We start from the raw sequence: 61,510 nt of genomic DNA, 5'->3' as shown, positions 1-61,510 counted from the left end.
CTTTACGCAGGCACGCGAAAGTGTGCTCTAGTTGTTGGCTATAGGCTATTTAATGTGCGCTCTTGCGTTGAACCGTATTCAGAGCAGTGCCATGACAGGAATGAAAGCAAGGCTGTAAGGGGAATAGACTTACCGTGTATTCAATGTCTCCTAGATCACTTACAATTTTCCACAGGTCATATTATCGGGAGTTTTTTGTCTACTGAAAATTCCTGGAAAGATATTTTTGCAGTTTCGTCAGTAGAAAGATCCCAAAAACATTAAATAACACAACCCAATGAAGAGATATATCATTCACAGCCTCGTTTTTATTTATAAAAAAATCAAAGATGGCACACTGTGAATAATGTTACCTTCACGTGCTATCGGAAATTTCCCACTTCCTACTTCTGAAGTCGTGATTACGAGCGCACTGCTTTGTTGTCGGAAAGAACATGAGTCATGGAGGACACCTGGGGCCCAACCAACTCTGAGTTGAAACTGAGTTTACCGAAGAAAACCTGCTCCCGACCAGGTTAGGTTCACAGAGTAACTTAATATGGTAACTGAGTATAAGTTACCACTTTTTCAAAAACAGGCTTGACTTAACCTGCTTTCTCAGGTTTGACATACTTTCCATTCTGAAATGGAAAACCAAGAGTTTCCCTCATTTCAGGGTTAACATACTCAGAGTTTTCACTTAACCCCCTTTCTGAAACGGGCCCCAGCTTTATTCTTGCTTATTTACTGAGAAAATCTTATTAAAGCCTAAATTTTAATTAGTGTCTCATTCATTGACAACAATATATAGGATTGTTCACACCAAACAAAAAAAAAAAAACTATAACTGTAACTATACAGTTAATAATCGTTCGTTCTGCGAGAATAGAGTATGCTAGTCCAAATCACAGCTATAGCCTAACATTAAAGGCACAAAGGAACAATATCTTTGGAATCACTTTCAGAATGATAAAATCATTGACAACCAATCAGAATCCAACAGACTTTGAAGAGGTCAAGATTTTAAAGTGGCAGAAACATAACTGCTGCATGTACTTATAATAAACAGAATGTTATCATGTGTGGATGCATATCATTTTAGTTATCTTTATAGCTGTTGTTTTTGGTGAGAAAGGGCCTTTACCCATTTATTGAGTAGTCTAACCCCATAATGCATTGTGACAAGCTCAGTGGGGGGAAACATTTCATTTAAATAAATGAAAAGTATCAAAAATAGTTTAAAATGATTAAAACAGACTATTTAAACTAAAATGTGTGTGTGCTACTGTAAGTACTGTATGTTTATACTTAAAGTATAGTTCGTTTTGCAACAGTGAACTCAACTGTGAGTTAAATTTCCCATATTCTTGACATATGGAGCTTTATATGTATGGCATGCAAATTGTTTCTACATAGGCTATAATGTGTATTTCAAATCAGTCATTTATGAGGGTCAATGACCTTTAGGTTTTAGCCTTTGAAGACAGTTGCCTGCAGGTAACTCACTAGGTTTTGGAACAGAGCTTTTAAACGTCATGGATGAGTGTATAATGAAAGTTAACATATTGCTCACATGTAGTAGAGAAAGGAGAGCTAGATCCTCCAATTATCTTCCAATTTAGTGAAATTGTCATGACCTTGCAAGCACCTGGTGTAATGTGTCCTCCAGCCTTTGAATCTTGGCAGAGCAAGCGTGCCAATGGTGGTTTTCTTGAACCATGTGAGCGCACAGCTGGCCAGAAGAGCAGATGTTGTCAGGCTGCAGTAGGTGTTTTTAATTAAGCTGTTTTGTTAGTCACATGATTGTCATAAAGTGACATCATTCTATAGGACTTAAAGGTTAACACATGCTGCTGCTGGTCTAAATCACGGGACTGGCCCGGTGGGCCAACAAATGTGAACAGGCACCATCTTTCTTTATGGGCTGTGTGGTCTCTAAACAAGCTAGGAAGAAAGTTCTCCTTGTATCAGCCTCTCATCGCAGATCTGCGGGCTCGTTTGTCGGGAGAAACATCAAAGGGAGCTTTAAAAATCTCAGCAGAAGCCTTTCACTGAGTTTGTTTAGTTCAGGAACATATTCATTAAGGATGTCGCCCCTTGCTGACGGTCCCATATGTCAAGCTGCAAAGCCGGTGGCACTGGGAGTGCACCGCGTTTATGCAAGGAGGAAATTGTGTGAGTATGTGACAGGAATGTGATGTCACAGGGAATGATGGAGTGCGCATGGAAATGCCAGTGGGGTGGACTGTGGATATGGAATCCTCATGTGAAGGGGCTTGTGGGCCTCTAAGCTCACTATTGCCAGGAACTCAGAATAGCTCACCAGGGAGAGATCCGATCTGTTATTCCACTTCAGTCACAACCGTTATGATTGAGGTTGCTGCTGAATGTGGTAAATGGATCGTTCCTGAGGAAAGAAATGGTGATTTGGAGAGAGAGAGAGTTAGATAGAGAGAGAAAGTGAGAGAGAAAAGGACGGAATGTCCACCCTTCAATGTTCCTTTCCCAGAGGGGAATTGGAGCTCTGCATTCCTCGCATTGCAGTCCGCTGACAAACAATCCCAACTTTATCCCCTGCACGCGGGGCAGCTGAATGGCTGCAGTGTTTAGGCCGCAGGCCTCTAGAGTTTTTTTGCAGGGGGGGAGGAGGGAGGGCGATGCCGGCCAGACCAAATCCTACTGCCCAACCGCACTTCCTTGCTCCCAAACCAAACACAGGCCTAGCTTAGGTGCTACTGTAGGCCTGACTGGACACTGTGCAGTGCTGGCAGAGGATGGGCCGCTAGGAGCCAAAGGCAAATGCTCTCTCATTCTGCTTGCCTAGACAGTCCTTATGAATTGGAACAACAAAATTGCAGGGTGTAACACTCCTAAATATAGCTGGGGTGAATCATAAGGAATTTAATGATTATGTTTCTGATAATTCATTAATGGTTCCATCAACAATTCTTTTTATTGTGAGGAAGAAATTTCTTAGTTTCAAAATTATTTTAAAGGGTTAGTTCACCCAAAAATTTAAATTGTGTCATTAAGTACTCACCCTCATGTCGCTCCAAACACGTAAAAGTACACATTAAGATGTTTTTGATCAAATCTGTGAGCTATCTGGCCTCCGATAGACTGCAACACAACTACTACTTTCATGTCCCAGAAAGGTAGTAAAGACATCATTAAAATAGTCTGTGTGATTACAGTGGTTCAACCTTAATGTTATGAAGCGACGAGAATACATTTTGTGTGCAAAAAACAAACAAAAATAATGACTTTAATCATCAATTTCTTCTCTTCCATGTCATTCTCCTATGCAGTTGATGTAGTAGACACATTACAGTGCTTCCGGGTTCTACGTTAGAACGCAGGCTCAGTATTGGCCAACGCTGTTTACATGAGCACTACGATGCATGTGTGTGATGCTGATGCATTCGTCGGCCTATTAAGTTTTTTCAGTGTGTTCCGCACCATCAGCTGAGTTTGGTCCTCGTCTGCTCTTTTTTTTGGCCTATTTGACATGTTGAATTGGCGTCGGAGCTTGTCGGTCTATCTGATCGTTCTGATTGGCTGTTCAGCTACTGAAACCTGCTGGTATGGAAAGGCATTTCTTCTTACGCAGGCGCAGAACGGACATGCTACTTGGTCGTCGGGTGTCGAGCATCGGTTTGGTGTGTCAGGGCAACTTTGGACCCAGGCACTGCCGACGTGAGCCAACCTGCCAAGTCTGCTTTCGTCGCCACTAGTTCGTCGGTGTCGGCTTAGTGTGTTCTGGGCTTAAAACGTAAACAGCATAGGAGACTGACAGGGAAGAGAAGAAATTGTTGAATAAAGTTGTTATTTTTGTTTGTTTGTTGCTCACAAAAATATTGTTGTTGCTTCCTAACATTAAGGTTGAACCACTGTAGTCACATGGACTATTTTAACAATGTCTTTACTACCTTTCTGGGCCTTGAAAGTGGTAGTTGTGTTGCAGTCTATTGGAGGTCAGATAGCTCACGGATTTCATCAAAAATATCTTAATTTGTGTTGCGAAGATGAACGAATGTCTTACTGGTTTGGAGCAACATGATGGTGAGTAATTAATGACAGAATTTTCATTTTTGGATGAACTAACCATTTAATGTACAAAAACAAAGAACAAAAAACGTATTAACATTTCATTCGTTTTTTCTAAAATACCACTGACTCTTTAACTACACATTGTCATATGAAGAACCACTCAGTAACTGCACCGATTTAGGTTTCTAAATCCTGACACATAACACAGTATCGGTTCGTGGTTTACTGTTGTTCACATGATGAAATGAATGTCTTGCGGTTCAGTAAGTGACTCAGATAATTGAGAAAATAAGCTCTAAGGGTGCGTTCACACTTGTCATGTTTGGTTCGATTAAAACGAGCCCTGGTGCGATTGCTCGGTTAGTTTCGGTTCATTTGAACATATGTGAACGCTGCCATCCGAACCCTGGTGGGCACCAAACATGCGGACCGAGACCGCTGAAAAGACGGGTCTCGGTAAGCTTCCAAGCGAACTCTGGTGCGGTTCGAATTATATATGAACGCAACACGGACCAAAGACATGTAACCGAACCAAAAACAGGAAGACGAGACCCTAAAAATGACAGAATCCTCAAGCATGTCGGTTTTTTCTTGTAATAGTCGCGAGTTTGCCCATCACAGGCATCAGATGCGCGTCTCCACGCAGCAGATCATTTGTGTGTGTGACGGATGGATTCATTCCCGTCGCTGTTTTTACTACTTTACACATTTTATAAGCTCTTCACGAGTTCCCAGCTGGCCAAAATACCATCACATGCAGGCTACGCACCGCTACGCACACACAACGAGCGCATTTACCTCAGAAAACAGCATTGTTTTGGATGTTCGGTAAGTTCCGTCTCAAAATAGGCATTACGTCATAAAATCCGACCAATCATGTTGTGAATGTATCCCTGTGCCTTAAGGTTCGGTGATAAAATTGCCAATGTGAACGGAACGCTAACCGGACCAGGACTAAATGTTGTTGTTTTTTTCTTCTTTGGTCCGGACCAAATGAACCAAACGAACCGAACTACAAGTGTGAACGCACCCTAAGTGTTTGTGGAAAAGAACCAGTTCACAAGAGTCTTTTGTTCAGAAATCAGATGCTTGTGCTCTATGCATTTGATTCAGTAAAAAGAACCGGCTCATAAGAATCATTAGCTTGGGAATCAAGACTTCACTGCTGTGTTACTGAATCACTAAAAATGCCTTCTTATCAGCTTGGGAATCAGACTTCTCTGGTCACGCTGTATGTTATTATTTCACTAAAAAGAACAGACCCAAGAGTCATTAAAAGAGCAGGCTTGAGTAATTAGCTTGGCAATCTGACTTTGCCATTGTGTTTCCTGCTGAACACTTTCACACTATTTTTAGTCTGGTCCTGTCTGCATCTGATGAAAAATGTATGTGCAAGAACTGTTATTGAAAACCAAATGTCATGAAAATCATTAAAATCCAGTATTTTATGTAGTAGAACGGGTGAATAAACCTAAATATAGCAGTATAAATATGGCTGTTTTTAATTCAGGAATACAGGAAGCTCCTAGCATTTTTTCGGTATTTACCGATTTGCATGAATACACATTTTGTGTGAATGAGCCCCTGTTTAATAGCTACATGGTATTCAACCAGGCAACAAGACCAGTTTTGGGGCATTTGGCAGGACCCTTCAAAAAAGTTAGAAACAACAAAGTTATTTGCTGTCTAACCTAACATCCTGAGAAACAGAGCTTAAAATAAACGGGACACATCCATCCCAGCTGTCTAGGATAGACTCCCTCTGAAAGAGCTCACTGTAGTGTCAGGTGCTGTCAAGTATGAAAGCTGATCTGAGAACAGTTTGGCATTTCTATCCTTCAGATGAGACTGTTACTGTGTATGAGGATAGATAATATAAAGGTGCACCAGGTTTGGCAAAGCAAAGCCCTGCTGATCCCTACAGACAGAGTATACACTAAAGCCGATGACGCTTTGAGGAAACAGTGAGCTGTCTGAGACGGTCCATATTTACAGTATGAGAAAGTCACTCTTTCCACCCCCTTGCTTCTCAAGGCCAGATGAAAGCTGCGGGTTGTTCTGCCCAGGGCCAGATGTTCTCAGGTGGGGCGATTGGCTCGAGAGATGCTCCGTTGGTTGTCGTCTCGCCCCACACGTGGTTCTCATGTGAAGTCTGCAGGAGGAATTAGCCTCGGATGTTATCGCAAGCTGGAGATTGAGCCAAGTGCGGCAGCCTGTGGTGTGTTGAGGGGGATGCAAGGCTGTCTGTGGGGCTATGATCTCAGACATCCTCTGTTCCCAGCACGGGGAGCGGAGATCATGGGCAAGGTCACAGAGCATCCCACTGTCTGTGCAACAGTGTCCCATTGTCTCAAGTTTCTTTCGCTGTCTTCAAGCGAAAGACTTTATAAAACTTCTGGAGGGGAATGTTTTTACCCTCCCTGAGAAACAAAATAAACACGACCTCGGGAACGAACTCAGAAACTCGCCTTCTATAAATAACAGCGCTGTAGGCCCACATTAAATTGTTTCAAAGCACACATAATTCAACAACATCCACCCTTTTCACAGTAAAACCATTTTACGGGAACGCTGGAACTCTGAGGCTTACGTGCAAAGCTTTGAGTCAAAATAAATGTCATTTAGAGGGAATCAGAAATAGAAAATCATTCATCGTTTTACTCGTGGGCACATTTTCTTTTATTTGTATTGTGTTCCTTTGCTTTTCGTTTTATGCTTTGTTTTGAGAATATGTTGGTGTCTGCTCATTTTTTCCTGTGGTTCCTAGGCAGATATTTGCCTGCTCATATTTGTTCTTTTTTTAAGTTACTTACAGTATGTTTTCTTTTAATTACTTTATATTTTGTCTTCATTTTTATACTCTATAACTCATTTTCTAAATTGTGTGTATTCTAGTTTTTTATTTAATCTAAAATTGTGTGTGTCATTTTAAGTTGCGCTGATTCATGCTGCGGCCCCTTTAAATCGTGCGCTCTCCGCCCCCTCCTGAGCTCTCGACTCTATCACTGCATAAACAAAGTTCACACAGCTAATATAACCCTCAAAATGGATCTTTAGTGTTCGTCATTCAGCATGTCTAATCGCGTAAGTATGGTATTTATTTGGATGTTTACATTTGATTCTGAATGAGTTTGAGGCTGTGCTCCGTGGCTAACGGCTAATGCTACACTGTTGGAGAGATTTATAAAGAATGAAGTTGTGTTTATGAATTATACAGACTGCAAGTGGTTTAAAATGAAAATAGCGACGCTCTTGTCTCCGTGAATAAGAAACGATGGTAACTTTAACAACATTTAACAGTACATTAGCAACATGCTAACGAAACATTTAGAAAGACAATTTACAAATATCACTAAAAATATCATGTTATCATGGATCATGTCAGTTATTATTGCTCCATCTGCCATTTTTCGCTATTGTTCTTGCTTGCTTACCTAGTCTGATGATTCAGCTGTGCACATCCAGACATTAATACTGGCTGCCCTTGTCTAATGGCTTGATCATGGGCTGGCATATGCAAATATTGGGGCGTACCCCCCGACTGTTACGTAACAGTCGGTGTTGTGTTGAGATTCGCCTGTTCTTTGGAGGTCTTTTAAACAAATGAGATTTATATAAGAAGGAGGAAACAATGGAGTTTGAGACTCACTGTATGTCATTTCCATGTACTTAACTCTTGTTTTTCAACTATGCCGAGGTAAATAAAATTTTCAATTCAATGGCACCTTTAAGTTTACATTGCCTTTTACCTTATATTTTGTGGGTTTCAAAAATTCAGACCAATTTTAAAAATCTCATGCACTTTTGACAATAATTTGACCAAAAATATCAATCAGCAACTCAATTTTTTCACATTATTTTTAAATGTAGATCCTGGTCCATTTCTCACTATAGGTCTTAATTTGACTCAAGTTGTTTGGCCGTGCAGTGGACTGTCTGCACATCCATGGTATGTTCACAGCTTACGTTAGAGTAGATTCAGTGTGTTTCCGGATCATTTGTATAGCCGGGTGACCGTGAGGACATTCACAGAAAAGTAATTATAGTGCGACATCACTCATCAGAGGCAAAGCTCCAGTAAGTGGGGTGTGATTTGGATTTGGCTTCAGAGGAACTCTGTGGAGATCCCATTTCCTTGATTCTTAGAAGCTGCTGCTGGGATGTAGTGTTCTTAGTCCTTGATCAAGGTTGAAAAAATATACAGGCACCCTAATGGCATCAGTCTCTTTCCTGAAGTTCCACTGGTTTCTGTGAAAGTTTCCTTTGTTATTTATCAACTGTCTGTGACTTTGTGGTATTGATTTACAGAAGAAGCCGCTATCAAACACTTTTTCAGGTGTATTTATTCTTGGGTTTTAGTCTAAGTATCCATAGATCAATGCATCAGAATTCCTGTTGTTACTTAAGATTATCATTACAGATTTCATTTAAACCTTAAGGCCAATTCACACTGCACAGACAAACACCAACTAACATGTTTGTTACCTCTGTCTGCGTTGGTTGGAATTCGTTGTCTGTCGGGGCAGTGTAAACATGACAGTTATTTTTATAAAATTCTAAATCCAAAAGCCAACTTGTTTGTTGCTGTTTGTGCAGTGTGAATTGACCCTTTACAGGTCTAAGAGAGCACACATGTCCGTGTATTTCCGTAATGGTTCTGATACAAATTTGTCTGTGTGTTTTTTTGATGTTTATTCACTACCGTAGGTGTTTTTGGATGGTTTTGTTGTTGCATTATTGTGTTTTCCTTCTTTGCTTTGTTTTATTTAGAAAGTCTCTTTACTTTCATTTATATTTTGTTTGGCTAAAAGATGAGCCAAATTCCCAAGGTCACTATTGAGGAATACTTCCATCATGAGGTATGTGATGGCAACTTTTGTGCAGTCTATCTCAAATACTAGAGCTGATTTAAAATCCATCACACGTGAATCTTGTGAACCTTATTTTTAATGGATTCCCAGGATGGAAGGTAGAGAAAAACAAATGTAGATTTTGACAACCTTACTGTCTGTTCATCTAAATCCCAGTGTTTATAAGAGAAAGAGGTAATCTGTTAGATTTGACAAAATGGACTTCTTATTTTGGCTTCTTAAATAAATAGTTCACCCAAAAAATGAAAATTATGTGGCAGTTTACTCACTCTTATCTTCAGATATTTCGAAGAATGTTGTTGTCCAAATAATGTTGGACCCATTGACTTTTTATGTGGGTCATTTTATGGACAGAAATATCTTTTTTGTGTTCCACAGAAGACAGAAAGTCATACAAGTTTGGCACAACAGGATGGTGAGTAAATTATGGCAGATTTTTCATTTTTGAGTAAACTATTCATTTAAACCACAAAAGAACTTCAGGTTTCAAATTGACTAGCTTATAAATGACATTGAAGCTTACCAACAGCTACAAATCTGTTATATTTGATTTAATGAGGTCTTTAATTAACTTCATTTTCACCATAAAGCATTTTTGTGTGATGTCCATATTTTACATCAAGTTGTGGCTGAAATAAAAATGATATATGGACATAACATTTCGTACTCAGTCACTGCTGTGTCAGCCTGCATCATCCACACTAGCTTTACTGTGACATCATGTCCACCCACAATTCCCTTGTTGGCTTGAACTTCCTATGTCTATGCTCAGATCCTGTGTAAAACACACAAAAGCTCTATGTGTGGAAGAAACTAGAGAAAACCAGGGAGAATTGGTGACTGACATGTGTAGGTGGGTGGGGTAGATATTTTAGGATAACTTTGAGGTAAATAGTTCCTCCCTTTGAAACTGTATCTTGCACAATGCTTCCTGTCACATAAAAGCTTGAAATGCATAATTGAAATATATTGTTGAACGTTTAATTATTCAAAAATAGAGTTTCTTCATTCTTCATTCATTTGCCAAAATGCAAAGGCTTAATATGGCAGTTGTTATCATGCATTATCAGAGCCAGAATTATTTTCTCCAAAATAATTTCCTGTGTAACCAAAAGTGAAGTGGCCCCTTCTGTAGCACGAGGTCAATCACAAGGGTGGTCAGCTCAAGACCTTCCCTGCCTGTGATGAGAAAAACAGGTTTTCTTTATTAAAAAAAAAGTCTCAGCTTTCAATAGGGGGCTACTACTGGAACAAAAGCTCTGTTGTTTACAGGTACTCTCTGGTGGTCTACTCTTTCACAAAAATACATACCAGTTAGCAATATAAGTCAATTAAAATAATTAAATAAATTAAGTAAAACATGATCATTTGTGTGATAACAGCATCCCACCTACAGTGTTTCAATACCTGTGAGATTTTCAAGCATAATGTTGACACTCTAGAGATGGGTTGCATTACCTTCATCTGAAGTCTAACTTCAGGGTATTGCCATGATTTATGTGCAGAAATTAAATCTCTCACTAAGCTTAGTCAGCTGTGGAGTAGCAGCAGTCATACTGAGAATGAAGTGTCAGTTTTTATTACCACAAAGGAAAATGTTATTTTATTTTATTTTTGATAAATGCAATTTTTACTATTATTTTATATTTAATATTTAAAACATATATTTTATATTTTGTTTTTAATATTTTTTAATATTTTATATAATATATTGTATTTATTTGATTTTATTTGTTAAAAAAGCTGTTGAATGTTTAAAGAAAATAGATGATGATGATTATATGATTTCAGTTTGTTTATTTGTTAGTTTTTAGCTATAGAGTAAATGGGTTTTTGCCTTTTGTCCTTACAAATTTGTCCATACACTTTTTATTTCTAGCAGTTGTACAGTTTGATCAAAATTAGCATATACCCACACTTGAAATGTGATCTTATGTTGTTTATCCTGTTTAAAAGTGATTTCATTTGGAGGAGGTGCACTAAACTATTCAGACTTGATTAAAAGATTTTCACATACCATCTTTTAAATTATGTCTTTGACCCGGTCATATCTTAATTACAGCATTAAACTTCACTGCTGAATTAAATTTATGATTTGTTGAAGAGTTCAGTTTGTCTGTTGGAATATTTACTCTGGCTGATGCTGGGATTTTCCATGCCTCAGGCTGGATGTAGCAGAACAAATGAGAGAAGCAGAAATGGCTACTGTAGATTTGTTGTCATCGTGAGCCAAACCAGATAGCTTCTGCTATCTGAAAAATGGCTTCACAACACACACATGTGACATACATTTACACAATGGTAATTTCACTTCAGTAATAACAGTGGCCTAATGCCAAAAAAGTATTGAGTGAAAACACTGAGTAGACAGACATTACATATGCAGGTGCAAAATGAAAGTGAAAGAATTTGACCTTTGATGCAAGGTCGCTTATTCAAAACAAAGGCGTAGCTTGATGATGCCTTGATTTCGCGGAATCATGGGATGTGTTGTCTTCACGTCTACAGTGGTGGTAAAGTATCGGGATGGGACTCGGACAGAAATCATGTTCATGGGTCGGATTATTAACGTTACTGTAGTATGAAGCAAAGCAGGGCCGAGTGCTGTGCGAGCAGAAACGAGACCGCTGGAGCGATTGCTAATGAGAGACGAGCGCGACACATCTCGAGAGCAGCAAAACTTTTATTATGCTGCAGTCGCCACTTCTTCCGGTCAAGTGTATGTGGGGTTAAGCAGCGCTGTTTTATCATATTTGATACATTTGTGTGTTATGCGGTAAGCTAGATCGATATTAGTCATGGTAAAACATGGTACTCGCTGTAAATCAAGAAAACAAGATTTAAACAATAAGACCTGCTTTGTTGAGCTACATAACATGATTAGTTTTCTGTTGAAGAATGTATCCAAACAGTTGCTCACCTGATTCATAAAACACATAATATATTAAAGCATCTTTGATGTTTCCATGGTTTCTAGAAAATAAAAACCGAGGGTAACACAGGTATGATGCAATTGATAAGCGACACAGAGACACGATCTGTGTCCTGGTTAAAATTGCTTATTTCTCTGGATTTAAACATTCTTGGAAACATTTGGGATAATGTAAGTACACAGGTCAACATTTTTCTAGTGTTTTTTGGATATTTTAATCCGAAAATCTTACATTTTCTGCCTTTAAAATGTTTATTGTTGCACGATTCGCATTTCAAATGCAGGCAGTATACAGTGTAGCCTATACTGTGCAGCTTGTACTCAATTTCCAACAAAGCCAATTAGACAGAGTGTAGGTTTCAGTCTTTGCAGCTGTATGATTGTTGTAGAGAACGGATAAGCTCTCAGAAGATAATGAGACAGCTTGCTGTTATCCAAGAGACTCAAAAGTGATGATGCAACACTGCACCCTGGATTCCTCCGTCTGAGAGCTCAAAGTGGGATTTGATCGGATCAGATATGTCTTCCTCTCCTCTGCCTGTTTATTTTAAATCACCTTCTGTTATATCCTTACTTCTGCCTGTTTTCTTCTTGACTCCATACTTCACTCCAAGTAATTGCTTGTTGTCAAGCATTTAGGTCAAACGCTTCCTTTTTCTGTTCCTAACTGGTGAAAAAATAACGTCATGCGTCTTCCTTGTTTTTCTACTTACTTCTCTATAAGCAAGACACTAGTCACATATTAAAAGTATCAAACATTCTCATTTTGAACTTGCAAAAGAAAACCCTGAAAAAACACATATTAGTTATGAATTCAATGTCTATACAACTTTTGGTTTAATTAAGACTTTAATTTATGTTTCTACTGACAGTTCCCGCCATTGTAATCAGATCACAAAACCGTGTTTAACTGCTCCCATAGAGTCAAGCTTCCAGACATACTGCTGCCTTAATAAAATCCGTTTTATACATTAGCCCACTGATTCTAACTTTAGATCTGGAAGGTCCATTGAGAGGATGTTTGTCTTCCAACTGTGAACTAATTCACCAGATACAGCTATTACAATGGCCAACTTATGAGTCATTAATTGAATCTTGTGTAACGTTGCTTAAAAAAAAGACCACTAAACCTCAACCTTATGAATAATTCTTTGTTTTTGTTTAAGGAAAAAAAAATCTGAGGTTATTTGCTAATGTAACTTTTGAATGTTGAAAAATGGAGTAAGCTATTAACAACATATTATTTTTCCTTCTTTTTCCTCATAGGAAGCACTGACTGGACCAAAGAGTTTTCAACTTCTGTGCTTGGCCTCTTCCTCCACTTGGGCTGATTTGGAAAACACCCTCAGCAAATTGACCATGGAGGTGAGTCACAGGACCTCGTCTTTTAAAAAACCCCGACCTTCTGGGCCGCTTAAGGCAATGTGCTAGAGTCCCAACGGACTACGTCTCCTCTGGTCTATGGATGTGTTTAAAAAGTTGCCCTGCCAACAGCTTCTTGCATTACATCAGCTACCTCGGGCCTCTCTCTAGTGACATCACCCCTTACCCCCGTTTTATGGCTCTTTCCTTCTGACCTGAGATCGACCTTAAAGCCATTGTGGAGATTTTCCATCCAGTTTTTGGAGAGGAGACCCCTGCTTCCGCTAGACTGCAAGAATCATGTGGTATCTATAAATCCTGTGCAAATGTGAAAGAACAGTTGAAATGAGTTTGGATGGATCCCTGTCCTTATTTATACTTTACAACACTTTTTCCTTTTCATTTTGATACTATCAAATGTTAGACACAGTCAAATAGTTTCAGTAATAATAATAATAATTTCAGTGACAGGCTTAAAAGGATTAAGAATAATCTGTGATGAGAGGTGCCATTTTGCTTCAACAATTCCATTATTATTGGAGATTTTGTGAGTTTATGTCCTACTCTCCGTTTTTGCACTTTTAAAGGAGGTAATAACTCCTGTGAGCTTCTAAGAGCTGTTTACGAAGTCTTTGCCAAGCACCATGGAACCTCCAAAACTCTCTAAAGAGTTATATTTTTAAAACTTATTATTTGGTAATAGGTAATATTTGAAAAACTTATTTATAAAATATGCCACAAAAATAATTTAATTTTATTTTTTTAATTTTAGAAGTCTTTTGTAACAATGTATAAGTCTTTACTGTCACTTTTGATCAATTTAATGCATATTTGCTGAATAAAAATATTATTTTCTTTTGAAAAAAAAAAACAAAAACAAAAAAAAACAACTTAATAACCTGGTCATGTATTTAACCAAAAATGCAGTGTAGGAGAGGATGTGTCTCATAGTAACAGATGAGTGTCTTATAAACAGGGTTATAAACACTGAGAGGAGTTGAAGTGAGCTAATCAGATTATAAAAATGAGCTAAGTGGATGATCACTGTGTTTTCACAGGACACATCTAGTCTTGAGGTGTTGCCTTGATACAAGTGCACTTTTTTAATGGTTGGCTTCAGTGGTCGAAACCAACACATATTTTAAAGACTAAAGCACTGGTTCTCCTAGTGGTTAATGCAATACTTATCCTATATGCAGATAACTTCAACACATAATAGGGGTCCACCTTTATCCTCCATCCTCAAAATATGCTGGCATCAGCCCAAAGAAAGCCAAAAAGCTTTTAAATTTTCTCTTGCTGCAGCAAAGAGCTAATGCAACTAATGAAAAGCTGAGCCAGCAAATTTGTGTGAATGACAGAGAGACGTCTACAGACTGCAGTATTGGTTGTTTATCAGCAAAGTCTGATAAACTCTGCTGATCTCTATGAACTAGACCTGATAAGAATATCCAAAATTGGATTTGTAGATTGCCAAAAACAAACTGGAGCTGTTGCATCAACTGTTGACATGCATATGTCAATGATAATTACCATCCGTATTGCCCTACGAAGGCAAAATGTAGTAACTACACATTTTGTCAAAATTACATTGCAACCAAGATTCTCTATGACCCACAGATTTGGCTCCATTATGCTCGAATTTAAAGAAAACTGCGAAAATAACTGTATAAATCAATATAAAATCAATCAAAATTCAAACACCTCATGCTCACCAAGATTATAAGGGATCCTTGATTATGATTTTACTTTTTATATTTAGTTAATGTTCTTCCTGGGTTGGTGACATCACAAACCCCAAAATTTACATAAACCCTGCCCCCGGGAACACGCAGCAATTGCGTCCGACTCCGGTTTGAACAATGTAAGGCTGAACACCGCTACTGACGGTCGTCATTTTGGCTGTGTGAGATTCTCCAGCTTTGTTAAAGCTCCGCCCTCTTTTGGGAAGGGGGCCAGCAGCTCATTTGCATTTAAAGAGACACACAAAAATGCCCTGTTTTTGCTCACACCCAAGTAGGGGTAAATTCGACAAGCTATAATACATTATCTGTGGGTTATTTTCAGCTGAAACTTCACAGACACATTCTGGGGATACAAGAGATGGGGCTGCACGATTAATCCCATGAGATTGTCATGCGTGTCTCATCAATAAAGCCGGTTCTGTGATTAGCGGTAAATGTCCATCACCTGCTTTCAAATGGAGCAGCACTTAATATACAGAGCCGTAGTTTGCAGACAAGCTACGCAATATCGCGTTCATAATCGCAGATGAATCGCCTTCGATTATGAACGAGATATTGCGTAGCTTGTCCGCGAACTACGGCTCTGTATATTAAGTGCCACTCCATTTGAAAGCAGGTGATGGACATTTACCGCTAATCACAGAACCGGCTTTAATGATGAGACACGCATGACAAACACATGCGATTAATCGTGCAGCCCTAACAAGAGACTTACATTACATTTTGTGAAAAGGAGCATAATAGGTCTCCTTTAAAAACTGTAATGTTGTGAAATAGTGTTACAATTTAAAAGAAACCGTTTCATATTTTCAAATGTCATTTATTCCTGTGATGGCAAAGCTGAATTTTCAGCAGCCATCTTCAGAGTCACATGACCCTTCAGAAATCATTCTAAAATTTGGTGCTCAAGTAACATTTCCTATTATTATCTATGTTGAGGACATTTGTTCTTTTATCAAAAATAAAATAAATACAGTATGACTACACTCTAAAAAATGCTGGGTTAAATATGGACAAACCCAGGGATTGGGTTGTTTTCACCCAGCCATTTTTTTTTTCAACCAATTTTGGATTTATTTTTTTTACCCAACAATATAGTAATATAGTAAAACGCCTGTTTTTGCTCACCCCCAAATATGGGCAAATTTGTGGGGTATTTTAAGCTGAAACTTGACCAGACCAGAGACTTGTATTACATCTTGTGAAAGAGGGCATAATAGGTGCCCTTTAACCCAACCTGCTGGGTTTGTCCATATTTAACCCAACTTGGGTTGTTTTTAACCCAGCATTTTTTATTTAAAACACACCAATATATGTTTTTTGTCAATGCCAGTTTAAAAGATTTCACCTCATTGCAACTCTCAAGCTGATTAATACGCTTTGAGCTCATTAAGAAATAAGTGAAACTGGGCTTGTAGGTGGTAAAAACTGCTCTGAATTTGGCAGCAGGAAAAGTGTAGGCTAAGTAAGGGGATGTGGATGTTCTCACTAAAGGATTAATGGCAGATAGGAAGGGAAATGAGAGTAAGAGGGGATTTACACACTAACACACTTCTGCCTTTAACTATCTCGTTATGGACTTCAGCGTCTGTGGTATCACAAACGCATGTCTTGTCAATTGCAGGAATTTGAGCGTGATACCAAGTTCCTTTTTTGAAGCAATTGATGTCTGTGACCACTTAGCATGAGTGAGTTTATTAAAAGGCTGTAACTGCATAGACACATGTAGCAAGGAACCACTGAATAGTGTAATTAATAGTGGAATTTTGGGTCATTGTTTAACACGGTTTGCAGCATCTGAGCTACATCACGCTAATTAGGTTGAATGAAACACTGTTAATATCCGTCTTTTCTCAGAGTTGTAATGACAAACACACCTTTGTGGTTTCGGCCAGGCATACTGTATACAAAGCACTAGTTCTGCTCCTGGCGTGCGAGCGCCTCAAATCCTCAGCAAATATCAGTTCCTTCAAAAATGTTTCCACACAAACATGCTAGGAAATATCCAACTTAAAAAAAAAAAAAAAAGTTCTTTGCTGAGATTTTATAAATACACCCTTAACCAAAGGCTGGTGTGCATGCCGTGGCAATCCAGCCTAGCATCTTTGTGTTTTATTACAGGGGCTCTCTGCGCCTAAAAAAACTGAAGCACGGTGAAATCATTCATTTTCTGGTCTGATGTCATCTCAGACTCTCCATAATTGCCGGAGTCCGGCGTCTTGTGTCTATAATTGGTAGAGACACCGCAAACTCTCTGAGAAGACACTGTAGGTGGGTACTGGCGGATTCATTATTTTGTCATAAAATTGAAGCGGGAGGTCATCAAAAGGAAAACCATTTTTCAAGTCTCTTCTTTTTTTCCCTCGTTCTTTTTTCTTTGTGGTTTGAAAACCGGGCCTTCCAGGCAAATTCTACTTACTTGTCTGTCTGTTGCAGTTGAGAACTGGTTGCCTTTGCTGACTGATGTGGGGTGCTTAAAAAGGGTAATGATAGATCTGTTTCCCAGAAATCTGCTGTAATTCAGCACATTTTAAACGTATGTTGATAATTTTATATAATTTATGCAACCATAGAAGCCATAGAGGTTATTTAGGGTGAAGACATCGGAGGAAGCACACACTTGCAATAAAGGTAGCTAAGAGGAAGTGATGAATATTCGGATATACAAGGCCATGAAATGTTGCTGCTGTTATGGTGAAGGTGCATTTTGTGCAGATCTTTGGTGGGAAAAATGCCACAGCACTGTGTTATTTAAGGACAGATGTCATCTGAGGTCATCCTAACATGGAATCGCTTTATTTTAGCTTCTCAAACTTGCTCTGCACATTTGAATGAATAACAATAAGACATCCAGGTGGGGAAATCACAATGTTCCTACAGAAAGAGTGTGATGAAAAGCGTAGGAGGGTTTATGAAAATCCACCCTCCCACAAGCTGCAAAATAAAGCCAAATAGTGCCTACATTTTAAACGAGTAGGCTATTCCAGGTTGTATAAAGCTTAAAAAGTGTTTATGAAAATACTCTATTACCCTCAAAAGGAGATGTTGACTGACAGTCTTTCCATTTTTCTTTAAAAGATTCAGTGAAAGTGAATGGTTACCAACACTGTCAGTCACTAAAATTCTGTCAATCTCGCCTTTTGTGTTCCAAAGAAGAAAGAAAGTCATGGGACAACATGAGTATGAGTAAATGACATTAATTTCTGAGTGAACTATTTCTTTATAGTCATATGCATTTGCAGTTCATTGCACGGCTCTTTCACAGCAGATGCAACCGTCAGAAGACATTAATAGCTATATGATACAGTGCTGCCATCTGCTGCTTAACTGATGTAAAACCTGTCGAGTTTTATTGTGTAGTAAAGTCCATTGAACCAAATGACTCAAAACCTGCTTCTTATTTGCCATACACGGTCTTATGCTTGAGTTATGCTTGCAAACGTAAAAACAGACAAACGTGAGTTGTGAGAGGTCAAGCTAATCAATAAACACTTAAACAACATTCAATAAACATTTAAATGACAGACTACAAGAATGCTCCAATAGCTGTGAAACAACATGTTCATAAAGCGTTACCAGAATTTGGCTCTTAATCGGAAAAACTGATTCAAAAGCATAAAATACAATAGACCCAAAGTAACAAACTTCATAGTATGTCCCTCCTAAAAAAAAAAAAAAAAATCACAGAACTTTTATCGCCCCCTGGTAACATCTATATTTAGGAATTGTAATAAATCCAGATGACATGATTGACAACTGCGACTGTCCCGAAGGCCCCGCCCCCCCCGTCGCAACTGACCGTACAGGAGCAACTTATGCGTGGGAACAAAACTTAGTACATTTCGCTGAGTTAATAAGATTTATATGACATAACGTATTATAAAACACATCTCATTTTCACTCACTGCATATTAATGCGCACACAATGACGCGAGAGGAGGACCTGTTGCGGATTGCTAAAAAACTAGACAAGATGGTGTCTAGAAATAACATGGTGAGATCCTAATTTTGACGCAACGCTTCACGCTGTTTGTTTGTTTGATCTCTGCGCATGCTGCGTATGAATAACTCATTTAAACTTGTTTGCACGTGTGTTTGCGCCGTTTTAATGCTGCTTAATTAATGCACACGCATTGTTTAATGTTGTTGCAAGTGAAAGAGACTGTAATGTGTAATAGGACTGCAGACGCATATGTGACAACAGGTGCTGGTTGAGGATTGCGCAGATTTACTTAGACGTTAGATTTATTTAGGGCAGCGACAAGAACGAGGACGAAAGTGCGTCATTATAGACAGTTTTGTTGACATGTACGCACGTTTTTGTTAATACTTAACAATATGTATGTATTAATTCCTCGTAGTAAATGGCACAAGGTCGAAAAGGCGGTGAGTGTATGTATTGTTTTGGCCGACTCGAATAGTTTAACGCGCATGGGCACGGAACTTAAAGGGATAGTTCACCCAAAAATGAAAATGAAACTTATGCCATAATTGACTAACCCTCTTGTTGTTTCAAACCAGTATGGCTTTCTTTCATTTGTGAAAAAGTTTCTTTTTTTTTTTTTTTTTGTAAGTGTTGTAGGCCAAATGTTTGAAATTTGGCACTAGTGAGTGACATTATGATGTGTTATCACAATACAAACATAAGTAAAATACAGGGAAATATTAAGAAAAATCAGTTAACAGTAATTAAATAATTGTCAAAATACTATCTCCCTGTCTGCTTAGGATGGAGCTCTAGATCTTCTGAGAGAATTGAAAAATTTCAACATGACACTGAAGCTTCTTCAGGTAAGTCTGCTGGATCAATTGTATTGCCATACTTTATTGATCCCTGTAGGGAAATATAGCTGCAAATCAAAGGTATCACAAAGAGCCATGTACACACACACACAATGCAACAGTGCAAATCAAAATATCCATGTTAGAGTAATATAGAGATTTCCATGTTAGAGTAATATAGAGATTTTTATAATTAGATACATTTGAAATGTAAGTTTTAAAATGATGTGAGAGCCTCATGAATGATAAAACAGATATGATACATCAGACTGATTAGTGCATAAATGCAGCTGTTCTTTTGAATGTCACCACAGGTTGTCTTTCGTTTGTTTAACGTTTAATATTTACATTGTTCCAGGATACAAGAATTGGCATGTCTGTCAACGGAATAAGAAAACATTGCACAGATGAGGATGTTGTCAACTTGGCAAAGATTCTTATCAAAAACTGGAAGAAGCTTTTAGGTAGGGATAATGTTTTAAAGGAAAAAAAATCACTCAGCTTAAACATAAAATTACTCCAAATCCCATTTTAAAAAGGCTCATACACAATAGTGTTATTCACATATGCAATATAACATAGTCTGGCTTAAAATGTTAATTTATACACCTTTTGTCTTTGTCAGAATCAGCTCAAAACCAGAAGTCTGAGAAGACAAATGAGAATGGCAGTCATCCAAGCAAGCAATCAGGGTCACCCAATAGGATTTCTCCTGAGAGAGAGTCCAGGTATGTTTGCTGATAACAGGGCAAACATGGAAGTATTCCAGACCCAGTTTTTGTACAGTGTAATTGAAAGCTTTGGGAACCTCTACCCAGAAACATATACTAGTGCGGTTAATGCAGAAGGTGAAGTAAGCAAAGTGGTTTGCATTATGAAGTATAACCTGTTTATCTCGTCAGTCCACAAAGGTTGAAAACGGAAATTAAACCAGATTTAGACTTCAACAAGAAACCCGATGAAAAACACAGAAGAGAGAAACGAGATGCAGAGCTCAGGAACAGAAAACAAGAAAGTGACCAGAAAAAAGAGAAACAATCTATTAACAATAAAAAGGAGCTAGAGAGGTGAGAAGCCCCACTGCATAAAGCCCCTCTGCTCCTCCCAAACTGTGGCATTAGATTTGTCTGTGTATTCTGTTCAGGAAAGACGCATTGAACAGTGATCATCTTCCCGCCCAAAAGACGCATTCATCTCCGCCCCCAAAGTGTCCTCTTCCATCTGGGGAAGTGAAGAGGGAGAGGTTAGGGCTTGTGCATGAGGTTGAAGCATGTGACTGTGGTTAGGAAGAAGCACAAAACATGCAGCCATATTATTATTGTGAAAGTATCAGTGTTTCAAACTAGTTTCTGGTTATCTAGGTCATGACAATTGCATGAATGGCTTTTTCTGAACTTTAACATTGTAGCTTTCTGTTGCTAGTGTTGGGTAAAAATCAGAATTTATGAATTGACATTTCAGTTCATGTCCAACAGGATGCTGAATTCAGTTTGAATTGGACAGAAAGTGCAATTTACTGAATTCACATGGTCATGTTCACACAGCAACAGAATACTGTTATCAGTACTGTATTTGAGTCCTTAATACGGTTAGGTTCACACACAATAGGGGAGTGACAACCGCAACTGAACTCACACCTGTAAATTTTCAGGACTCTTGTCGTGTCAAAATGTGATGAGACTTTTCAGTTTTATGGACGTCGCCATCTATGATTTTACTTTGATCACTGTCACTGTGGTTATTAGTAAGGGACACTGGTTTGACTCCCGCTGCACATTCATATAGACAGAATTCGGGACACTACTGTAAGTTGCTGTGTGAACTGGACGTTTCGAGGCTCACACTAAATGCGGTTGTCAATCCCAGAAATTGACTGCGTGAAGGTTACAGTCATGCAACATAAGAATTTAGTTATTTTTCAACAAAACAAAATTGTTAATTGCAGTATTAATTTTTGACTATGTATGCCTATTTTTTTCCCCCCTGAATTATAAAATATATTGTTTACATTGATCAGATAAAGTAAATACTCAAACAACAAAACAATAAAATGAACAATTAATTTTTCTCTCAACAGCACAACAAAATGTCCAACAAGGTATAGTCTAAAAACTACACTACATAGTAATTTCTATCATCCTTAATTCAAATTTTAATTAAAATTCTACATCATGTTTGCTATCTCAATTCAAATTCAGGAATTTCCTTAAAATAAGCTATTCCCAATTCTGAATGGTGCACAAGCCTGGTGACATCATTTTGTTTTATTGTTCCCACTTGTATGCTGGGCAAGCAGAGTTGTAAAGATGAATTTTCACTTTTGTTTAGGAAAGATGCTCCCGTTGATTTTTTCCCTCCTGCTTCGATCATTTCTCACCATCCTCTAAGACGTTCATCAGTAGATGTAAAGAAAGAGAGGTCAGAGCTTTTTTGCATGTGTTTGCCAAGTGTTAGCTAAGAACACATCGTCGTAGTGCGAAAAGTTTTATTTTCTGATGCAGTCTGTTGATCATATTGCATGCTATCTACTGTGATTGGTGAAACAGCAAAAGAATTACACTACCTTTCAAAAGTTTGGGTTCAGTCCGATTAAAAATAAATAAATAAATAAATAAATAAATAAATAAATAAATAAATAAATAAATAAATAAATAAATAAATAAATAAATAAATAAATAAATAAATAAATAAATAAATAAATAAATAAATAAATAAATAAATAAATAAATAAAATAAAATAAATATATATATATATATATATATATATATATATAAATATATTCACCAAGGACATATAAAATTGATCATAAGTGATAAAGATATTTATAATATTACAAAAGATTTCATTTAAATACGTGCTGGGTTTTTTTTTTTTTTTACTTCCTATTCCTCATTAAAAAGTGTTCACAAAAATATTAAGCAGCATTCTTTTCAACTTATGTTTTCTTGAGCACCAAATCCTTATATTAGAATAATTTCTGAGGGATCATGTGACACTGAAGACGATGCTGAAAATTCAGCTTTGCCATCACAGGATTAAATCACATTTTAAATGGTAATAATATTTCACAATTTACTGTTATTACTGCATTTTTGATCAAATAAATGCATCCTTGGTGAGTATCCTTGGTTTTTAAGAGACTTAAAACATTTACTGACCCCAAACCTTTGAATGGTAGTGTCTGTGAAGTTTAAATACTGAATTTGGATGTTTACATCTCTTATACAGAAAAGACACTCTGGGTTCTTTACAGTCTCTTCCTCTTCAGTCTCATCCCCCTAAGCGTCCCTTCATAGATGGAAAGAAAGAAAGGTTAGACATTGCGCTAGAAGTGCATGCAGTGTGTGACGCGAAAATATCTGCTTTCATGTTGAGTCAACACTGCAACGAGACTGGCTTATTATTCTGCAGGAAAGACGCACATGAACTTCTTTTTCCTCTTCATCATCACCCTCATCCTCCACTTCCTCCTCCTCCTATTCCTATCCCTAAGCGCTCATCAGAAGTGAAGAAAGAAAGGTCAGGGATTGCACTCAGGAGAATGAGTTCATAATTTGTATTATTTATAGTAATTGTAGTAAATATCCCACATAGGGGATGATCACTAAATATCTATTTTCACAGGAAAGATCCTTCTGAAACTTTACCTCCTCCTGCTCCTATCCTTTCTCCTCCTCCTCCCAAACTTCCATCACTAGAGGAGCCCAAAGAAAGGTCTGAGACCGTTTCAGTTCAAGTTATTGGTCCTCTTTTGTGATAAAGAGGGTTTTTAGTAAATAGAAGAGCACAATATAATACACTAGCATTAGTTTTGGTTTTGTTTGTTTTATTTTGTAAAATAGTGGTGGTGGCTCTAAATGATTCAGTATTCAGTTGATGGAAAATTGTAAATTATAATTTCCAGTGCACTAGATGACCTAGTATTACCACAAGCACAAGTTTTTGCTTTGTTCTCATTGTAACGCCACATTTGAATTGTATATTTTTGCCTAGGGCAAAGAAAGAAATTGATCCGAATGCCCCTCTTCCTCCTTTACCTTTTCATCTACATCCTCCTCAGAAACGAGAGATGAAGAAAGAAAGGTTAGGGCTTGGTGTATTGTCTTTTTGAGTAAACGAAGTACTTTCAGTCGTTTGCAACATTATTTTAGCATAACACTGTGTTCTAACAAAGTGCAGTGTTCTTTGTTTCATAAATAATCAGTGACTTTCTTTGCTTAGAAAAGAAACAGCGGATCCCAGTGCTCCTCTCCCTCCTGTTCCTCTTCATCTTCAACCTCCTACAAAACGTCCCTCATTAGACACAAATAAAGACAAAGAGAAAGAAAGGTTAGCGTCAGGGGAAATGAAAAGCATGTTGATATTAAAAGCTGTATGCCTGTGTTTTAATTACTTCACCGTCTGAAGAATAACTAAAGCTGTTTTACTATAGAAAAGACACATCAGACCCGAAGCGACGGACGTCTGAACACAATGAGAAAGATAGGTCTGAAACGTGATGAATACTAACCCCTGGACGACACCATTGTTGAGTGAAATTAAATTTGATGTTGCATAGTGTTTCGCTTAACTAAACCATTGGTGTTACTATTTTAAAAGGATAGTTCTCCCAAAAATGATAATTTTGGCATCATTTACTTGCCCTTATGTTGGTCCAAACCTGAATGACTTTCTTCAGTGGAAAACAAAAGGAAAATCTTGAACACTGCACTGGTCGCTCTTTTCCATGCAATTCCAGTGAACGGAGACAGGAGCTTTCATGCTTCATAAAGCACCTTTTAAAGTATCATAAAAGTCATCCATATGACTTGTGTGTTATATTCAAAGAAAGTCATACAAGTTTGGAATGACAAGAATGAGAGAATTTACATTTTCGAGTGAACTATCGCTTTGATTTAATTTGGATGAAGTCTTATGGCTTGTGGTGGTAATTATTGGTTGCCATCCTATAGTGCTTAGATAATGCTTTTTTTTTTTACAGAAAAGACACAAGACACAGTAAACCACTCAAAAGACCATCAATGAAGCTCAAGATTGAGAGGTTCGAATAGATGTTTTGCAGCAGAATAAAGGCAGAGGGCAGCAGAAGTGCATGCATTTTTGTTGCTTTGTCTTGGGAGTTTGAGGATGGTGGCGACTTGCAAGAATTGTGGTTTCTTTATATTCATTAGAATTTTTCACCAAAATTCCCTATACTCTGCTTTTATTTCTAGAAAGGACTCCACCGATTCCAAAAAGCTCCATCCTAGAAAGCTGAGCATAGAAGGACGGAGAGAAAGGTCTGCTCATATATTAGTAAAAACAAAAAAACAACAACTTTAAAATGTGTGACTTTTCCAGGCCAAATGAAAGAGTAACTGACAATCAGGCATTTGTGTTTTGCTCTTTTATTGCAGTAAGGACTCTACCGACTCCAAGTCAAGCCATCACCTTTTAAAACGACAATCAAGTGAAACTAAATTGGAAAGGTAACCTGTTGAAGTAATGCAGTTGGTCTTGCAATGAAATAGTAAAGTATCCAAAATAGGGATGTGTGCCACGACTAATTTCATTAACATTTTAAAAGGATATTTTATAACCCACTAGTGGACTAGTCTAATAAAACCCCAGAAGATAGTAAAAAAAGATACACTTACACTGCGCACTTAATGACTTGAGTGATTGAAAGAACTACAATCCCATGAAACATTGTGAACAGCATAATCAATTTAAAAACAATGGAGAAATATAAAACTACTCATTTACAAATGTTGATTTTTTTTTTTTTTATATATATAATATACACACACAAACATTTAAGTATTTTAAGAGTGTAGAACTCAATTGCGTCATTCACAGTGCTTCATGGTTGGAGCTATTTTGGCATGTGTTGCTTTTTTTCAACTCTGATTGGTGTAGTTTTCTGTACAGCATAATGGGTAATGTAGTTTTTCACCAGATTCTGCTGTTAAACAATTATTTTAAAAATAAGCTGAAATAATGTGCACAAAATAAAATAAATGTGCAAAAAAAAATTTGACTAGTATTTCCTATGTTGACTAGCAGCAATACCAACTAGTTGACTAGTCTCACACATACCTAAATCAAACTTGCTGATCCTTTACAACGGTAAATGCATGACTTTCCTGTTCAACACAGAATGCCTACTGTAAACTTTCATGTCTTATTTCTCCAGGAGAGATTCTACTAACTCAAGGTCTGGCAACTCACCTCAGGCCAAGAAATATAGTGAAAGGCAAGAACTATACTTTACTGTTTATTATTAGTTATCTCATTTAGCTGTGACCAGCATGCCATATTGCTTTATTATGGCATTATGTTCTCACTCTCATCCTTTTGGATAGGTACAGATATGCTTAAAATTCTGCCTTTTTCATGTCCCAGTTGTAATACACCACAAAAACTCAACAAATAATGTTAACAGACAGCAGTAATCAATGATACTGTTGGGATGTTGGAACATTCTATCTTTAAATTATTTTAAATTTAGAAAATAAAACTAGAATTCTCTTTTCCTACTTTGGTTTAACTGAAAGTCAAATGGTCACATGGTCATTAGAGAATTAAAATCTCCTGCTTCCTGTTTTTCCCATACAGCAAGAGTAAACCAGAGACCCCAAAGACGCCTACAACACCCACAAGCCCCCTCTCTCCATCGCTTAGCTCCAGTGTGGGTCCTTTATCTCCTCGTCTGCAAACCGGTGATTCCATCAGGGACAAATGCATTGAAATGCTGACTGCCGCACTACGTACAGATGGTACGCAAAACAATGACAAGTACTTGCCACCCACACAGACATATTGACATATATAGTTTTGAGGTTCATTATTGCGGAGATAATGCTCACAATATGCTTTTCTTTCCTCTTAGATGACTTTAAAGACTATGGGGCAAACTGTGAGGGCATGGCGGCGGAAATTGAGGATCATATCCTTTGTGGACATTATTGGTTGACAGTTACTTGCTTTGTAAAAATGAGAATAGAATCCTGTTGAAGCCACTGCTTAAAATTCAAAAGTAGATCTCCTTAACTGTCCTCCTCTGCCTACATATCTACCAGGAGATAAAAGCCACAGACATGAAATACAAGAACAGAGTCCGCAGCCGCATAAGTAACCTGAAGGATCCTAAAAATCCCAATCTGCGTAAAAATGTCTTAGCTGGAGCCATCGAGTTGAGCCGCATCGCCACCATGACTGCTGAGGTAGATTGCACAATTTGGAACACTTAAAGTGTCGCCATGAAATCAAAATTTCTGAATCAAAATCAATGAAGTTTTTGGCTTTTGGTATGAATATGTTAGCCTTACTATTATAAGCTAGTGTGCTCCAAAACAATGACAAAAAAAATTGTATTTAGAAGATATAAGCATTTAAAACGTACAGTCTCTCGCTTCTGCTAATAGGGATAAATATTTTGATGACATCACACTGCACTTCAGCTTCTTATCAGATTTTCTGTCCAATCAAATGCTCTCTAGAATCTAAAGCGTCCTGCCCCGCTGAAGCTGCGGCTAAAATCGGTCACTTGTTTACACATTTACTATTTTCTACATGGTGAATGGCACATAGTGCACTTTTTAGGGGATAGGGAACGATTAAGATAATATGTAAATATGCTTTCCATTGAGGCGAAACGCTTTTGGCTATTTTAAAAAAGGGGAGGAGCTGTTCAATACGTCCAGCCCTGTCTTCCTGTCTCAGTGGAAAATACGTCAACACGTTGAATAGTGCTGCACATTTCAAGGCACTTCAGTGGGCCCTTAAATAATTTCAATTTATAAATAATAATTAACAATTACAGGTTAAAAATGTGTTGTTCAGCAAAAGGTCTCCTGATTTCTGAAAAAATTAAAATAATCTATAAAAAAAGATGCTACATTTATTTGAAAATACATTCATAAAAACAGTAATATTGTTAAATATTATTACAATTTAAAATAAATGTTTTCTATTTTTATTACATTTTAAAATGTAATTCATTACTGTGATGACAAAGCTGTAAATTTTCAGCATCATTACTGCAGTCTTCAGTGTCAAGAAACTGTTGTCAAACAAATATCTTGTACCTAGAAAGATATCAGAAGTCAATACATAATCTTCTGTATATAAAGAAACACTATTGCTGTTGTAGGAAATGGCAAGTGATGAACTGAAACAGTTGAGGAACGTGTTGACCCAGGAGGCCATTCGAGAACATCAGATGGCAAAGACTGGAGGAACCACAACTGATCTGCTGCAGTGTGGCAAGTGCAGGAAGAAAAACTGCACCTACAACCAGGTACGTCAATGAAACGGCATTTTCTATTATTACTGGATTATTAGCTGATATTTATAGTGCATATGAACCTAGTATACAAAGTCTGAGTAATGCACTTTCTAAAAAGGGCTTTCAGGTTGTCCCTCTTGGAGAACCTTTGAAAGTAGGAGCCCGCTTGAGCAGATTTTACAAAGAACCCTCTTGAACCATCAAATGAACCTTTGGTCATTCAAAGAACATTCTTATAAAAAATCCTTTGTAAGAATGTCAGAACTGCATCTTATCTAATGAAACTGTAATGTGCTTATGAACTATAATTCTTGCTTCCTTTTTTCATTGCTTCTTACATTTTTTTGTGAAATAAACGTACTGATGAATGTTTTGGACCTTCATAGGTGCAAACCCGGAGTGCTGATGAACCAATGACCACCTTTGTGTTGTGCAATGAATGTGGTAATCGCTGGAAGGTCAGAAAAATACATTTTACATATTTATTTCTAAACAAATCCTCTTATGTCCAATAGAACAATGCAAGTAACAAGTGTCTTTCAATATTTTTTTTTCTAGTTCTGTTAACTTGAAGGAGCCCGAAGTCCAACAACATTCACCATGTAGCAGTGGCGAGGCCAGAAATTTTAAAGTGAGCGGACCTTGGTGAAATAGGGTGGACCAATGCCTACTCTCAAATAACATCAATTATAAATATAATTTGACAATTAAGTTTAGTTAAATGAGATTTATTGTCAGCCAATAGTTTCATGAAAACAACAAAATCTATTCATAAATAAAATATCCAATGAACAGAATAAGAACAATAAACGAAGATAAATAATCATAGATGGAGCATGTGTAAGGCTGGGCAAGGCTTACCCTTCCCCTAGATGAGGGACTTTAGACTAGCGTGGAATTTTCTCTTTCAAACCATTGACTGCGGCTGCTTTTGACTGCTTTTAGAGGGAAAAGCTGCCCATAACTGCTGGTCTAGGATCAGTTTTCTCTGTAATAATAGCATATTGGCGATTTGACAAACAATCCCATGCATATGTGTTTGCACTCTGGAGAGTGTTGAAGGTTTCCATTTACAATGTGTTTTTACATCGTTGAGTAATGTAGTCAATCACAGACATATCTGTTGATTTCTTGAACGCAATGGCCAATCAGAGGTGTTTGATTTAGAATACACTAACTGCTCAAAACGCCAGAGTTTTTGTTCAGTGCTGAGTTCTGCATGCTCGCGAATCCTCTCATTGACAAAGTGTAGACACGATGCAATTGAGATTCATTGATTATAATGGAACTTGGTGAAATGAGTGACAGCTTTTTAGTGATTATAAAGGGACAGCTCTTTGCCCACTTTCTTGGCAATATATAATCAATTTAGAATTTGATTAAAACTTTGGTTTGACCAGCAGCCACGTACACACTGCAAAGTTTCGGGAGTGACATTGGCTAAATTCATGAATTTGAGCGATTATTGTCATGTATATGTGATTTTTTTATTTTTTTTTTATTTATTTATTTTTTTCTCCTTTCCCACCAAAAAATTATTTTGTCTCATTTTATTGAGTGGACCAGACGTCAGTCTGAGTGGGCCAGTGCCACCCTGGCCCTTATGTAGCCTCGCCACTGCCATGTAGGATCTTTATTAATTTGGAAGAGAAAGTAATATAATGTTTTATTCTACCAGAAAGTGGCCCTGAATTTATAATATGTACATGTATTCTTTAACTTTTACAGATGTACACCACACAGCAAAGAGTGTGTTCTGTATATTCATAATTAAAGTGAACATTAATTACTTAGGAAATGTAAATCTGATAAAATTCTACGCTTTTATACTGTTTTATGAAATACCAGTGTTCTTTTTTTTTTTACTTGATTAATCGGTTTATTAAACAGAATCCTATTTGGGTCAGATTTTAAAAAATAATGTATTAAAAATTTTTTTTTAATTTAATTAATGAAGAGAATCCTAATCTATCTCAGATGTAGCAGCTATACAGTACAACTCAAAAATGGATCTAAATATATATATATTTTTTTTTTTAATTTTGGTGATGCATAAATGTAGAGGAAAAATAGCAAAAACTAAAGCAATGTATGTAATATTGATTTGAATAAATTGTTATATTGATTTGATATTTTTTTTGTAGTATTTTTGCTGGCTTTAAAAGGCCTAGGACCATTCAGGCACAGCAATGGTTGTCCAAAGCTCATCAAATATGCTTGGTTTCTGTTCAGTCAGGTGTGACTGAACACTTGTCAACCTGCCATCCCTGTGAAAGCAGGAAATACCACACATTTCTCTCACACACCTGCACCCAAACAAGCACTCAGAGAAATAAGATGCCTAACCGCAATGCTGAGTGATTTATCATTACAGCCAAAAGCATTTAGTACAGCACTGCAGACAACTCCACATCATGTTGTCAAATTCCCAAAAATACATAAAGGACACAGTTGGTCCTAGCGATTAGGGGATTAACCCTCTGGTGCACTTTGCATGGCAGTCAAAAATGACAGAATTTTTTTATTTAAATGAAATGAATATACCATATTTTAGTTTGATTATGTATTTTGTTTTTTATTTTTTTTTATTTTTTAATGGTACAATTTAAGTTTGGTCTCTTTTCAAAGACGACACTTGCCAGATTAAATCTGAAGTGAAAAAAGTGAACCTAAAAAAAGTTGCACAAATGCACAAAAATACTATTTTCAATTTTTTTATATGAAATGTATATTTCCCAAAACAGGTTTTAATCTAAAACTGTGAGAAAATCAAAGATAAAAAACAAGTTGTGTTCCAAATATGAGCTTGATACCTCAAAAAAATAGCTTTCAGTAAGATTTTGTTTGGGTGCAGTACCAAAAGTTTCCACTAGATAAAATTAATTTCCATTAATTTCCAATGCGGTTTTTTTTGACAGAGAAGTGTACAAGTGTGACTATCTTTTTCAGGACCATTTATCCTTTTTTAATCATGTCCATCATCATGATTTTTGTGTGTGTGTGTGTGTGTTCACATAGCAGGTGCCAAAAACTTTACCAAATTTCGTACCATTCCGGTGAAGTAAAAAATTTGTAAAAAAATATATATATATTTTTCAGTCAAAAATGACCGAAGGGCACCAGAGGGTTAAATTGTCCAACTGTATTTTGCTGTAAATGACTATACTGTCGAGTCAACATATGTAAATACAAGTAAACAATCCACATATATGATGTAATCCATTGTCTCAATTGCCCAAATTATTCCTAAAACATGCTATATTTTTAAAACCGAAATTATAGTCCTTTACTATTATTTTAGAATAGAAATAAACTATTGTTGTACTATGACACTGATAAATGAAGACCACTAGAGTTTGAGTGAAAGCCATTTTTCCTCGTGTGTACTTGTGGGACATTTGTTTCATTAGCATGTCAAAGTCTGCCCTGTGTGTCGTTATTCATGGACATTTCCTACTGACGCACTTTCTAGCCGAGTTAATGATGCCCCTGTCACTATATTTTGGGCTTAATAAGTACCCTGGTCTCTGCTATCCTCAGTGCACTACGTTTGAAATGAGATGAGTAACTCTGTGTGAAATTATCCCTTTTAGCCCTGAATCTTCACTCAAGTTTCATTACTCAGTTTACCAGGGTGCCCACTCATTAGAAGTGAATTGAATTAAAGGCTGTTAATGAATGTTCTGCTTCTGACAGCATTTCTTGTGGTAAAAAGGCAAAGCCATTGAGAGGACGGCATGAAGCAGTGGATAACTATGCCAGCACTGTGCAGCATTCAGTTTCTCTAGAAGCACAAGTTATTTCTCTCAGGCTTGAGCAGATAATTGGATACCCTGCAGGTAAGAGAGCTCCTCAGTCATTTTGATGCTTAGATTTTCATATTACAGCTTTTGGGAGAGCCATGGGTATTGCTGTAAGCATCAGGAGGTAAAATGCAAATGAACAAAAAAACAGATCAAAAAAAAAAAAATGCAAATTGACATTTCTTAGACAGGAGACAATAATTCTTTTTTTTTTCCCATACATGTTTTTCTGTCAATAGCCAACCTGCAAAGACCGTTTTCAAAGGGGCAGTAGAGTTTTAATTTTTTTATGCTCATTTATTACACAGCTCTGTAATTCTTGATTCTGATTGGTCAATAGCGTCAGCCAGCTTTCTGATATTTCCTCATTTTTGCCATAGTTTTGGCCATTACTGCCGTAATCTTAGGGACCATTTACACACTGTTTTCAACTAAAAATGGAAAACATGTTATGCACTTTGGCTGTTCATATACACAACAATGGCATTTTGGGGGCCTGAAAACAAACTTTTATCATCTCTATGTAAACAATAAAATGCAAATTTGTGATGTCATGTGCATGCGTATTACGTGTTCAGTCTATAGGTTTCTATAAAAAGTGACATCGACAAATACTGGCCTGGCATGAATAATAGTGTTTTTAGTCATTTACGTGGATCCATGTGAACATAGATGCATAAATTCCTCATTAGTGGCCGCTATATGTAAGTCGTCCACCATATTAAGAGGCCCGTGAACATTCAAGAGCAAGTTGACGACAGCGTCTGCAAACATAGACGCATATATGAATATCTATATGAAATGGACTTGATTTAGCTAAACTAAACAATACAACATGATGGCGTCAGCTGACACAATATTAAAAATTTACCATAGTAAAAGTAAAGACATGTAATATTGAGTTAATACATATAAAAACACAAACCAACACATTCTCACCTGTGAAAGGTTATCTCATTTCATTTATGGTTTCACAAACAGAAACTGCGCAATGTTGTTCCATCATTAAGTGACAACACCCTGACTGTTGCAAGATGGCGGAAGTGCCAACATGTTTGGAGCGGTGGAATGAGGCATCTATGTATGCATATCTGGGCCTATGCGTGTGAATAGGTACCGTTTTTTAGCGATTTTCATGATATTGACCTCAGAAAATGTCAGTATTCATAATACTCTAATATTGTTCTTCATCTTGTAGTTAGGACAATTGTTTTGTACATTTTATCTTTTTTCTTAAAGCAGAAGCTTTAAGATTACAGGTAAAATAAAATAATTGAATATTGCACAGTTAGTCGATAATAGCTGTACATTTATCACTTACTTGTCACAGTTCAGAAATCTATGCAGTGGAATACTGCTGTTGTGTGATAGGTTACGTCCACTGGATTTGGAAAGAGTGTATTTGGATTTGACCGAGTATGTCAATAAACACACTTAAAAAATGTCAGAAAAATCTCTATAGCACACATACAACCAATCCTAGCTATAAAACCCTAGACCCCTTGCTGAGGATGAAGTGAGTCAGCTGTTCCCATGACAACTACATTTTACTAAGAGAATCCATTAGGACTTCTTGGATCATTTTTGCAGAGGTATCAAAGGACTGAGACTCATTCTATCAAACATCTAATGTGTTCCATTAGACTTCAGCCATCATAACTTTAGGAGGTGGATGATTGCTCTTAGTGCCCACTCATCTTTATAAAATATTAAAACCTGTTTTTTCCCTAGACAACTAAAAATCATAGATAAATACATTTGTACTCACTTAAGGGATTTAATTTTTATATATAATTGGTATAAGGCATAAATTGCAACTTGAGTCTGGCAGGACTGAGTCGATGCTATCTTCAGTGTGAAGTTGAAATGCAATTCAATACAAAACAAATTTCTGTGTAAGGATCCATATAATTGAACTGTAAGTTGCTCTTGAAGGGACAAAAAAAAAAAAAAAAACCCACACAATTTAGCCAGCTATGCAAGAATCAGATCTCAGGCAGACAAGAGCATAATTGGCTCACTATATAACCCTCATTTCAACTGTCATGGCATGAAATGTATTACAGCAGCATCAACATGTATTACAGAGGCAATTTAGTGACCTCTAGAAGACAATTGCGATAATATGACTCAAAGATGAGTCATGATTGTATTGCAAACATGTATAAAAGAGGCAAACAAAGAGAAGCACTATAGTCATTCTATGCTGATATTGGTCATGATTTGACATCTCACTGAACAGAGAAATACATTAGAGCCAAGAATGCTTTTTGAAATGCATATTGCTAGATCCAAGATATATTAAAATAGAACAATATACAGTACATTTGCTATGTTACGCTCACAGACAGTGTAACCATTCAGATGTTTTGATCACTATTTTAGGAACTGCTTGAAAATTTGCAGTTGTTGGCGGTAAATTGACATTGACTTCCACCCTTATTTAGGTTGTTTGCATTGTATACACTCTTAAAAGAAAAGGATGTGTATAAAACCTTTAAGGGTTCTGTCAGGTGCTTTATATAGAACCTTTTTGGTGGTTCCCATCATGGGATCATGGTAATACTTTATTTCGTCCACTTTAGACATTCTATTAAGTAACTTTGCAACTACATGTCAACTTATTCTATTAACTTTAACCCTAACCCAACAGTTTACTAATACTCTAATGAGAGTTAGTTGACATGTAGTTGCAAAGTTACTTATAGTTAGTCAAATGTCTAGAGTGGACAATTGAAATAAAGTGTAACCTTGGATGATTTTATGGAACTTTTGTTCTTTTTGAAATGTTCTTTTTCTTTTGAGTTCACAAAACTGACACATTTTAAGTAATTGAATTGTTTCATTGTTTTGAGTTTTAAGGACTTGCTGCTTTTAATTTAGATAAACTTAAATTTATCTGAAACTGGGCTGGGATTTCTATGCATGCTAAGCATGCTTTGCCATGACACTCAAAAGGGAGAGTAAATGTTAAAATGAAGTGTTATATAATGTGTGTGTGCAGATTAATGTTAAGTGGGATATTTAGTAGTGTTTAATAATTTAGCTGTGCTAATTCCGAAGTTTCTATTGTTTTTTTTAACCAACATAGTGACGAGTGGAGCATGAGCTTGGTTTGAGAACAGGTATATGTTAAATCTCTTATATTGCTGTACTGATTCAGAAATAGCTATGCTAATGCTATCAAAGCATTGTGTTGCCAATTAGCAAGTTAGCATTTACTGAATTAGCTAAGTTAAAGCTAGTCAATTTCCACTACTAAAATATTTAAATTGAGATTATATGATATTTTAAGTTAAATTTAGCTTACTCAAATATTTCAAGTTAAAAGCAAATAAAATATATTGGTACAAAATAAAAAATCTGCTAGTTCTGCTTACTTAAACTTAGGATTTCTTTACTTAATTTTAATGTAACTGATTACCTCAAATTGTTTGAGTTTTGCCAGCATATTTGGGTTTACAGTGTAGGAAAAAAATTTAAATTAACCCTTTAAATATGAAAGAATTATGCAGTAATTGAAGACATTTCTCCTTATATAGAACCTTTTTTGGCATCAAATTTAAAGTCAAGAATCCTAGGGTTTTACATAGAACCCCACTGAACTTTTTTTCTAGAGTGACTAACTTGCTTTGATGTAATGCAATTTCTTTAGGAAAAATATATAGGTTAGTTTATCAAAACAGCGAATGCACATAGCAGATGGTCAATATACATTCATCAGAAATGCAGTAGCTCACAACGGATGTTATAATGAAATGCAAGCAGTGAGTGGAGCTTGGAGCTTTTAAGAACTATTCTCATGGCAGTGTGTGGTTGCAAGACAAAGATATTATATTCCATAAATATTGTGTATAATATTTTACCGCTCTAAATCCTTTGAAAATCAAGGCAGAGTGAGTGTATTTCTACAGAAGAATCTCATGTGAAAGGCTGGATGGTCAGATCTGGATGAAAATGAGAAGTGATAGACAGATTTCTCAGTCTCAAAGTGTTGATGGCTGCCAGAAGATCTGTTCCAATATGTGGGCAGAAGGCTAGTTAGTCTCCGCTGGCTAGTCTCATCAATCTAATGCACCAGTCACCCGTGATCTAATCCACCAGTCCCTCAAAAAAAGAGAACCATCAACCTTATATGATACATACAGTATTTTTCAAGGAAATTCAATTGGAAAAGACAATAACGGACAGAGTAGAGAGTTTGTGATGCAAATAAACTTGGGGGAAAATGGGGGGTACATATTATGTATGACATGCATTGCAGCCTTGTAAACTATAATTATGCTAACAACATACAATCTGCTTTTAGCCAAGGATGTTCTTGGAGGAAAAAACAATGAAGCCATCAAGCACTCAAAAGGAACAGCTAGACAGGGGCATTATTTTTTGGCTGTTTAAAACAAAAACAAACTTATGTTTATTGGAGATGTTAATTTAAATCTTAACAGAAATGTTTCACTCTAGGACTCCCACTGGCTTAAATTCATCAGTTCTGCTGATGACAAAAGGCAGAAACACTGATTAGATGCTAATGGCATTCGTGGCTGTTCTGTCCTTCACATTAATGATAATTAAGCAAACCCGTCATCTTATCATGCACTGCATCCTTGGGCGAACTGGGGCTTCTTAACAATCCAATGCATAACATTTAAGCAATCCATTGTGTATACTTATTACTCAATGCTTGATGTCCTGTATCCACTCAATTTATATAGCTTTAAAATTAGGCCTAAAATTTTAAAGAAAGAATAAATAATCAGATTATTAGTATCAAGTGCTGATCCAAAGCCACTTAAAATGACCTGAAATTCAAACCAGTGAGCAATATAGCTGCAATTACAAATTTGTTCCCAGGTTGAGAACCTGCATTTCCCTCAGATTCGATCAAGAAACATTTCTCATTCTCTCAATGACAATTTTAGATACCATTTTAAAGGACATAAAAAGGGCTCAGGATTTTATTTTGCCAATATTTAGTAATATTTCTCTCTGAAAGGCATATGGTCAGTTCATTCACAACTAAAGGATGGTTTGGCTACTGATCAGATGGTTTAATGGGTGCATCTGGCTCTTGGACCTGTCAGGCTAAAGCAGACTTCAATCTGTTAGTGGCCAGGCTCAGCATCTGTTCTCTGACAAACCCAACATAATCACACATACAGGTAGAACTAGTTACCATTAAATCATAGAAAAGAAGTAAAAAGTGAAGGCTGTATGCTGAGAACATCCAGGAATATTTTGTCTGGGAAGAAGTGGAATAGTCTATGCAAGTTAATGATCCAATCTCTCTCATTAAGCCACATTTATCAAGCCATCTGTAACAACAGATGCTCTCTCAGTTTAAGTGTCTACTGGCCAGCTAAAATGGTGACCTATGGGGCATTAAGCAAAACAGACTGAGTCCAGATGAAAGCTTGTGGTTGCTCTGAAATTCACTGTCTAACATCCATAATACAGTATCATATATTTATACTAATGTCATGCAAGTCAAATGTAACTAGGGCATGCTCTTGTAACACTCAGAAACGGTATAATTCACTCAAAATAACTCTCATAGCACATTTAGTATTAAACCATGGAAGATTTCTGTACTGTATGAAAGCAGTGCAGAACTTTTCATCATAAAAACAGTAATCTGTCTATTTGTTTATCTCTGTTATCAGTTAACAGGCTCCAGAGAAATCATTTTGTTTCCTGAGCTATATACAAAGCTTACACAAATGGTAACTTTTAACATCGCTTATGAATTTTGGATAAAAAAAAGCACGTTACAACAATAGAGAGCAATTAGAGCCATCAGGGAGGATATTGTCAAGTGCTTGAATTTGATTCTCTGTTATATAATTTCATTTCCGCACAACCCCTGTTATTAGAAGCCACAGAATAGTGAAGAATCTTTTTGATTGAACTGATCATGTAATCATTTGAGCATGATTTCATTATCAAAATGTGTGCTAATTGCAAATTTACCCTTGAGGGTCAATGTTATTTTCCTTGGTGGGATCCAAATACCTGTAAAAGTAAATCAGATAAAGGTTTCACTTATGAGGAATTTGTATCATGCATTGATGTACTTTTATGCTTATTCAGTTAATTCTGTCTACAAGTACTGTAGAATGCTGACCTACTACTTTGTAAATTGAATATATACACAATGCTTTAAGAGGTACCAAAACAACATGCTTTAACAGCTTGACTTAAATACAAAGCCTCCAGATGGTGTCCTGTTTTTCAGGAAATGAAGCCAAGAGCAGTGCTTGACAAAATCACAGTCTTGACAAATCTTGACAAATCTGTTGCCTCAAAGCAGCAAGGTCAAGAACTTATAAGCCCCCAAACTTAAAAACAGCAAAGGTTAATCAAGGGTCATATCCATTAATATTGCAAATTTGCAACATCACTTATGTGTGTTTTGGTGATTTTTCTCTTTCAGGCTGGTTATAAAACCTACAGCAGTGTTGTTTTGGATTGAGATTATTTGAACTGTATAGATGGATGGATGGATGGATGGGGTGGGGATAGATAGGTAGATGGGTAGATAGATGGGTAGATAGGTAGATAGTGCACAGATTTCCACAAAAATGTATGTGTTTACCTGACATGCATAGAAGAAAAATGTAGGCAAAAATATGAAATGTTATGAACAGCTCATAAACATGCTTTATCAAACTTTTAAACATGAAAGTAAGACATTTCTCCTTATAGTAGCCTACATTTTTTTGGCATAAAGGGCTCTTTAAAATCGAGTCAAGAACCTATGGGTTCTATATAGAAACCCAGTTTAACCTTTTTCTAAGAGCACGGAATGGAAAAATATAACAAATGCACTGATCATAGTAAATAGCATAGATAGTTCAGGTTTACAGTGTGTCGAGTGACACTGTTGTGTGTGTGCGCGCGGTATTTCCACTGTGTTCACTGCTCCTTCCATGCAAATGTTTTGTACTTCGGGAGATAGTACGAGCGCATGCACAGCAGCACGCGCAGTTGGAAGTCGAGTGCGCTCTCGAGCAGAGGAGAGAAGAGAAAAGGAGGGCTGCTGAAAGCGACCAGTGGAGTTGATGCCCTTCTAACTGCTGTTCTATATCTCGCTATACCTTTTAGATTAACAATATATATGTTTAATCTTCCCGTTTTACATTAGAAGACGTGTGACATTACACAGGGGAAGCGCATAATGGAGCCTCCAACAGTGACTGTTAATGATTTTCTCGAAGACTACCCTTTGATTCTCCACAACTCGAGCTTTATGGAGGAACCAGCGGGACTTCTGTCCAACTGGAGCGAAGTCAGCGAGCCGAAGGCGGTGAGAGGCAGCACTGCGGTCGCTATCGCTGTGTGCATAACCGCGCTGTATTCCGTCATATGCGTGGTGGGACTGTTTGGAAATATTCTGGTTATGTACGGTGTGGTCAGGTAAGAGAACTAGTTTTTCAATAAATAGTAGCCTATACTTCAAAAGTCTCTACAACTGGAGTAATCATTAATTATTTAATTTACCACACTTTGACATGAATAGCTACTGAGATATGACCCACTTAGCCCAAAATTAGCTGGTTTACTATACAATACGTGCACAAAGTCTAAAGAGAAATATCAACGTCAATAGCCTATGTCTCCTAGATCTATTTGAACCCAGGGAATATAGCCTGTAACCTATCTACAGAGAATGTGGTGGACTTGGGAGTTTTGATTAGAATCTTATCAAGTGGTAGAAGATGAAATGCAGAGCTGAGGAGTGAGATATGTGTGATGTGCTCATCTGAGGGTGGAGAGTTCCCTTATTTGGGTTTTGACTTCACAAAGCCAGGCTGGGTTTCTTATAAATAACTAAATCTATTTCGCACAAAAGGCTTCATTAACCTAAAAAATAATGTCATTTCTTCTGGAATTATGTTCTGTGTATAATGTTGTGCAATAAAATAACCACTACATTTCTAATCAGAGTTATAATGTCATGGTTGTAACCCTTTAAAGGTTCTATCACTGTAAAATAAAAAGATACCGGAGTCACCCTTTCAGATCACCACCTGATCTAATGCCAATGTAGAACCTCTTTCTAAAAGTTCAAGGAACTTGAAGGAAAATGAAACCCTTCTTGTAAGAATCCTAACACCTGTCAAAATTTCTCAACCAAAAGGGAGGCTTTGATGCACGTCAAATATTTGTTTGAAGGCGCTTAAAAAATGATGATAAACAACAGTACAGTTCATTGAACACACTACTTTTATCACTCACAGCCTTGTTTTCATTCATGTCAAAAATACACTGCTATGACTAGGGTCTTTTGAGACACCTTCAAAAGGATGCTTAGAGGTTTTGCAAAATTTTCTTGATCTGAAGAACCCCAAATTCCATAAATCCAAAGTTCACAGTGTATAAAACCCACTACTGTATAAAAAAATCAGAGTTCTTTTAAATGAACACATAAAGCATTCTATATAGAACCTTCCAGGCATTACAAATATGAAATGAGCATTAGAACGGAATGAGCAAGTGAACAGAATAGGAACTATTCAAAAAAGGAAATATTCAAAAGGTTGCATAAATTTAAAATAAAAGTGAACATATTTTACATCTCTCTCTCTCTCTCTCTCTCTCTATACATATATATATATATATATATATATATATATATATATATATATATATATATATATATATATATATATATATATATATTATTGACATGTTCCCTCTGAGTGGTTCAGATCACAGAACCATTACAATTCAGCAAGATCACATCTTTCTAATCTATTCACAGAACATATATTCAAGAGTGCAAAGCCATTGCCTAGGAAAAGTCTGAATGGACTAATCATATTCGCAATCTCGGTATTGCCTACCTTTCACAGATGCCTTTTTCTATTTGGAGACATAAAAAAATGTAGCTGAAGAGAGTGTTACAGTGTATCAGCCACTAGCCTGGAAGGAAGAAGCTGTACAATAGGAAGTTAGATGTGAAAAGAACTCATTAATAATTCCGCCTGAAGTTTCAAGACAGAGAACTTGATATGATTGCATTTTAGACTGCATCAACATCAAAGTTTTCACCTCATTTTATTCCATTATTTCTTGCAAATTTTTGTCTTGTATCCCAGTAAAAATATCTAAACCTCCTTTGTTTTAAGCTCAAACCTAAATTTTTCTTTGCTCGCTCTCTCTCTCTCTCTCTCTCTCTCTCTCTCTCTCTCTCTCTCTCTCTCTTTCTCTCTCTCTATATATATATTATACACGCACTCACACACCATTCAGAGATCAATAAAATGGTACTACCTCTAAACATTATTTTCTAGAACAGGCCTGTTGTAGTAATATGTTCCCTGATGTAATAAGCATGAAAAACGGGATTGATGGCAATAAACAAATTAGCAAACCAGTATTTCCCTATGAATGAGGAACTTGTGTAAATTTAGAGATGCAAACATGAGTCATGGATATACAACAAAACATGTTATGCACTCAGTATAAAAGACTTAATGGAACGTATAATAATGGATTTATTCATCTCACCACACATATAGCCATGTACAAAGAGAGGAATAAACTGTAGTGCCACTAATGGATGTGCTGTCTTCTCTCTTCAGCTCTGTGAGACTTCAAATGTCAAGTCCTCAAAAGAGATCACTGTGTGGGCACCAGACAAATCTCAAAGACAGGATAATCAATGGATTACAATTTATACCTTTGGCATTGGTCTTTTCTTCAGTAACTATTTGCATCCTTTTACAGGCAACCCCATAATTCATCAGCCCACTATTTATTTAAAAAATAAAACAGAAAAAATTATGAGCTGATTATAGTATGATATTACAGAGAGACTCTTGAGACACCATTTAATGAAAGCATGTTGTTAGCCCCTGCTGGTAGATGTTGTAACTACACCTTTTCACTCTTTCTCCATAGACAGCTATTAGAAATGAGCTGTTTAGCCATTATAGCCAAATTATCCATTATAGCTATAGCCATAATAATAAAAATAATAATTATTATTAATATTGAAAAAGAATAATTATTTTAGCTGCACAGAACTCTTTGCCAGCTTTAAAATATACAGAGATTGCTAACAAGTTTAAAAAAAAAAAAAGTGTAAATGTTTTTAATGGAAAATAACAAATAACACTTTGCAACTAACATAGCAAATTTTTGTTTTAACAAATCATCCAAAAAATAATAAATATGCCAATGTATGTCATATCTGGCATTATTTTAATAAGTCAACATATTATTTATTGGAATAAAAGTTGGATGCAGTGTGAAAGGCTGTTAAATGATGATTAACTCCACAAATGGAAATATGTGCTCATGTTAATCATATCTGATATTTATAATGAAAAGGGCAAAAGCAATAAGAGCCCCAAATCACATACAATCAGCACATCCAATTCATCGTTCATCTGCATCTGTATTCATGAATGTTCATATCGTCATTGCAAACCCAGGTGCAGCTAATCGACATTCAAAAACTATGAAGTGCTTGTGTAGCTGATTCTCTCAGGCTGACTTTTGCTCTTTTTTTCTTCAATAGGTACACAAAGATGAAAACAGCTACCAACATTTACATCTTTAATCTGGCTTTGGCCGATGCATTAGCCACCAGTACTCTGCCCTTCCAGAGTGCCAAATACCTCATGAGCACCTGGCCATTTGGTGAGCTCTTGTGTAAAGTGGTCATTGCTATTGACTACTACAACATGTTTACCAGTATTTTCACATTGACGATGATGAGTGTGGACCGTTACATTGCCGTGTGCCACCCAGTGAGAGCCCTGGACTTCCGCACACCCGTCAAAGCAAAGATCATCAACATCTGCATATGGATTCTCTCCTCTGCTGTCGGCTTCCCAGTCATGGTTATGGCCGTTACAGTGACAGACACAGGTGAGGACAAAGCGAGTGGGGCAAAAAGTCTGAAGTATTTGATTTTATAGCGCAATAAACTAATGTTAATTTTGAGTAACTAACATTTTAGATCCAAAATTGCTTTGTATATTTTTGATCTGATAATGAAATAGTTTTTAACAAAACCATGCTGAGTTAGTTAATGCTCTCTGAGCAATACACCATAGCGTTTTGCTGAGGATGAATCATTCTTTTTGAACAAATCAGTTGAATGAATGATTCAGTGCTTGCTCATATAAAGACAATCACTTGTTTCGGGTTCTGAAGAAATCAGTGTTTTTAACAAATCGTTTGATTGAACTCAATGACTCGCTTATAAAGACAGTAGCTTGTCCGAAATTGCATACTGTCTACGTTTGGTTTGAAAAGTACTTTGTTGCTGTTAATATAGTGTGAATATGGGTAGTATGAAAAAACTATCCATCATGTTGTCATTGTCATGTGACTTGCCAGCATCAATGCATTGCTTCACTGCCATTCACAACTCCCATGGCTTCATGGGATAGTAAAGCGTCTATCAGATACGCACTTTAGAATTTTTTTGCCTGTTCCCTATATAGTTGGGAAGTAAGCATATTCTGACACAGGGAGTCACTTGTCGCCACCTGGCGGAATAATATAACTTGAATATACTAATATATTTCAGTGCTCTTGGAACGCACTTGGCCAGTCTGACTCAAGGACTGGAAATAACTGTTGTAAAAACAAATTACAAAACAACTGATCAGTAAATTCAATCAAGAAATTACTTTAGCCTTACCAAATCTTCTTATCTTTTTCTTTACATATATATTCTCCTCAGGCAAAACGGTCTGCATGTTGAAATTCCCAGGCCCGGATCCACAGTATTGGGATACTGTGACCAAGATCTGTGTTTTCATTTTCGCCTTTGTGGTTCCCGTCTTGGTCATCTCCATCTGTTACGGCCTGATGATCCTTCGCCTTAAGAGTGTGCGCTTGCTGTCCGGCTCCAAAGAGAAGGACAGGAACCTCCGGCGCATCACCCGCATGGTATTGGTGGTGGTGGCAGCCTTCATCATCTGCTGGACCCCCATCCATATCTTCATCATCGTCAAGACTGTGGTGGAGATCGACCACAAGAATCTGCTTGTGGTCGCCTGCTGGCATCTGTGTATTGCTCTTGGCTACATGAACAGCAGCCTCAACCCGGTCTTGTACGCATTCTTGGATGAAAACTTCAAGAGGTGCTTCAGAGAATTCTGCCTGCCCTTTCGTTCTCGCATGGAGCACAACAGCTTTTCCAGAGCCCGTAGCGCCACGAGAGAGCCCGTCTCGGTGTGTGCCAAGTCTGATTCAATGAAGCAGCCCACATGACTAGACCTGGACCAGATGCCTCCTGGTACACTACCAAGGACACAGAAAGACCTGCAGTCTGAGGTCACCCAGATCTCCACCACTGAGTTTTAAACTCCTCTTAGGTTAATGACGACAAGCTCATATACCGAAAGGCAAAATCCTTGTTTTATTAGTCATCTTTTTTTCCTACGTTTCTTGACTTGTGATGGGAAATGTGATGGATAGCTCTAAAATAATCAGCAAAAATTATAAGATGATTTGGACCATCAAGATTCTAATCATGCATTGAAAAAGACATCAAAGATGTGGCCTTGAATGGTCAACAGGAAATGCAAAGTGGTATATGAGCCATCAAAGTGGATTTCCGTAATCAGATTTTAAAATAAAAGTGAATGCATTTCCCTGGGATTTGTTGGATCTTGTTATTGAATTACATTATTACTGGGGTCAAACGATGCACTGAATACACATTCAGATTCTAATACAACAAAATAAGCTGTAAGATGGATATTTCATTTAAAGAGACAAACTTGCTAGTTTTTCAAAGAACTGTGAAAATGTCTTTTGCCACTCCATAATAAGAGGATTTCATTAAACCTGAAGATAAAGATATATGGATTAAGAGAGGTGTCGGATACAGAAAATGGACCAAAATTTTGCTGAAAAGATTTGCAAGGACGACAGAGTACTTCCCTCACGATGGCTGTTAAAATACACTGTTGCATAAACTCTCGACACATTCATTTCATGGTGCTTGATAAGGTGTAATTTTGTGCTACTAGTGAAGGTGTTTGATAACCTTTGACAAAGTACACAGTGTTAAGACATTCTGACTCTATCACAAAGAGACACTTAGATATTTTCTTTGTTGTTTTTTGTTATGAAGTGTTTGGTGCAACAATTCTTACATTTCATTGCCATTAGCACAGAATGGTTGTTTTTTGACCTTCTTCAAATCCCAAAGTCGAAGTGACATTTAACGATTTTGTAATATTAGCATTTCATTCTAAATGTCAGCTTTGCTGTAAAAGGAGAGTTTAGTTTCTTGAGCTGTTATAAACAAACCTTTTCCAGTCAGGAATGTGTTTATGTATTAGCAGTGAGTATTGCTTTTCTGTAGAACCTGTATGTATTTTTGTGAAACTGTTGCATATTTCTTCATGAATCTATTTTTTATGGTTTTATTGCACAGTATTTAGACATCACCAATTATCTTAACTGTCAATGTCTATATTGTGAAAGCTAAAGTAGCCTATTAAAATTTGTTGCATGGGTGTTGGGAAAAATAACCTTTATCTCAATAATTTTCATTCCCCACATGATAAGTGAGCCATAGTATCTAAAATATACATTTGTTATGTCATATATTGAATAAGCCTGCACTCTTTACCTGTTTTAAAGATTTATATTTTGTTTGTTAAAAATATAACACAAAAGCACTAAAACAGCTGGTAGAAATGGAAAACTACTATGCTAATTTTCTGCAGGTACTTGTAAAGGTTGGAGACTCAAGTACTTTTACATAATCTCTTCAGCAGACAACCTATAGACCCCCATTATGAAATATACTGGATAAGTGCTTTTATACAAGGCTACACACATCTGAATCAGGATAAAAAGTTAAAAGAGGCTGTTGTACAGTGACTTCTATAAAGACAAAAGCTCCTGATATTTAATCTATTGTATTTTTTTACTGATTTTTGTTCTCATTCCAGTTGAAATGAAATGAAATTTTGTTTCACTCAGTGCGCTTATATAATAATGGAGTATGTTCTGTAGATCACATGCTTAGTGTAGTCAATCAAGCATCTGAAAATTACAGACAGTGAGAGTTGGTCCAAAAATACATTGTCGTTGAATAATTACTGAAGCCACCATCCACTTTCACTGTATGGAAAAACAGAGCATCATGGTAAAAATCTCTCATTTATTATCTCATCATATCCCTATACCAAACGAATCTTGAATCTTTTTTTGTTCACTGTATACTTAGATATATTGCTCATTTGGTCAAATTAAATTATGTCTGGTTTGCTTCCATTGCGACAAATAGCCTAAAAGTAATCATGTATGGAAATCAATTAACTCATTCCTAACTCTCTCTCTCTGCAGTTTTACAAACAGGATATAAACTGAAACTGTGAAAGTTGTTGATCTGCAAAAAAGATTGATTGTCAGCCACAGGAGGTCAAAAAATATTTCATTGTCTATTCTATACTGGAACTTTGCTGTTAATAGGGCCAAGCTGATTTTTTCCCTCTCTTTCTGTAGCTAGTTTTGCAAAATGGGGTCCTGTTTACTGTGGATTTCAATATATACACTATACTGCTCTGTCTAAATTCCAACACAGTGAGAGGTACAGAATCAGTCCACCTGTTATTTTTGAAAACAGTACACTCTAAACAAAAATGGTGCTAAATGACACTAAAAGTGGTTCATTGGCTTGTAATCATAGAGGAACCACTTTAAGTGTTATTATAGCACCTATCTTTAAAGGTGCTATACAGCACCTTTGTCAAATGGTGCTATGTAGAACCATAAGAGTTGATTGAAAAGCCAATCAACATCTCTTAGCTTTCTCTCATCATCCAATTGTATTCATCCTTCCACACAATTTAAACTGCAACTGACAGCTCTCAGTATCTGAACTCTTGTTGCATCCCACCTCCACCCCATTCTCCTCCTTAGACTTTAGATCTGTTACTCCACTCTCATTATGTTGGCTATAAAGGGGAATTTACTAGAATGGCAAAAGCTGTTTTGAATCACTTTTATGCTTTTCTGAGGTCAAAACGTCTTGTGTAGGGGCCCGGGAATATTTACTTATAGAGATTGAAAACCATGTTATCTTCCACGTCAGGAAATACACTGTGTTTCATGTATTGTTGTTTTTAATCCTTTCCCCAACTAAAGTAAGAGGGAAGAACCTTTAAATAACTAGGGGCTTCTTTGTATGGCAGTAGTGCTATATAGCACCTTAACCACCCTAAAGAACCACAGAATAACACATTTTTGTTTGTGTGTATGGCTGCATGTAAGCATCACGCAATGTCCAATAGACAATAATGTTGCTAATACAGTGAAGTGACAAGTATCGTTCTACTTGTGCTAGGCTAGTTGCAGACTTTCAATTGTAGAACATAACTGAATGTAAAATACAAACAGGTCTTTTCCATTTACTCAAAATCACAGACTTGAATATATTGGAATCTAAAAAACTAAAGTGAAATAACTAAAAACATTGATTAAGTTCAACTAAAAATATATGTTTAAAATGAAGATAAATTAATTTAGTGTAACCACTTGCCTTAAAAAAAATCAATTAAAATTAAAAAGCCATTTTCTTTCTGTGTACCCTGACACTTAAAGCAATGGTGTTTGCAGTATACTTTGTGCCATAGTGGAGATAATGGACTCTGGAAATGGCTACTGAGCCTCACAGAGTCTCAACCAGCCAGCAGACACAATCTTAGATAAGCAAATATTCTGAATAGCGAATACCGTCATTATGGTCAGCAAATATCATTTATGTGCTTCTCTGGTTCTTTGTGATTGTGGTTTGGAGTGTCGGTTACATAATGGCATAAACAGTGGATTAGAGAACATGTTGTTTACACTGAGAGGAGGGAAGCATCACGAGGCACAGTAATGACAAGAGACACAGCATGTCAGCTAGATTGATCAGAAGGATCACACGCCGCACAATATTGCGCTCAACCCCTTCAGTGTCCTTATGAGATTCATTACTGAAAAGCTGTGGGCTAAATCAGAGAATCAGTGTGGATTTTAAACTTGGCTCACATTCTTGCACATAATAACCCCCCATCTTTGACTGTCAACTATCATACACAGGATAAAACAAGATAAATATAATGTCAGTCATTCACTAAGCTAAGCAGGTCCCTATAATTTATCTGAGGAGAATATGGCTTACCCATATCCAGTTAAGACCTTCCATTAAATGTTGCCCTGCTCAGTTTCCATGGTGACGTGGTTGTTTACCCATCAAGATGAGATGCTATACAATAACGACTGGTCTAATTGTTAAAGACATGTTGATATTATAAACATATGATGGACATTCTATGACTGAGAGAAAATAACATATAATCCAAACAATTACAGGGTGCCAGTTTTCAGTTGTGAAAACAGAAGTGCAACAGTTTTATCGGTTATGGTGCACTCTATAGATAGATCCTGATTGGGATCGCTTGTCAAACAGCCAAACTGCTGAAATCACGTGACTTTGGCGCTCCAAACTGCGGATTCGACACACTGATCCATTATGCTCCGATGCTTCCTGAAGCAGTTTTTTGAAATCTGCCATCACTATAAGTCGTTATTTAGGTTTTTTTTTGGCACACCAAAAATATTCTCGTCACTTTATAATATTAATATTGAACCACTGTACTCACATGAACTGATTTAGATGTGTTTTTAGTACCTTTATGGATCTTGAGAGAGGAAATGTCATTGCTCCCTATGCAGGCCTCACGGAGCCATCGGATTTCAACTACATATCTTAATTTGTGTTCCGAAGATTAACGAAGGTCTTACGGGTGTGGAACGGCATGAGGGTAAGTAATAAATTACATAATTTTAATTTTTGGGTGACCTAACCCTTTAATTGTTCTCCCACATTCCGTGTATCTAGCCGAGCTGACATGACAATAAACCCAAATGAAAGAACATATGGCACGGTGGCTCCCGTCACGTTTCATGGAACTCTTATGACATTGAATTGAGGGGCTTTTCAACTGAAATACCCCACAAAGTTTAAATGCTTCTCGAACAAGAAAAAAATGTAGGAGAGGACATGATTTTGTCCATGGAGAATTGATTGGATCATTGTGATTTGCTATTGGTTTGCTCATGTGAGTGACAGGTTGTCCCGTCCTCACACCAGTAAGCACGTCATCAAAGAGATGTCGCTGCAAGAGTGAGTGAAAGTTGATTAAAGATTACTAGAGTATTTTTTTCCATTAATAACAAATTTGGTAATATTTCCAAAAAATACATGAATGGTCCATTTTGATTTCACTGAGACTAAGGAAAAAGCTGTAGAAACTAAGAAACTAAGGAAAAAGCTTTAACAAGCTAGAAAATCCTTATGCTTTTAACAATTCATGGGCTTCCAGCTGTGAAACTTCTCATTTTCCTGCCTTTTTGGAACTACATGATAGAAACTTCAGCTAACAATGACTCATTTATACTCATGAGCAAATAAGGATGTCCTGCTCTCAAAAACATTTAATGTAGCTTGCTGGCATTAAAAACAATAACATTTAATGCCAGTGCCCTGTCCACTTCTCAGTGTAGCTACCTCATGCTGTCTGACACCAGGCATCGAAAAACATTGATGACAGCATTAAATGATGGTGGTCAATTAAGTGCTTGCAGAAGAGGCTGTTAGCATTTCAAAGCTTTCCGAGAAAGTGGGCCTTGAAGGGCTTTTCAACTGAAATACCCCACAAAGTCTCTGAGCATGACTCACTGTGGGCTGTAACATAAAGAACAGACCGAGAGCACAATGCCATTTCCCCTTCATAAATGCTGAAGTGGTGCTTTGATCTGCAAATTTTATCAATAGCGACCAAACCATTTCCAGCCTCAAGTGCTTTCAACAGTTTAGTGTATACTTACATAAGCATCAAATCTGATATTCCATATATCTAACAGAGTATACATTTCTGCTGGGGAATAGGAAAAAAAAAGACAAACAGAAACACAAGAGCTACAACTGACTTCAGCCACAGCCTTAGATGAAATCAACTGAAGATAAAAGAAGACATTAATCATCTCCCGATTTCAGCAGAGGAGAATTAAACAACTCCACAAACAGCATTACAGTTTCACATATTACTAACTTTAGACTTTTTTTCTGTCATTCATCTACAGAAGTTCTTATTGAGAATTAACAGAAGGTTAATGCTCATGTTTGTTTGATTTGAAGTTACCATAATGGTGAACAATGTTTCCATTAGTTGGACTCTTAACTCTTATAATATGGTTCTGTCCTCTGGCAGCTGTGACAGTGTGTTTATTAAACACACTTGCAGCAGCAAAAAAAACAAAAAAAACAAAAAACAATAGTCTTTGAAACACGTAAAGGAACAAACTTACCGTCATTGAGATCACATAGCCAGACGAATTCGGCCGTCATCAAAATCTCGTAACCATATAAACCTGACTGTTATTGAAGTCTCTTAGCGGAACGATACCAACCATCATTGAAATCTTGTAAAGAAACAAAACCAGCCGTCTTTGAAATCTCGTAAAGGAACAAACTTACCATCATTGGGATCATATAACCAGACATATTCGGCCGTCACTGAAATCTTGTAATGAAACAAATTCAGTTGTCATTGAAATCTCGTAAAGGAACAAACTTACCGTCATTGAGAATACATAGCTGGACAAAACAAGCCATCAATCAAATCTCATAACCAAATAAAATAGGTGCCATTAAAATCTCCTTACCAAATGAACCTGACAATCATTGAAGTCTCTTAGAGGAACAAAACCAACCATAATTGAAATCTTGTAAAGAAACAAAACCAATCATCTTTGAAATCTCGTAAAGGAACAAACTTACCGCCATTAAGATCACATAGCCAAACAAATCCGCCTGTGAATAAAATCTGAATAAAACAGGAATACATAGCTGGACAAAACCAGCCATCAATGAAATATCATAAACTAATAAAACAGGCGTCATCAAAATCTTGTATCCGAAAAGCCTGACAGTCACTGAAGTCTCTTAGTGGAACAAAACCTGACAGTCACTGAAGTCTTTAGTGGAACAAAACCAACCATCACTGAAATCTCGTAATGAAACAAATCCAATTGTCTTCGAAATCTTGTAAAGGAACAAACTTACCATCATTGAGATCACATAGCCGGACAAAACCAGCCTTCAATTAAATCTCATGACCGAATTAAACAGACGTCATTCAAATCTCGGATCCGAATAAACCTAAAGCCGAGCTCACACTAGAGGAGTTTTTAAATCCTAACCGAATATGAAATCTGGTTGCAGCACACATATAAGGAGAATCTTCACAGATTTTATTCTCACAAATCTCAAACATGCATTTCAAATTTGTAGTGCAGCACACACTACAGGATATTGTTAAGATTATCATATCCAGAAGAGCCTCACGTGATTTCATTGGGAAACGGATGTAAACATATTCGTCACTGAGATAAAAAGGTATGTTTACATTTGCTAGCAGCTTTCTACACTCACCCGGCATGTTCAAAACCATAGTGATTTCTCCTCAGCTTTTCTCTTTGTCTGTACGGTTGTTTCATGTTTTTTGAAGACGCGTTATTCAAGAAGTTGTGTTGTTGTACTTCAATGCACCGTTCCGCTATCTCCGCTGTCCAACGGATTCATACAGCAGCTGGTTTCGCGGTCGCAATTTTAAATGTGCTCTCATTCACTTCTCTCATTGGCTGTTGTTAAAGAACTGACGTAATCTTCCCGATTTAAAATCCTAAATATCAAACATGTTTGATATGATCGGGGCGGCCCCGATTTGTGTGAGAGCAGATCGGGAGGTGCAAGATTCGATCTGTGAACGCCTCACATTACCAGATAATCTGCGGCGAACATCGGAGCCGATCAATATCCTCGACAAGATTTTTTCTCCGATTCTCGGGAGGGGAAAATCTGGCATAAATCGGCCTAAAATTCCTGTAGTGTGAGCCAGGCATAACAGTCTTTGTAGATTCTTAGCGGAACGAAACCAAACATCACTGAAATCTCGTAAAGAAACAAAAACAATCGTCTTTGAAATCTCGTAAAGGAACAAATTTACCATCATTGAGATCACATAGCCGGAAAAAAACAGCCATCAATGAAATCTCATAACCGAATAAAACAGGTGTCATTAAAATCTCATAACCGAATAAACCTGACAGTCATTGAAGTCTCTTATGCCTGGCTCACACTACAGGAGTTTTAAAATCCTATCCAATTGTAAAATCTGGTTGCAGCACACACTTCAGGAGAATCTTTGCAGATTTTCTTCCCTCAAATCTTAAACATGCTCACACTACAAGATTTGAAATTCGCGGAGCATCACACACTACAAAATATTATTACAAGATTATCTGCCAGAGGAAGCGCGTCACGTGATCTACGCAGCAGATCGAAAGCGGATGTAAACAAAATGGATAGGCTACTGAAACACGGAAACTTGCTGTAGCAATAATAATCGTTTGTTGTGAGAAAACACAAAAGCGGAAGAATAAACGAGTGTGGATGAAAAAATGGTTGAGGAGACGGGCTCAACGTGGATTGTCAGTTCTTCAGCGAGAAATGGAGGTAAAATTTACCTTTTATTACTATCGTAGTGTGCTAGAGTGTTTACCGTTATAATATTGCCTGCCTACTGTAGTTCAAAAGCGCTAGTGTCACCTTTTACATTGTAGATTCTTTGATCTTGGTTTCGCGGTCGCCATTTCGAAATGTCTGTCACTTCCGTCGCGTCGTATACTTGTTTCCTATTGGCTATTGTGACAGTACTGATGTTATTACAATCTTGGTCATCCCGATAAATATCAAACATGTTTGATATGATCGGGGTGAACCCGATTTGTGTGAGATCAGATCAGGAGGTGCAAGATTTTATCTGTGAACGTCTCACATTACCAGATAATCTGCACTGCAACATCGGAACCGATCTGATTTTTTCTCAGATTCTCGGGAGGGGAAAATCGGACATAAATCGGCCTAAAACTCCTGTAGTGTGAGCCAGGCATTAGCAGAACGAAACCAACCATCATTGAAGTCTTATAAAGAAACAAAACCAATTGTCTTTGAAATCTCGTAAAGGAACAAACTTATCGTCATTGAGATCACATAGCGGGACAAATCCGGCCATCAATGAAATCTCATAACCAAATAAAAAAAATAAATAAATAAATAAAAAAAAATAAAAAAATAAATAAAAATAAAAATAAAAATAAAATAAAATAGGTGCATTTAAAATCTAGTAAGCGAATAAACCTGACAGTCATTGAAGTCTCTTAGTGGAACGAAACCAACCATCATCGAAATCTTGTAAAGAAACAAAACCAATTGTCTTTGAAATCTCGTAAAGGAAGAAACTTACTGTCACTGAGATCACATAGCCTGACAAATCCGGCCGTCACGGAAATCTTATAACAGAATGAAACAGGCATCATTAAAATCTCGTAACCGAATAAACCTGAGCATCATTGAAGTCTCTTAGTGGAACGAAACCAACCATCATTGAAATCTCATAATGACACAAATCCGTTTGTCTTTGAAATCTTGTAAAGGAACAAATTTACCATAATTGAGATAACATAGCCAGAAAAAACAGCCATCAATGAAATCTCATAACAAACTTACCATCATTGAGATCAATAAGGCAGAAAAATCCATCCATCACTGAAATCTCATCTCCGAATGAAACAGACGTCATTAAAATAATGTAACCGAAAAAACCTGACCGTCGTTGAAGTCTCTTAGTGAAACGAAAACCAACCATCACTGAAATCTCATAATGAAAAAAATCTGATTGTCTTTGAAATCTCATAAAGGAACAAACTTACCGTCATTGGGAATACATAGCTGGACAAAAACAGCCATCAATGAAATCTCATAAACAAATAAAACAGGTGTAATCAAAATCTCGTAACCGAAAAACCTGACAGTCATTGAAGTATCTTAGCGGAACGAAACCAACCATCAATGAAATCTTGTAAAGAAACAAAACCAATTGTCTTTGAAATCTCATAAAGGAATAAACTTACCGTCATTGAGAATACATAACTGGACAAAAACAGCCATCAATGAAATCTCAAAAACTAATAAAACAGGTGTCATCAAAATCTCGTAACCGAATAAACCTGACAGTCATTGAAGTCTCTTAGCAGAACAAAACCAACCATCAATAAAATCTTGTAAAAAAACAAAACCAATTGTCTTTGAAATCTTGTAAAGGAACAAACTTACCGTCATTGAGAATACATAGCGGGACAAATCCGGCCATCAATGAAATCTCATAACCACATAAAACAGACCTGTGCCATTAAAATCTAGTAAGCGAATAAACCTGACAGTCATTGAAGTCTCTTAGTGGAACGAAACCAACCATCATTGAAATCTTGTAATGAAAAAATTCTGTGTGTCTTTGAAATCCTGTAAAAGAACAAACTTACCATCATTGAGAATACATAGACGGACAAAACCAGCCATCAATGAAATCTCATAAACGAATAAAACAGGCATCATCAAAATCTCATAACCGAATAAACCTGAAAGTCATTGAAGTCTCTTAGCAGAACGAAACCAACCATCAATGAAATCTTGCAAAAAAGCAAAACCAATTGTCTTTGAAATCTCGTAAAGGAACAAACTTACCGTCATTGAGAATACATAGCGGGACAAAACCAGCTATCAATGAAATATCATCAACGAATAAAACAGGTGTCATTAAAATCTCATAACCAAATAAACCTGACAGTCATTGAAGTCTCTTAGCAAAATGAAACCAGCCATCACTGAAATCCCGTAATGAAACAAATCTGATTGTATTTGAAATCTCATAAAGGAACAAACTTACGGTCATTGAGATCACATAGCCGAAAAAATCCGGCCTTCACTGACTTCTCATAACTGAATGAAACAGAAGTAATTAAAATCTTGTATCCAGGGGCGTAAATTTCATCGGACAGTAGGGGGGGACAATAAACATAAAATTTCTCAAGAGCAATTTTTGAAGGGGACACAAATAATACAGCCACAATTTTACTTATAAAGGATATATGCAGGGGTTAAATTGAGCCGGGGCCGTCTGGGGCTGAGCCCCGGGACATAGGCTTATCAGGGCTCGACATTAACGATTAATTTTTTGAAGGGGCAAGAGAAAGAGAGCTTTACTTGTCCTGATTAAAACATCAATAACAAAAAGTTAGGGAATCACCAAAATGCAAGCATGATTCTATTACATTTAGTGTAAGTGGCGATTGATAATGGATAATATAAATATTAATAAATATTTTATTAATGAATGATTCAGCGTTTTGAACGAATCGGTTGAGTCAAAGATTCAGTAATAGCCTATTCCAAAACACCTGCCTCATTCTTGAATGAATCAGCCATTTGAACAAATCGTTTGAATGAATGACTAGGACAGTCACTTGCCGCAACCTACTACCAGTTCAGTTTCATGTTTAAATTTTCCCAACATTTCTTATTTGTATATTCAAAAATATTTAAAGAATATCATAACATTATTTAATGCAGTTGTAATTTTTCAGTGTAAATTATTTAATTTGATTCATAACAGTCCTGCTTTATTTTTCTTATTGAATTTATTGATCAAATGTAAAAAAAAAAAAAAATGAAATAAGATTAGGGGAAAAAATGCCCTTGGGGTAAATATCACAAATATGCAGATATAAATATGCAAAAGCTGACGGAACACTGTTGAGTATATAGCTTCAGAATAAATTATATTTACACCAAAAAAAAATCCAATTTTTTCCAGACAACTTTTTTGGTCGGACAAGTGACCAATTTACTTGTCCAAAGGACAATACCCTGTATTTTGTATTGATATGCTCTCCTTTAGGCCTACAGAAAGATTTTGTTATCAGATGTAGCTTTGCACACTGCCAACATCTAGGATGATTTTGATCTGCATTTTAGTGTTCATAGCAGAGGGCTCTGTCGACTTATTTTTGGTTTGTCAATTGATAAGATTTTGTAGGCTTTGCATACTCATGTGCACTGCTCGAAAGCCTGAAATTTAACCACTGGATATATGTAACGTAATGTTACACAGAAGAAAACCTTACTACTATTATTAGTGTAGCATGTAGACTGCCATTATGCTCAATGTTTCTCTTTGGTTCAATAAAAAAAAAACTTACTAAATTGACCAAAATATTCAAAATCATTTATTTATTGGAATATTTTTGAAGTTTTTTACAACCAAGTCACCAAAATACGATGAATATACTTTGAGCAAAACCCAACACACAACAGTAAATCTTCTAGCCTAATTGTTGTTGGTGTGGGTGACATATTATCCAACAAGCTATCGGTCTTTGTCAGGTGACGTCACACTCGTGAAAACCGAAGTGCATTATGGGTGTCGCCGCCATTTCTGAGGTATCCAAACAATCTCTGTATCAGTGCAGAGTTGTTTCTTCTTTGGCTACTTTTCATTGTAAAAATGGCACACTTTTGTTGTGTGAAAAGCTGCAATAAAATGTCCCACGATAGAAAATGTCAAAAACTTTACTACGAGATTAGATTTAGTCGGTTTCCTACTTGAAAAAAGGCTGTACGGAGAGTATTTAGAGGCAATAACAGAGGCGCTGGATCGCACGGGTTGCCGCGGTGAGACGCAAAACATCACTTTCGTCAAGATATCTCCATTCATGTATGTTTGCTTTCTACATTTCACAAAGGTAAGTTAGAGGTTTCTGTTTTCTAAAGCAGAAAACGTTATAGCAACGCATTGTTTTGGATTGTATGTGCTATGAAACAAGTCAATTTAAACTGAATCCCTTTACTTGAATATGTCTACATTTTTTTCTTAATTTTGCTACAGCATTTTTATACTTAAGGTACGACATTTTTGCTCTGTATCCATATACTGATTCTAATTTTCTGACTACTTTTTACAGCTGTGGTCTGTGGACCTTTTCATTTCATTGCAGATCAGCCTGCTTAAAGATTATGGAGACTGACCCCAACTGGACACCTTCCCTCCCTACATTAAGGCCACATCAGCATTAAACACAGGCTGTGTCTCAATCAGCTCCCTAGTTCATTAGTTAGGGCACTGATCAGGACTGTCTCAGTCACAAAATTTGTATACACAATATACTGATTCAAGAGCTCAGAGCTGATTGAGATGCACACACAGACACTAAGTAAGGAAAAACAATCCAGTCAGCTACTTGGGTAAAGTTGGTTTTATATTTGCACATTCAGACTTCTGATAAATTCAGACTTTCCAATAAATATGCAATAAATTAATGTTTGCGAATTTTAAGCAGCAACATGATATTGACAACCAACGATTGTCAACTTATAACATTTTTCACAGTCGATCAAAATAGGCAAGTATTGTTTAATGGCATATTTACTTGTGAATGTCCACTGAATGTCCAGTGTAGTGTGATTAAGAAGGCTATTGAATACGGATGTGCGAATATAAAACCAACTTTACACAAGTCAGTCAGCTAACACTATGGTCCATCAGGCTGGAGAGAGTGATCATCTTCACACTGAGAAGATGCAGGAGGCTGGAGGAGATGGTGATCTGCATGTGCAGAAGTAAACCGACTTGATATGTACAGGATGTCTGATGTTTGTTTTGGAGATGATGATGTTAATGTACTATACAGGTCTGCCAAACCTGGGAACCTTTATGGCGTTATTCCAATTTTTTTTTTTTGTGCCTCTGATTCCAGACGCAACAAATACAAATTTCAAATGCTTCTGTGAACCTTAATATACCTCAGATTTGATCTGCCTGCACAACACTTCTCATGTTTCCCCTGAGACGGTATACAGAACAGTATACAGAACATTCAATGAAACTGTCATATCTATGCAAACCTGAAGCTTTCAGCTGTATGGGCAGACAGAGATGATTTGCACAGAAATATGTCTCCTGTGTTTAAATACAGAGTAGCAGAGATTATTGACTGTTTTTAGATTTTCACAGAGAAACCATCCAATCAGCGCATGTTTGAATCTTTTGTAGAATTGTAGTGTAAAATGTGCTGATGCTTTATCCAGTCTTGCATGAACAATAAAGCATGTATAATTAAATTTTTCAGGGTGATTTGTAGATTTAGGTTATATGCACTTATAGTATTAACAGTATTACACAATCTGTAAATCAGATATTTAACTTGCATGACATACCTTTGTTTTTATTATTATTAAGGCCTTTGGACAAAAAAAAAAAGAAAAAAAAAAAAGACTCATAATGTCATTGACCCAGACAACACAGAGGTAGATGGAGGACAATAATTTACAAATTATTTTGGCTCTAAAAGGTATACTATATCAGAATGTACTATAATAAAATACACTATTAAATTCTACATACATCTCTGATGATGCCTTGTTTATTGGAACAATGTTTAACGTGTTATACATTGGTTTATGTACTTAATGCAATAAAGAAAAAAAATGCATGAAAAAAAGGGTAGTATTAGTTCAAAATTCTTCCTGATAACACTAAACCATCCTTAATCATGCACTTGTTATATAGTTAACACGACATCATCATCATTATCGTTACTATACTGTGTTATTGCAGTCCTTCCTTCAGAACATAAATAAATCCTGCAACCATTAGTGAAATATCTGTGGGCTTCGAGGGATTTATAGTTTTTAAATTGTTCACTATGCGTTTATGCCATAAACAAGACAGTTAACAATATTTAAGTATGATGATTTAGGTAGCAATGCGGGGTCAGTAGCACTCCAACTTACTGCAGTCAGTTCGTACTGATCTATGTTATGAATGGATGAAAATTTCTCCAAATAACGGTCCCTGGCATCTTTGGTGAGTTTATCGCGATATGAAATTTTAACTTAGTTCTTGTGCTTCTTCATATTTGCGAGTTATTTGCTTGTTATCTCAACTCGTGTAATCTCTTTCATTCTCACAGTCAGCAGGGATACCACAAATATGGCGCCGCGGTGACGTCACACACAACAAAATCACGTGTCTGACAAAGACCGATTGTAAACAAGCTACCAAACACGCTAGGTAACATTATAATTGCTAAAATAGCGGACTCACGGAAAAAAAAAATGTTATCATCTTGCTTTTTTTGTTATGACTAATTACTCAGCGTCGTCAGCATTAAAGCAAAAATAACCACTTCATCCGATGTTTTTGAATAAAATAGCCTTAACAGCCGACTTACTAGAGCTCCTCTCAACTACCGTCTGTCTTCTCTCCCGCCGGCGCCGCCGGATTTCTACACGCACGAGTGTGACGTGCGCGGTGGACCAAACCACTGTGAGGCAAGGGAGGGGTGACTCAAAATGTTTCTAAACTTAAAACGCCTGTTTGCGTTTGTATTGCTTTACTTCTTACACAATTATTTTAAATAGGGATGTCCCGATCACGTTTTTTTGCCCTCGAGTCTGAGTCCGAGTCATTTGATTTTGAGTATCTGCCGATACCGAGTCCCGATCCGATACTTAATAGCCTACATAAAAAAGAATAAAGAAGAGCGAAAAAACAGATCCAGGAACAGTGCTTTTCAGGTTTTTCAGGTATTCAGTTTTCAAATAGTAATCAAATATAAAATATCACTGCATATTATCTTTACTGTATAAAATAAATAAAGATTAATCATTATTGAAGTTACAAAAACTATTCAGTCAAGAGCAGTGAGTGATTTCTTTGTTTTTTGTTGTTTGATTTAACATTAAATACAGGCAGCAGGAATAGTTGGTTTCCCTTTAAGACATGCACGATCCAGTACATATACTGTTCCACATGCGCTGTCTTTCTCGACTAATATACGTTTGCTAGGATACTCGCTAGGACGGGCATGTTGACATAATTTTTGTATGAATGTGGCCGCCGAAGCGCAAGACTTGAAAGAGAACTCAGTATTTGCGCGCTGACTGGAATAAGCGTGTGCGCGCTTCGGATGAGCGCACACAAATCTTCTCACAGCGCGTGCGAGTTCTCTTTCGCGTCTTGTTCTTGAAGGTTTAAATCAGCAAGGCTTTAGACAGCAACGTGCTGTTCAGGTCTCACCTGCGCTCGCACGCTATCAACACCCGGGTGATGACGGCGTAAATGACTGGACATTAGAGCAGACGGCACTCGCAGTTAACAGTTTACAAAGAGTGACTGTTTTGTTCACGCTTTCTGATTATCGTTGTTGTAACGTTTTGTGCATCCATCGACTGAAACATACATTATCTGAACTCTGTCTGTTTTCCACGTTGCTATTTTAAACAAACCATATTAACCAATAGATGCGTCGTCATTCGAGATGGACCGCAGTGCAAGTGCGGTCCGTAAGTGGAGAACCGTATGGTTCGATTTTTTACCGAGAACCGTTGCACCCCTAATACATATATATCCGAGTCCTGATCGGGAGGTAATGTCCGATTCCGATCGAGTCTGAAACCACATGATCGGGCCCGATTTCCGATCATGTGATCGGATCTGGACATCCCTAATTTTAAATATATATAATTTATTTACAATACTTAGAGTGGTATTTAATTATATTTTTTTGGGGGGACAGCACTCAGATAGGGGGGGTCATGTCCCCCCCGCGATTTACGCCCCTGCTTGTATCCAAATAAACCTGACAGTCATTGAAGTCTCTTAGAACGAAATCAACCATCAATGAAATCTTGTAAAGAAACAAAACCAGTTGTCTTTGAAATCTCGTAAAGGAACAAACTTACCGTCATTAAGAATACATAGCCAGACAAAACCAGCCATCAATGAAATCTCATCAACGAATAAAAAAGATGTCATTGAAATCACGTAACCAAATAAACCTGACCGTCATTGAAGTCTAGCTCTTAGCAGAACAAAACCAACCATCAATTAAATCAGGGGTCTCAAACTCGCGGCCCATGATATTTTGTGGCCCCCCACTTGACATCAAAGTTTAGTGTTAGTGCGGCCCGTGAGTTATTCTGAAACCTTTTTTATGAGTCGTTGCATATGCCGTGCTCGCCGCACTTTTGCTTTATTTTGTTATCACTTATGGGCTACCGTAGATCTTGTGACAGCTTTCGGCGGCGTTTGTTGTCAACTGTTGTTAAGCCAACCGCGAAGTACTTGAGCTGCGTTCCATTCGACAGGGTCCCTACGCAGTGTTCACTGCTCCCTACTCCTTGAGCACGGTATATCCATTGAGGTGGACTTCGCTGACAATAATCGCTCATTTGGAACGCACTACAAACGTCATCAAAGAAAGTCAACGACGGTGTCGCGCAGATTATGATATGACAAATAAATAGATATTATAATTTACTTTCAAATTTAAAATGGAATTCTCTTAACAGATTTGAAGCTGTAGCCTCTCATGCCATATGAAAATAAATTCTCATTTTGGTTAACTGTATCTTAATCCACCGTCTGGGTCTCATCTCGGGCCCTTTCTTTTCCACGCGCAGCTGCATAGTAAACACTTCTGAGGTAAATAAAGTAAAATAAAAAATGACAGAGCCGCGCTGCTTTTCAACACTTTTACTTTGTCATGCCTATTCATACAATAAAATATGCAAATACACTCATCGCTATAACCATTCATACTTTCGTTCGTTTAATAATAACAAAATATATAAATACTCAAAACACATATGTAAATTCCTCCATCGGAGAGCCGTTTAAAAACTCTTTCAACGGCGCTCCATCGTAGTTCTGATGGTGACGCGGTGCGCGATGACAGTTGGGTGATTTTACCTCTCTACTTCCTGTGAAGTGATGTATCGATG

The 61,510-nt window shown here is 36.9% G+C and overlaps 2 protein-coding genes across 23 annotated transcripts; both read left to right on the top strand.

The window, feature by feature from the left end:
- Nucleotides 1–18,714: 18,714 nt before the first annotated feature.
- Nucleotides 18,715–30,094, top strand: tcea3 (transcription elongation factor A (SII), 3). Of its 22 annotated transcripts, XM_067405604.1 has the most exons (24): nucleotides 18,715–18,933; nucleotides 19,668–19,730; nucleotides 20,080–20,185; nucleotides 20,347–20,449; nucleotides 20,624–20,788; nucleotides 20,866–20,964; nucleotides 21,799–21,819; nucleotides 22,050–22,139; nucleotides 22,951–23,034; nucleotides 23,134–23,241; nucleotides 23,347–23,436; nucleotides 23,716–23,805; nucleotides 23,944–24,051; nucleotides 24,155–24,208; nucleotides 24,704–24,763; nucleotides 24,936–25,001; nucleotides 25,119–25,190; nucleotides 25,898–25,957; nucleotides 26,320–26,480; nucleotides 26,594–26,655; nucleotides 26,778–26,927; nucleotides 27,857–28,003; nucleotides 28,378–28,449; nucleotides 28,550–30,093. In XM_067405604.1, exons 1-24 carry the CDS (start codon nucleotides 18,865–18,867, stop codon nucleotides 28,556–28,558), a joined length of 2,109 nt encoding a protein of 702 aa, XP_067261705.1. In that variant the 5' UTR covers nucleotides 18,715–18,864; the 3' UTR covers nucleotides 28,559–30,093. The 22 variants fall into 22 exon arrangements, 21 of the variants coding, with proteins under 21 accessions (XP_067261705.1, XP_067261688.1, XP_067261699.1 ...); XM_067405587.1 differs by having other exon boundaries at nucleotides 22,951–23,241; nucleotides 28,550–30,094; XM_067405598.1 differs by lacking the exon at nucleotides 21,799–21,819 and having other exon boundaries at nucleotides 22,951–23,241; nucleotides 28,550–30,094.
- Nucleotides 30,095–38,895: 8,801 nt separating this feature from the next.
- oprd1b (opioid receptor, delta 1b) lies at nucleotides 38,896–45,559 on the top strand. The gene is made up of 3 exons (XM_067405790.1): nucleotides 38,896–39,210; nucleotides 42,323–42,675; nucleotides 43,499–45,559. Exons 1-3 carry the CDS (start codon nucleotides 38,972–38,974, stop codon nucleotides 44,029–44,031), a joined length of 1,125 nt encoding a protein of 374 aa, XP_067261891.1. The 5' UTR covers nucleotides 38,896–38,971; the 3' UTR covers nucleotides 44,032–45,559.
- The last annotated feature ends 15,951 nt before the right edge of the window (nucleotides 45,560–61,510 follow it).

This window comes from Chanodichthys erythropterus, chromosome 2, assembly GCF_024489055.1.
Source record: "Chanodichthys erythropterus isolate Z2021 chromosome 2, ASM2448905v1, whole genome shotgun sequence".
Taxonomy (NCBI): Eukaryota; Metazoa; Chordata; class Actinopteri; order Cypriniformes; family Xenocyprididae; genus Chanodichthys; species Chanodichthys erythropterus.
The sequence above is the reverse complement of the archived record's forward strand: the minus strand, read 5'-3'. Positions and strand labels throughout refer to the sequence as shown.

Bases quoted from the DNA above. Each gene is read 5' to 3' on its own strand.
- tcea3 (XM_067405587.1), top strand. From the start codon at position 18,865: ATGACGCGAGAGGAGGACCTGTTGCGGATTGCTAAAAAACTAGACAAG. The intron at 20,186-20,346 runs GTAGGGATAATG...TGTCTTTGTCAG, and splicing joins AAACTGGAAGAAGCTTTTAG to AATCAGCTCAAAACCAGAAG. The intron at 22,140-22,950 runs GTCAGAGCTTTT...TCTCTTATACAG, and splicing joins GTAGATGTAAAGAAAGAGAG to AAAAGACACTCTGGGTTCTT.
- oprd1b (XM_067405790.1), top strand. From the start codon at position 38,972: ATGGAGCCTCCAACAGTGACTGTTAATGATTTTCTCGAAGACTACCCT. The intron at 39,211-42,322 runs GTAAGAGAACTA...TTTCTTCAATAG, and splicing joins GTTATGTACGGTGTGGTCAG to GTACACAAAGATGAAAACAG. The intron at 42,676-43,498 runs GTGAGGACAAAG...TATTCTCCTCAG, and splicing joins CGTTACAGTGACAGACACAG to GCAAAACGGTCTGCATGTTG.